This window comes from Anguilla anguilla, chromosome 9 (genome assembly GCF_013347855.1).
Source record: "Anguilla anguilla isolate fAngAng1 chromosome 9, fAngAng1.pri, whole genome shotgun sequence".
NCBI lineage: Eukaryota > Metazoa > Chordata > Actinopteri > Anguilliformes > Anguillidae > Anguilla > Anguilla anguilla.
In genome coordinates this window covers 17,951,836-18,023,924 of record NC_049209.1, presented here as the reverse complement: position 1 = coordinate 18,023,924, position 72,089 = coordinate 17,951,836, and the positions used below count along the sequence as shown (strand labels likewise).

Sequence of the window (72,089 nt, the reverse complement as noted above, 5' to 3'; positions counted from 1 at the left end):
TGCACATGGACTGGGAGTGTCATGTAATTAAGAGGGTGTGGGTGGTGGTTCTTCAAAGAATTAGCGAAGTGACAAGAACGCAAATTGAACTAGATTCTGCTTTTGAAGGACTTATAGTGTTGTTACTTGAAGGACATTATAGTGACCTTATGGTTGTCCAATGTTTGTTGTTATGTTTTTTAATCTGTGTATACCTTTGTCTGTGTCACTTGCAATGAGCATTGAGATGAAGGAAAATTTCCATTTTATTTTTTATTTTAATGGACAATAAAGTTTTCTATTCCATCTTCTATTTGAATTCTTGGTGTCTTTTCCAAATTGACCTAATCACATGTGATTGGCTATAGCCTGGCAGTCACACAAAAGTTAATGTATTGTAAATGGAAGGACACCTCTGCCCCTACCACTCAAGACTGAATTAATACACTTGCAAAATAGCTAACCTCAGTCATATACAGCAACATAGGTTATGTAGATAAATGCAATAACATTAGTTCACCTTATTTAGCCTCCATGACTTGAACCCTGTCAGCTTTGACATGCTTGGTATGAATGTCCCATGTGAATTATATAATTTCAAAGGGTCTATGTGATCATGAATTACCCCACTTTTCACTACTGTAATAAGTGCTTAACTAATCTGACCACAACTTTATTTATTTTCATGAGTTAATTTACTTTTGTATGTGCAATTACATGTAAGCAACCCTAAGATCTGTATCCAATGTATGTACAGGCACATACAGGTAAAAACTGATATTTGTCTTATTTTTGTATATTATTGTTTTCATATATCAGCAATTATTAGCACAATTTTTTTCTTCATGTTTTGTGTGTGTGTACATGCATGTAGGTGAGTGTAAGTATGTGGGAGTACTGGCATGGGAGCATGTTTTGTGTGTGGGTTTGTGTGGGTGGGTGTTGTATAATCTTCAGTCTATCTGTACTTGTTCAAATGTAAAACAATAAAAAAAGGTTTTGAAGGAATCTTTCTAGAAAAAGTAGGCAACAGAAAATCTGACCAATATAAAGCATGAACTAAGTGAACAAATTTATAACTTTTTTTAAAGAGGTAGGATTCGCTGCACCAGTAAAACAAGTTGTGTTACCCTGCTGTCTCCATCGAGGACATCAATTTGTCTGTTCATAGCTTCAACAAAGTAAGATTCACAGCTAAAAATGTATGTTCTATGCCCAGAATGCACTGTAATAGTTCAATTTCAGGGCACCTGTTCACTGAAATGAACAGGTGATGTTGCAGTCTCCCACACCAGCTTGAAGGATATGACAGAACCCAGATTAGTGTTTTGGAAGGATGCTTTTCCCCTTTGTCCTCTCATTTGTATGAAATCCCACTCTATGCTATGCTCTTGCATGGAGGAGGGACCAATAGTTTCTATAGTCACAGTCCCACCACTCAAATTAAATGAATGGCGTAGTTTAAACTCAGTTTAATGATCTAGCTATAGGCCTCAGCCTGAGTTTTGAGTTTACAGACCGGGCCTCAGACCACTCGAAATACCTGTTGTGGGATAATTGATGTTCACAGGGAAGAATGTTTTCTCGTTTCTCACTGTGGCCTCTAAATGTATTTGTACCTGTGGAAAAATGGGACATTCCATCAAAATGACAAACAGTGCTGATTATTCTGAGGAGCATTGTGTTCTCTTAACCAGTGGGGGGAGTTGAAAAGCTGTGTAAGTATTTCTCAGCAGCTAAAGCAAATCCCCAGATAGGAAGGATGGGAGATGCCAAGTATCAGTGCACGTGTGTGTGTTTTTAGGGTTTCATTAATTTCTGTGGCAATCTCACCTTTCTCTATTTAAATGGTTTGAGAACTCTGGACATAAATTCTCCTTTCTGCATTCATGCTTTGACATGCACATGTGATCTGAGAATTTGTAGATAGATAAATGGAACACAGCAGGCTCACTTGCACACAGGGATATTGCTCTGCCTTCCTCAGCTATTCCACAGTTGTATTTGAGCTGGGATGACTGGGTAATAGGTGAATCAAAGGTGATTAGAGAAAAAACATATGATTCAGGTTAACAGAGGAAGGAAGCAAGGGGATGGAAAGAAGAGAAGGAAGGAGGGGCAGGGTGTATATTGCTTCCCTTAGTAACAGACTGTCTGTCTGAGACAGAATCAAGGCACATGGGTATATTAGTGACATTATATTATTTCCATGTTTAATTTGCAGCTAGCAGATGCTGGTGGATACACTGTGTTCTTTTATTGTTGTTTTGCATGTATGGTATATGTAACACTATGTATTTTTAATATAGGTTATGCAACTGTTAATGTTTTTTTTTTTCATGCATTTGAATGCAGCCTTTTGGAACATTGCATTAGCTGCACTGCATGGGGTTATTGTGTGCTGCCCAGTAGCAGAACATTAAATAACAGTAGTGTCCTCATTTCAATTATTCCTGTCAGGGCATTGTGATGTGAGGACCACCAGATTGAAACCGCGGGTGTGTGATTTCGACCGTGTAAAATGTCATGTTTGGCTGGTCGTCATGGTTAGTTATGGTTCAGTGTTTCCATGAGCGGTCATATCTACCCAGCAATGAACCACTCCCACCTACACTGTTGGGAAAATGAAATATGAGTGTGAAATATGAGTCATGGTTGAGACGGGACAAAGCCATCAGGCAGAATTAAGGAAAGCTGTGTAAACACTCGGCAGATTGTGGCAGGGGCAGGGAGCCAGGTGGGAGTCCCACACACCCACCATGCCCAACACTGGCACTGACACAGACGTGTGGGCAGTATGTTCTTTAATGCAAAGAAGATAATATGTGATTTAACTCATAAGATGCCATGGGCTGCTGCTGTTGCAGGTCGTGTGAGAAGGGCTGGAGGGTTAGGTGACATCAACCAAAATAAATAAATTTAACAAAAAATCATTTACTAACTAAAGAGAAACGACTATATAAATTTGGTTGTTATTGCTGTTGTACACTTTTCTGGGTGTAATTTCTTCATACACCAGGCTGAGGTAGTCCGTTGTGCCACAACACATATCTTATCTGAATAATGAAAGGGTGACAATAAAAAGTATTTAAAAACAACTTGGAGTGCAGCTGGAGAAATGACACAGACACCGAGGGTGAAGTAAATTCTCCCTGAGATATTGTATCTTCCCAGGATGCTTCCTGCTGACAGGTGGGTAATGTTATTCATGAAAACACCACAGTCTAGTTGAGAAAAAAGGGCTGGAGCCATCAAGACAACACCACGAGACAGCATGACAATCACTCTGTCAATCAAAAGCCAGGCTTCAACTGTTAAAGGCAATCTTCTGTGAAGACCATAAAACGCATCAGATCAAGCATTACCTGACAGAACAGCAATGATTGATTGTTCACACTGACATGGAAGATGTGACCCTGCACGATCGCAACCAATATAATTCCACATACTCTGTTGGCTACGCCAAAATCCTCCCAGCTCTCCCCTGATGATGTCATTATTCCTATCAGGCTAGTCATCACCACCGAGTGATGGACCTCATTCCCAGTGAGGTGAGGCAGTCTAAACCCGCACTAACTGACATGGGGTTTTGCTCTTGTAAAGGATTAGGGTAATTAATGACACATTTCTTCAGCAAAGTCAATGAAGTACAGAGTCATTAGTTTTACAACACTGGAGATTATGATTTAAGAAATATCCCTTGATGCTCTGATAATATTTACACTCTTTCACACTTCATGTCTGAGACTGAAACAATGTGGAACTTCTCAAATGCCCATGCTTCTTTTGACTGAATAATGTAGTAAGATTCCTGTAAAAAGCCAGCCCTTTCAGCACATTCTGATGTAGAATTCCTCTCACCTGTCATTTGCTTACTGTATATACATTGTAGACATGGTTTCTGACTGTACAGTAACTATTCAGTATGCTGGCTGTACAGTTTCAATGGTCTTTGTACAATGCTGTACAAGGTCCTAACATTTTTTGCTTTAACCACCCCGCCCAATGCTACACACAAAGAGGAGTTTGTGATCAAGAACAAGGAGGGGGAGGAGAGGTAGCGATTGCAGACCCAAGTCGGGAGTTGGGGGGGATTGCATTTAAAAGTGGACCGGCCCATCTGCTCAAATTGCCAGCCAGACCAACCGTGCTCATAACTGACATTCATACAGTATTGATCGTTGTGTCAATGGCAATTCAAAGACAATGTAGCTGTGAATACTGGAGGATAGTTGCTGCAATGTTAATTAGAACTTCTGCTCTCAATTCTTTACTGACCACTTGTTTCTGTCTTCATGCCGTGCAGAGAAGCTGCTGTTAAATTGAATGCCTGCCTGCCGCCGGTCTCACTGACAATCTTTCCCCTGTGTCTCTTAGCAGAGCCTCTATCCCCTGCTGCCATGGCGATTCCCTCCAGGTTACCCACAATGCTTTGCTCAAGGAGCTCATGTGACAATTGGATATAAAAGACATCACACTGCACATGAGAAAACCTCTGCTGGATCTGAAAGCAGAAAAGGATATACTCTTGTAGATCATGAGTGAAGCAACGACAATTATATTTTAGGCATTTAGCTGATTCTCTTATCTAGAGTGACGTACACAACTTACATTCTGTTTTATATACAATACATTTATACAGCTGGATATTACAACTACAATGTAATGTTTGCATAAAACAGTCAAAGATCGAAGCATGTGAAATCCCTTCTAAATTTTTATTTTGGAATGAACAAAATTTCTTAAAAAAAACAAGACCAGGTCAAAACCTAGTATATGGTTGGACCTAACACACGTGATCCGGCCGACCAATGGTGTAACTTCATCACTCAGTCACTCAGTCACAGACATTTGCATTTGTAGGGCTGGCCCCACTGTTGCGGTCGAGCCAAAAAAAAAAAGTGCACAGGTAGTCTAAAAAGGAAGGCATTCCTCACTGACTGAAAGGATGAGTGGAAAGGGTATTGAACTGCAACCTGTTATTGTATTTACTGGTTTTTACTGAAGTATGGTACTGATTATAAAAATAATTTAAATACAATGTACAATCACAGCTTGTCTTATTAATTATCAAAGAATCATGAATCAAAGGTTTCAATGTATAGTTATTCAGGAACTCCTCAATGTACAGTATCTGCTTTTTGGTTGTGAGTAAGAATTGTTTTAAAAGAGTAGACCCCTAAATATAAATGAATATTGAAAAAATATATCTCATTAACGTTGGTTCTTCAGATACAATGTGTGTCAATACACATAATTTTTCCTGGTTTATTTGCATCTTGCACACAGCGTTATTTTTAAGGGAAACCTGACCATCCAGAAAGCAGTGAGTGAATTTTAATCAAATGACAGGCTTGTTTGTGTGCTAATATTATAATCCTAATATTTCTTTTTTTTTTTCAGGATCTATGTTGGAGGATTGCACATTCAGTTCCTTTTCTTCTTTTGCCAGAATGATAATCTACAAATTATAGCCACGCAGTTGGTTGTAAGGGCATAAACAGGAGCAAAGGTTTCTGGTTGTTAATGTTGTGATACTGAAGCCAGCAGGAGGAAAATAGAAAAAGCAATTATGGATAATCAGAAGAGTATGGTAGAGGAGTGTGGGAATAATGGAGTGAAAGACAAAAAAAGAAGAAGGATGAAGGGCTGGAAGAAATCTTGTTGTTTTCTGTTCATTTTCATTGAAATAAAAGCAATTCTTGGATATTTACTTTGCTACCTCAGGCAACGTAAACATGGCCTTTAATTTTTGTCATCTCATAAGATTGCATTGTTTTGCATTCTGGATTTTTTCATCTTCTCTGCTGGCTGTTCACAAATAAACCTTCCCACCGTGGGCTTCCCATCTATGCATTTAATCAATACATTACTCAGGCATAACATGAGCCATAAGGCACTGCTCACTCTGAGGCAAAGCTTGCTGCCTTCACAGGGTGTCATGATCAACTCTCTTGACATGACATCAGTTAAAAGTAAATGACTGGATGCCACAGCTCTTGGGAAAACAACATGCAGTCCCTTGGACAGAACCCATCCTATGCCCTTTAACTGTACAAGAAATGAAATGTGGTGCCATTTTCCAGCCCTCTAGCCAGAATGGTTTTTAGCAAGCTCAGCCAGCTCTGGCAGCCAGTATTATCTTCTTAACCCACGTCTTCCTGGTCAACAATTAATCTACCTTACATCATGATTTCTGACTGACTAAGAGGGTGAAGGATATTGCAATGGAGAGAGGATTAAGTAACACTCATGCACTGATGCAGACAGTCCCCGCCCCCTCCCCACACACGCACACACTCCAGATACCACTCAGATTGTGCCCACACATTACAGTATGGACATTTTTTTATTAGGTGGCAGTGCTGTAGAACTACTGCGGAGGCAAAGGCACTATTTAGCAATCAAGGTAAACTGTGTTGTATAGTCCACAGTCAAACCCCGTTGTGTCATCATCAAGCTAAAAAGAAATCAGTACAGTCTGTTTTCAGATCACCAACTTAAACAGCCACTGGAACAATTTGACCAAACCAGGAAATATATCATGAATGCATAGCCACCAAAGTGCTAACAATGCCTCTGGAAGAATTGTATGCCCACACAGGATCTCTGCTGCCTGTCAGACACTCTTAAAATTAGTGAGAGTGCTTTTATCAGTGGCTTACAGAGCTTGATGGTGAGTGTCTTTGGCTTTTGTTACCTTCCAGTCCATTCTTGAACTGACATAGATTCATTGAATAAAATCAGTTTGAGTTTTAACACCATCCTTTATGGGGGCTATTCTGTGAAACATATTGTTAGAGATGATATGTAAAATGTGCTTTATAAATGCAGATTGATTGATTGATTGACCTCTACCAAGCATTTTCGGCTCACAATGGAGCAATGACATTTAACTTACACGTTACAAATTTTGAACAGTGTGTGAGCACCTCACAAGAAATATGCAACATGCAAGTGGTCAACATACCTTAAATCCACCCTCTAATCATCCCCTCATACATTGTGATTGGCTGAGAAAGCAGGTGCATGCTGGCAGCGCACCTGGCTGTGCATGGTGGAACTGCAGTGGAAAGCTGTACTTTGCATTTGGACCCCCCTTGTAGCTATATTTGCATCTGTTTCAATACAAACAGCATGTACTACCTTTCTACGCCTATTATTGTTGTGTAAAATGGATCCCATTTGTATTGTGACGGTCAATTGTGCCAGAATAAATGTATTACCATGTGGGAATGCAGATTGAAAACAAGCTTCTCTCTATGTTGTTCAATATAGCCAATGTCAACATTTATGTGAAATGCCACATGAGGTCCCTGATGAAGTAGCAAATAAAGAAATAAATAAAGACTGTGAAATTATAGTCCTTTACCATATCTCAGAATTATGAGGTTTGCAGTTATAAAGAACCTCCACTCTCACAGCACCCCCGTCCCTGGGGACCTACTCTATATTCTCCCTGTGTGATTTATTGTGGCATACCAGGATCCAATCTGGATGTCTGCGGGCATGGGGCAGTGATCTGCTTCCCATCTGCCATGCGTATGAAGTATGGATGAGGGGGCCGAGCTTCATGTCTTAAATCAGGGGCTTGTTGGGCTCAGATATAATGGAGTGTCCTATAACTGTAGGGAATTCATTACCTCTCACCAGTGCCAGAGGCGGACATGTGTGTGTTGCGTCTGTATGTGTGTGTGTGTGTGTGTGTGTGTGTGTGTGTGTTTGGGGGGGGGGGTGGGGGGGTGTTTGTTATGCGATATTGTCACTGTGTGAAGCAACAGTATTCAATGAACTGCTAATCTTAGAAGGTCCCTGATATGCAATTAAGTTCAAACCAATTTCACCGTCAGTGCTTAATGGAATTTCAGAAATCTGCTCATTTACTTTGGGGAGGGAACTTGACTATTTTGACCATGAATTTGGCCACAGATGGATATGACTAATGTTCTGCTTTTGTGCAAAAGTTCCAGCTGAGTGCACCTCTTGATTGTAATTTTTGATGTTCTGAACTGTAAATAAATACTAACCTACTGAGTATACTGGGGAATAGCTAGAAGCATGCAATTCTTTATGAAGCAGAAAAATGAAAGAAGAAGAGTTATGTGATAAATTAAGCCTTGTCCTTTTCTACAGTTGTTTAAAAAAGTGAGAAAATGACTAACACCTGTTTGGGTTGCCAAGTAATTTCATATTTTTGTTGACTCATATCTGAGAATACCACCAATGTGAAGGTAAAGTAAACCAAGGATAATTTGAATCTGTGAGGAGATTTAATAGACTATGTATAAATGTAATCATTGAATGCAAAGGATTTGCAACCAAGTACTAAAATATGAGGACATTTTTATTTTAGATGATGTTAATTTGTCCAATTACTTTTGGTCCCCTAAAATTGGAAAACAATGCATAAAAATAGCTATTATTCCTGTTCAGTTCTCCTGATACAGATGTAAATAATTTCAAATTAAAGTTGAAATTCTGCACTTTAACATCATATTCACTGTTTCATTCATTTGAAATTCAATGCATTACATTACATTACAGGCATTTAGCAGACTCTCTTATCCAGAGCGACGTCCAACAAGTGCATCACTTCAAAGTGCAGAGGTGCAGAAAAACACACTAGAGTGAAGTAAAGATCGTAGTGCCAGAAGTGACCACATAGATCAGGACTCCAACCCTGTAGGGTAACCTGTTCAGCAAATAAACAAAACAATCCTGCCAAATACAAAACTAACGAGATCGCATTAGCCTAACTAGGTACATTAAGCTAAACTAGAGGATAGGGAGGGGTGGGTAGAGGTGCAGCCTGAAGAGATGAGTCTTTAGTCTGCGCTTGAAGGTAGTCAGATTCTCTGCTGTTCTGACCGCCACGGGAAGGTCATTCCACCAGCGAGGGGCCAGGACAGACAGCAGACGCGAACAGGAAGTACAGACACAAAGAGGGGGAGGTGCCAAGCGTCCAGAGGTGGCAGAACGGAGAGGTCTGGCTGGTGTGTAGGGTCTGATGATCCTCTGGATGTATCCAGGTGCTGACCCCTTAGCCGCCTGGTATGCAAGCACCAAAGTCTTAAATTTGTTGCGAGCCATAACAGGCAGCCAGTGGAGGTCAGTGAGCAGGGGGGTGACATGGGAATGTCTGGGGAGGTTGTAGACCAGACGAGCTGCAGCATTCTGGATGAGCTGCAGGGGTCTGATGGTTGATGCTGGCAGACCAGCCAGCAGCGAGTTGCAATGCGCTTTGAGTACAGTGCCAAAATAGCAAAGATCGTGGCACTGTTCAAATACTAAAAGACTGCAGTGTTTAAAGTGCAGGACTACTGATTGCATGTGCAATTTCTTGAATTTGACCTCATTTTCAGAAAGTACAATTAGACTGCTCTGGAACTGATACTTAATTCTGTTCACATACTTTAATTGGTAGTGATGCCTATTAAATCAATTCTAAAGGCTTTTTCATTCTTGGATTCATAATGATCTCAACTGAAGGCCAATCCAGAACTTTGTAGTCTTTGCATGCTGTATCCTCTGTCAGACCCCACGTGAGTAGGAGTTATGCTTGCCCTGCCACTGAAACATAGTGGCATCTATGCCCTCATACTAAATTACATAATTATGCTGGGCTGTGACCCTGCAATGGTCTGGTGGTTTGATTCCAGGTTAGCTTGCTCTTGATATATGTGACTGTCTCCAGACTTGGGAATTGAGACATCGTCCAACCAGCTCACCTCGTGCAACTGTGTCCAGATCTGCTGTCTCTGAGAAAGGTCAGCTTCTGGTGCCTGTGAGCTTGCAGCACAATTACAGTCTTGCACTTACGCTGTAAAAAGTTCAGAATATTCAATATTTCAAGGCATCTTGCTTAATTAATTATTTTTGTTTTGGGCTTAACTTTAGATTTTGTAAGCCGTTATGTCAACAAAATTTTTTAAGTAAAAACTTAAAAGTTTTAAGTTAAAACTTAAAACTTAAAAGTTTTAAGTTTTTCCAAAAATGAAATATTCGTTTTCTGAACTAGTTGGCATAATATGAACTTAAAAAATGCTAAATCTAAGTTAAGATAAAATAAAATAAAAAAAAACAGTGTTATGCATTTTAACCTGACATCAGTGAATGTGCATAAATGACTATTGTTCTCCCACACCATAGAAAGAAAATAAATAAATGAAATACGGTATGCAAAAATTTCTCTAGAACTTGTGGTTTACTGCACTTCCTCATATCGGTCCTGCCCACATGCAGTGTGGTAATTTGATTAAGCAAGATGAGATATTTTCTCTGAGTGGTTGAGATGAATCTGATCACACACCCGCACTTCAAAGATTCTCAGGTTTGTGTACAGGCCAGTCGCAGTTCTGATGTGGGGGACAAAGACAGCTGGAGGGGTAACTAAAAATGGCTGACTTATTTTGGAATGAACCACAATGAGGAGAGTAGTAGTCTGGGGAAGGTTACCCCCACAATTAGCCATGCTGTGAGTCTGCTTCTCACAGGGAGTTGTATATGCCCTGGGATCACTGAAAGAAAAGAACACAATATCAAATAAAATTTACTAGAATATTTCAGCAGCACTTCTGCAAACAGTGCAAGTAGTGTTATACCAGATGTCAGACCAGCTTGGGGGTGGGAGGGGGGGGGGGGCAGGATGAGTGTGGAAATGTTTTTTCTGTTTAATCTCCATCTGCTGGCATCTGGATATGCACGAGCACATGTGATGCACTAAGGCGACAGATGTACAGATACAGCCAGTTTGGCTATCCTGGATTCAGTCCATTGGCACCCTTTAGCCCATGTAATAAATATAGATTGAAACTCTGGCAAGCCTATAGCCTCACTTTTTATTGTAGATCAAATATGTTGCCTCTGTCAAAAACTATTCACGGTCACACTCACCATATCCACTCATTTCATTTGTGCAACCAAAACTAGGTTTTGTCAAGAAGTTCCATGTCAAGTTTGTTTAAAAATCTTTATTTTGTGATGTCAGACTCTGTGTGCTCCTTATGTATCCGTAATCACATGTAGTCAGATGCTTTTTTCAGGTTAACTTTTAATTGATTTTTCAAAAATACATAAATAAGTGAAATGTGCTTAGATGCACATGTAATTTCGGTATAAAGTTGTCCCACATTGCATATTTTTCTGATAAACATGCAGGTGATGTAATGAACTGGCTGCAATTTCATCCAAGTGGGGACCAAGTAACTCACACTTTATCTGCGATATGCTGTGGAGTAAAACGCACAGCATTCTAAGGACAGACACCTTTTCTGTGCGCTTCAGGCTTGTCATTGACAACTTGTAAAACCAGCTCGCGGATGTATCGTGGTCAAATGCATCCTGCTTAACAGTCTACTTACTCGCCCTCTGTTTTCTTGTAAACTTGTTTGTACACCTGTGTGTTCAGAATACTCACGGCGCTGAGCTCAGTGTCCTATCAGTGAATTGTAGACGCTTATTAAAGAACTGAGACAGTAATCTCCATGATGTGAGGTCGGCCGGTTCAGTCTCCTCTGGTGAACTATTGTGTTCTTCCAGCAATCTGCATAACCAAAGAAAGGGGGCGCGTCGGCTCCTCATCTCGCGCGCTGACCTACAGCCCCGAGGGCCTGACTGATTCTGAAACCGGCCATTAGGGCAAACTTCTGACCCGAAAATTCAATTTTTAGGATTCAGGCTTTTACCATTCAACGTCATAGACACGTACATTGGGTCCACACACGCGCAGACATACACCCAAACAAGGCGCGCACGAAGACTACACAGATCTTAAAATGTTCGTCTCTGTATACAGACATATTCATCCAAATGACAAATTTCCCTGTCAGAAAATTATTTTTCGGTATTCCTATATATTTGACCGCATACAATTTAATTTCAGTACGATTACAATGTGAACAGAATTTACAAAAAAGGAATACAGAATTTCAGACTGCCCCATTGTGCGTATAGATCGCATGCTTTTAATAGGTCTTATTAAAAGGAATTCAACTCCAATCCCTGTAGACACATAGGGAAAGAGAAAACGCATTACGATATAGGCGCAGCATCAGTCGTTTCCGCTAGGCTGCGTTCCCTTGATGGAGGAGAGAGCGAGTGGAATCAGGCTTGAGGGAGAGAACAGAGTGAGGGCGAGTGAGGGGCTGGAGCTGAGCGAGGGAATGAGGCGTGAGAGAGCGCGGTTGGCAAGCAGTGACAGACTGGCAACGGCACTACAGGACAAGCATGTACAGCCGGAGGAAGGGTGTGCAGTGCGAAACAAACGTGTGCAAAAATCAATAGATAGGTTTAGTTTAGTTTGGCCTCTGAGGGAAATGTAAATGAGGACCCAAAACAAATAAGAATAGACAATGGGATATAAAGGAAGGAGTGAAAACTGCCTTGAATGACAAATAATAGAGTTACCGAGGCGCACATAACAGCCAAAGACGAAGGAATGCGCAAGTTCTAGCACAGACCGATTAGGCCCGCCAAAGCGATATATTAGCGTGTAATCTCCTTTTAGGGAACGTACCACTGAACGGTGTGAAGGATAGCCCAGCTATCAGCAGCGCAAGAAAAACAAAACTATTTTAAAAGAAGACATCTTAAATTATAACAACACAGGATTGTTGGCATTTGAACGCCCTATTTACGTTGGTACCTGGTGAAAATAGCACAAACTTGCGATGGCTTTGGTAATGGAACCAGTAAGTAAATGGACCCCAAGCCAAGTGGTGAACTGGATGAAAGGTAAGGATGGCAGAAATTAAGGGGGCAATCGAGTTAAAATATTTGCGTCGTGAATAGCATCTGCTAATACAATTTGTTATATTGGGGAACAGGTTTGGTGTGTTTTTTGCATGTAGCTTATTTCGATTACCGCGTATCATCATTCGGTCTATTCCGAATAGGAATGATTTCTAATAGATAACATATACAAGCAGCTTGATGCGAACGAGGTTTAGCCTACCAATACTGGATTCACAAGCGTAAATAGTGGTTTAACTAACCTTGGCAAATCTAGTAATCAATTAATTTGTCAACAAATAGCGTAGCCTATAGAGGGGGAATCCACGTAACACGTGAACGCATTCAGTTGAATATTTAATTGAACGATTATTGTCCTCGCTGCTATTGCTCAGTTCAGCTGCACATAATTGTATTCCCCTCGCTTGCAGATTCTTTATACGTATACACGACTATATGTTTTTACTGCGTCTGTGGTCGTTTAAAGAAGCGATCTGTTGATAACGTGACAGGCAACATTGTAATTTGATTCAGTTCATCGCGTAAAACGTGCGTTGGTTGAGTATCCTCACGTGCGCTGTTATGATGCAAACAGTGGAACAATAGCGCTTACCAGACAAGCTCTGACCAATGCACATATTTTATGGGCAGGATAACTGCGAGGGCAATGGCCGTAAATTTGGGCTTGTACTCATCAAGAACAAATGTAATTCCTCTCTTAACTTTTGTGGGTTTCTGAGTTATTTTAGCTTTATAATATACATTTTGGTGTTGGGTTTAGCTATAGTGTGAATCAACACTCCCGAGTGGGTGTTTTGTTCTACTGTATGTGTATGTGGTCGCAGCTCCTGGTTAATCTCCTTGTGTATAGGCACACTTTTTACATTTAGGAATGCTAGCTTCTTGATTAAACATTATACCCGACAGCAGAATTTATAATACATGTGCATGTGTGCCAAGGGGAGGAAATGGAAAAATTGACAATTAATGGGAAAGGCTGAAGTTCACTTACTGTACATGCAGGATGACTCCGGCACACCTGTGTGTCGTTAAATCAGGAGTTATAGTCACCTGTGTGTGGAGATCCATCTTTGGTGAGGGATATCCCAGGTACACCTGAATTGACAAACACAGTTCTAGGGACAGATGGAAAGACAAGACACATTTCTGCTTACCAGTAGGCCGACACACTTTTTTGAGTACTGATGCACATGCATGCACATGCACACACACACACACAGAGTTTGGACAGAAACACATAGATGACAGTATGTACTATACAGTAAAGTTGATGCAGGAAACAAGTTCTGCTTTAAACAGGAGCGGGGGAGTAAAGTGTACGCTTACTGTATATCTTTGCATCTGTGTCTCCATTTTGAATGAATGGCCTCTGTTCTCTGCCAAGTTGGGAGAGCTCTCTCTCTACTTGCCTTGCCATTGAAGTCCTGGGTGGCATGCCTGGCAAAGATCTACAATTGGCACTGAGATTCAGAAGTGTGAAGGGTGAAAATCTCTCACAATTGCGTGCTTGTGTAGAGATACATGATCATCAGAATGCACAAATACACTGATTATCAGGAAATGTGTTGTTTTGCTGGAGGTGATAAACCTGTAGGGCAGGAAGGTGGCAGGCCTACAGGAATAGGCAGGCAGTGTTCCCCCTGCCCTTTTACTTTGTTTATGCGTATCTGTCTGAGTAAAAGCTTTCATGTGTGCAAAATGTAGTTGCACTAGCTTGATAGTGCCTTCTCTGCCTGTGCTGCACAAATATTTAGTGTGTAGGTCTGTTCCAAACACATGAGCTTGAGAAGGCTGGATTGGCACTACACACTTGGCCTGGTTTCCTTGCAGGTGATCAGACCAATTTTCTGCCCGCTTCGTAGCATTTGTGGGCCCAGATTTCCTAGCCCTAGAAGTTGTAGATCCCTCTGTAATAGGGGTACAGGGAACCCTGAGGGCAGTAGCAATAATCAATATTTGCCTGGTCATATTGGCCAATACCAATACCTACTGTTTGTAAAAATACTGCTAACATTATTTTATGTAACTGCAACCAAGTTCCCACATTCATGAGTAAATGAGTTCAGACATAATGGAGCAATGCAACAAATTGAATTAGTTCCACAGAATACTTCAGCTCACTTACTTTATCATGACGCAGAGCGCTACCAAGTCTCTATGTAGCTTTGCTTGTGAATTTGCTGAATAATAAATAAAAAATAATAAATAATAATATGGCTATGATTAGACTACTGTATGAGCATGGCATTTTCACTTAATTATAGCATCAGTTCGTGCATCAAATACATTTTCTGTCTGGTGCATGTATGTTGCATCATACTGTTGATCCATCATATCAGCAATAATCTTAGTTTATCGACCAAGTTCATGAGAAGCTATTATTGACTATTGATACTGATACCACCCCAATATTACCATACACCCATTCTTTATACTTGGCTCTATTTGACTCATTTATACTTTAGTATGGTCATAAAGAATTTAGAACAATTCAAATAAAATATGCAAGCCTATTTGTCTCCAGGTTGTTATCACAGTGGCATTAAAATGTCTGTATTCAATCTTGTGGGAACTTGTTGCTGTTAAAATATGTTTCTGGAACACTTCTCGCACAAGCTTCTGAGCCATGCCAAGTTAGTGTGATCCACAGTGCTTTTGAGTGACCAGTTTCATAGAACAACAAACTGCAATGAGATCTGGAGCCCTCTAGTGCAGCATACAGATGTTTATGTACACTGCAAGTGCAAAAGTGTATTTTGAGCTCACTGACAGTGCAAGAGGGAACAAACCAGGAAGTGAAATTGTTCTTCAGCATGTGTTCAGGTACAGCTTTAAACCATGATGAAGTAGCAGAGTTGTTCTCCATAAAACACCCACATGTAAGACTGCAAGCACTCATGAACACTGCAATGCTGGGATTATGTCCATCTAATGTGGTTGTGCCAAAAAAGCATTAGACAATTCTGATTATCATTATAATGATGGTTTCTACAGTAATCTCAGATTATTTTGAAAATAATCCTATGATCCTCATATGCGCTGGTGTACACTACATGACCAGGTCTTCCACTGGTTACATAGGCTTGAAACAGATGCCATTGTGACCCCGCTATGTGACTTTTGATAATAGAAAACATTTTAATTTAAAACATCTGTGGTTAATTTGTGCTTCAGTCTGTGAAATGCTGAGCGTTAGATGTTGTGCACCAAAAAAAAAAAAAAATTTAAATGACAGCCTCCTCAGAGTGATACGTTGCGCTCCTGGTGATACTACAAACCATGTGTCAGTTTCTGTCAGTGAAGTGTAAGAGAATCAATGAAACCCATGCAACCACATTCATCCACCACCTCACACACCTGTGTGAGTGCCCATTGTGGTCATTGCAGTAATGACAGTGAAAGAGGAGCAGAATAGTCTATCTATCGCTCTTTCTCTCTCTCTCTCTCTCTCTGGGGTTTTTCAGTAATGTGGGTGCGCACGTACACAATCTGCCTTGTTTCTTTGTGCACAGCATCAGTCATATGTTATTCTGTGTTTTATGCATTGCTGCAAGTGCGTGTGTTTGATCCTGCTCTCCTCTGCTCAGTAAAACTGGAGGATAAACAAACCTGCCAGTCTCTCACAAAGAGGGTTTAATCCTGAAGGTCTAATATGTTAATTTAGTTATGCCTGTAGTGTTTTTCAGGAAATGCACTTGGTTGAGTTGCGCATGTGGATTTACCCACTTCAAACATATATTCAAAACATTACATCTCCTGTGTGAAAGCGAGTCTTCTTACGCTCCAATAGCACCTCTAAAGTATTACACACATGTTCAGTATTCCATATACTGTTTAATTTAAAAAAAAATTGTGATCAAAAAGTGTCCATGTTCAATACACACTACATTTCCAAAAGTATGTAAATACCCCTTCTAATTAGTGGTTTTGGCTATTTCAGCCACACCCACTGCTAACAGGTGTATAAAATCAAGCACACCGCGATGCAATCTCCATTGACAAACATTTGCATTAGAATGGGTCGTACTGAAGAGCTGAGTGACTTTCAACGTTGCACTACGATGCCACCTTTCCAAGTCAGTTAGTCAAATTTCTGCCCTGCTAGAGGTGCCCCAGTCAATTTGAATTGGTGTTATTGTGAAGTGGAAATGTATAGGAGCAACAGCAGCTCAGCTGCGAAGCAGTAGGCCACAGAAGCTCACAGAATAGGACCGCAGAGTGCTGAAGCGTGTTGTGCGTAAAAATCATCTGTCCTCGGTCGCAGCACTCAATACAGAGTTCCAAACTACCTCTGGAAACAACGTCAGCACAAGAACTGTTTTTCAAGAGCTTCATGAAATGGGTTTCCATGACTGAGCAATCATATACAAGCCTAAGATATCCATGATGTTCTACAGAATTGCACACTTCCTACTTTGTAGCAACAGTTTGGGGAAGGCCCTTTCCTGTTTCAGCATGACAATGCCCCTATGCACAAAGCTAGGTCCATAAAATAATGGTTTGCCAAGTTTGGTGGGGAAGAACTTGACTGGCCTGCACAGAGCCCTGACCTCTACCCATCAAACACCTTTGAGATGAATTGGAATGCCAAATGCGAGCCAGGCCTTATGCCCGACATCAGTGCCCAATGTCACTAATGCTCTTGTGGCTGAACGGAAGCAAATCCCTGCAGCCATGTTCCAGAATCTACTGGAAAGCCTTCCCAGAAGAGTGGAGGCTGTTGCAGCAGCAAAGGGGGATCCAACTCCATATTAATGTCCATGGTTTTGGACTAAGATGCTCAACAAGTACATATGGGTGTAATGTTCAGGTGTCCACATACTTTTGGTAATGTATGTATACTGAATGGAAGGGACTAAGGGGCATAAAGATGGATCAAAGAGAGAAAAAGAGTGAAACGATAGAGACATACATAAAGGAGAGATAGATGTGAGAAGAGGGGGATGAGTTTCCCCAAGGGATAGTACAGCTCCTGATCTGCTTCTGTGCTGCTACTTACATTGTTCTGAATGAGTGTTAAACGCTACCTCCTCTTCAAGGGCTCAGAGCTAATGGAAGTGGAAATTTATTCCCCAAACCATCTTGTCATGCCCTGAATCTGGTTGATTTAAGAGGTCTTATTAAAATTCATGGAGTTTTTCCCTCCACAGAAAAGGCTGTGAAGGGGCCAGCACCCAGGGGAAGGAGGCGGGGTAGGGTGGGGGTGGAGGTGTTTTCTGGGAGTGCCAAAGGTGTAGCAGGATACAGGAATGCACTGCAGTGCCCAGTAACTATATTTTGTACATTGTTCCACTGTTGTATGTGTTAGAAATGCTTTTCAAAGTTTACAGTAGAGTTTACAATATTCTCACTTTATCCAATGACAACATTGACTGTGCTGCTTTGTTTTTTTCCTTAGATGCAATTTCTAGATTTCTGACTATGAATGTGAATGTGTTTCTTCCATACCTTCAATGTCTGTTGAATACATTTCTTCCATACCTTAAAGTTTCTTCAAGCCTCCTTTCTCAATAGCCTACCTACAAGTTTCTTCAAGCCCCCCTCTCTTTCTCTCTGTCTCTCTCTCGTTCTCAACCTGCTGAGCCTAATCTTTCTGCTCCAATGGAGTTCGTGAAAAGCGCAAAGGTTTAGGTTTCCACTAATAACAGTTGCGCTTCGAGTGACATCATGAGAAAATCCTCTTTTCCATCACTTCTCTCTTAAGATGTGAAAGCGGCCAATGCCACATAAATAAAGCCTGCCATCGCGCAGCTCAGACAGCCCTTGCAAACCGATACTATGTTAAGATTTTATTGAAAAAAAAAAAAAAGGCTGTCGTGTCGTGTTACAGGGAGGAACAGAGTGTAGGCGGCTGCCGCTGGCTGCACAGTCTCGATACCAGCCCCCATAGTTGCGTCACATACAAGAGGCGAGGAGGGCCGAGTCCTCCCGCGTGTTCTGAAGTTTACGATCGGTGAACAGTGAGCCGCAGACGTGGTAAAGCCAGTCTCTTCCCAGAATGTCCGAGTGACGAGTCACAAGGCGATCAGCCACCTCGCACTCTGACACGCGCCACAGTGCCACCTCTCCCACCCATCTGTCTGTGACGTAACGTAGCACCGCATGTACGGGAGTTCAGTGCTACGCCTTTTATTTTAAGCACTGCGTTTGTTAGTCCAGCGCCGTGTCTATTTCCACGTGGAGGCGTATGCAGCGCTATGTGAAAACAAGTTATTCTGAGGCTGTTTGGATCAGCAGATCAACGCAACACCTTTGCACAACGTTGGTTGTACTGTCGCATTGACTAGCCACATTGTCTTAGGAATATAGTTTCCTTTCTGTTTTATATATTGCTCCTTTGGACTGTATTGTATTTAACAATGTGCTGCACTTAACTCTATATGTTATGTACATACAAGCTTGTTCATACATGGACACACATTTATGTTCTTGTGTGTTTTGTGTCGATGTTATGTTTTGTATGTGAGCTGTCATCTATAACATTATGAACCAAAAATGGTAATTGTAGTGTTTCTTTTTCTTCAGTTCCGTTTGTACGAATTCAGTGCTATGTATACATTATTGTTTAATGATTTAGCTAAATGGTGTGGCTTCCTCTTTACTGCCTGTATAGAGTCATGTTTCTTGTTGAGAGATGTGTTGCATTTCATGTTAGTCTATCCCCTGCACAGTAAAATGTCCAGAGTTAAACTCTTATCAGAGTACGTATGGTCCTACTCTGGGCCAGAGCAGGACCTTATGTGCTCTAACAGTTGATTTAACACTGGACATTTTACTGTGCGCTTGTAAATTTATCAGGTTTCCAGCCTTCCCATAGTCCTGAATTCATTAGGCAGTCCAGTGGGAGATGCGCTACACAGTGCTCTACGCAAGCGAGTTTCAGTATGTTACAATTGTCATTCAGAGGAGCAAGACATAATAATACTGTCAATGGCGCTTTCATTCCAAGTGTACTTTTTAATTTAAATTTTGGCCATTTAGCAGATGCTCTTATCCAGAGAGACTTACATTCTATACGTACAATTGATTTATACAGCTGGATATTTTCTGAAGCAATTGGGGTTAAGTAACATGCGCAAGGGTACCAAGCCAGGGCCTATACATTATGCTACGTTTCCACCTGCTCCCATTCTCAGAATACAGGCAGTGTTTTGGTTTGGTGTTTCCTAATGCCACAGGCTTCAACCCAGAGGGGATTCAGGCGACCAAGAGAGAGGCATATGACCTCGGAGACTGTGATCAGTGGTCGAGGCACATTGCTGCATGGCCCTTGTGCTTCAGGCCACGCCATTTGTCACATGTCACGTGTAGCATGTGCATGAATTTAATCCCTGGCCTCGGCCCCAGATGAAATTGCGCTCTGGATTGCTCAATCACACGCCATGCTGGATCTCAGTGACGGTAGCCGCGCTGGCTATTCGGCGAATCACTGTGATCCAATGGGATCACTTCAGAGCCCGCACTGATCCTGGAGCCAGAACTCTCGGGAGGTAATTGGGTTTTGTTACTGATCAAACGCTGCTCAGACTAATAAAATAGATGCTCTCCATCGCCCTGGGTCAAATGTAAGAATTAAGTCCAGGAGCTGAGACTCATTACACAGGCAATACCCACCCAAGCTGCACATTGCTTTTCCATTTATCAAGCAGAAGTCTATTATATAATGCTGCAAGATGTGGCTAACCTAATGACATGGAGGGCGGATGCTGATTTTCTGCTGAGCTTTCAGCTTGTATGACTTGTACTGCAAAAACGTGACAGTGGAGGGAAAGAAAAAAACACAGTATCCAGTGTTCTGCGCTGTCAGCCACACACATACAAGCCTTCACATGCGCATGCACGGGTGCACATACACACATGAAATCAGGCCTATAATCGTGCATTTGTGCTTCGGAGTGCTCGCTGCCCAGGTCTTTTGGCCGACTGGTTCCCTTTCGGGGGTGAACATATTGGGCGAGCCTGTTGCTAGGGTGCTTCAAAGATGCTCGCCTGTGTACACGCACCCTGAGAACAGGTGCCGGGGTGTGGCATTGGTGCAAATGTCCAGAGGTATTCCACATATGAAATGCTCCTCCATAAATTGGCTCCATGTGTCACATGCACCAGCTGTCACTGCAGCCCTGCAGATACCTCTTGCCCTGTGGCCAGTGCTGCAGTTTGTACTCATTCCTTAGGAGCTGAGTATACACACTCAACAATCCCAGCAAGCCCTTATGTATCCCATAATGCAGATCTGCTGGAGCGGGTGTATAAACATTCAACACAGCGTCATGTAACTGCTTGACTGAGGTCTCCTGCAGACGTGGGTAGGGGACTTCTGTAGTGTCACACTGGTTTCAGTGTGAGAAGTTATAATGAGACTACACAAAACAGTTGTGTGTGTAGATTGTGTTATTTTGTGATAATGGTGATTGAGTCACCATTTATTAATCAAAATGAAAAACAGGTGTCATTTTTTCTCTCCACATAATCACTTCGGCAAACACCAAATGGAACTTGCCAAATAATGTATTTTAATTAAAAAAAACGCATTTATTTCTGAGTCATAGTAGTTAATGACAGTTACTGATCTAATCCAGGCCATAGAATTTAGCTTTGTCTTTTTTCTTCTTTCCCTCCAGTCCCTTGCATTCTGGCCCTCCTGTCACTCATATTTTCCCTCCGGTCCTCACACTCTTCTTTCTTCCTCTGTTTGGTGTGAGAGTGTGGCTTGGCCCTGCCTCTGAGTGGGTTCTCTGTCCGGCAGATTCCTGTAAAAAAATGTTTCAATATGCTGTCAGTGGGAGGGAGTGCTGTGAGTCAGCCGGGAGATGCGTCGTGCTGCCTAGCAGCAGGTCTTCAGAACAGCGCGCTCAGATACAGACACAGCCCAATGCAGTCTCAGAAAAAAAAGCACCACATAGCCTCTGACCAGACTCAGTACAGCAAAGATGCGCTGGACAAACACGAGAACATGAGAAAAAACCCACCGGAAGGTCAGTAGAGGCCCACTGGGAACACAGTTCACTACAGACATTAAAGTACTGTTACCTGTTCTGAAAAATAAGGGACAGAAAATTGGTTTGATTATTTTAAATATCATTTAATGTACAGCCTTTCTGATAGTTGTAAACTCTACTTCAGTGAGTCAGATCCTTCAGTTCAGTATTGGGCTCCAACTCTTTCAAGGCCTAAATTCAGTTCTGATCTTCTGATGGGGTGTACTCATCAACTTTCTATCTGCCTCAGTGTGGATTCCTAAAAGGGGTCCCTGTGGCTCAGTGGGACAAACTGGGCATTGAACGATGCAGAGAGATTTTCTCCCACATGTAGCTTTACTTCCAAAGGCCTGGCAACTTGCTGTAATTAACATGCGGTTTGGCAACTTACCTTGAGGGAGTCTGGAGGCGAAACAAAACTACAGAAGACTAGAAACCCTGTGACCTTCCCAGAATGCCTCTCTTCCTCCCTTGGTTTTTCCTGTTACTCATTGTCTCGTCCCTCATGCTCCTTGATCTCCTGGGGCACATGGGTGGCTTCACTGTCCAAGACCAGGGAAGTGGGAACTGGGAGCAAGAAAACTTGCTGCAGGTAGTTGATATGTCTTACAGATATGCTTCATGGTTGAGGCACTGTGTGTTGGCGGAGAGAGGAACAAGCCAGCAGAGAAATGCCAGGGCACAGGAGAGGAGGAGTGGAGTGATGGAATAAAAATGTGGAGGAAGAGTGTTGGCGTGTGACTCAGGTTGATCTCTTTGATGATTAAAAGAGATGTCTCTACGATGTATTAATCAAGTCACTCTGGTGGTAGTGTGGTGTTATATAACAGTCCTAGCTTTGTCTCCAGTGTGGACGTCATGAACTCAAAGGACTGTGCCCAGAGCAGTGCTGAGTGCTGACTTCCTCCTGCAGGTACTGTGACTTTTCCCCTCCAGGTGAATTGACACTGGTATATAACAGTTTACTGGGTCAGAAGTCAGGTGTTCAGACAGCAGCATGGAACATTTAAAATGGTGGCATAATCGGGTATTTGGAGGCAGAGGGGGTTGCTGGGTCAGGACATACATTTACACTGTATCATTTTCTGGGGTCAGGTGCACACGTATTGGTGTTGGATATGGTCTTGAGCCAGATGCACACCTGCTGGTGTTGGATATAGTCTTGGGTCATGTGTACACCTACTGGTATTGGATATGGTCTTTGGTCAGATGCACAGTTGTTGTTATTGAACAGTTTCTTGGGCTGACTCTGTAAAGAGGGGTAAGGCTGAGAGGATCAGAATTGGTGGTGGGGTCAGAGGGAGACTGTGGTCTGTGATCCGGGAGGGTGTCCAGATTAAACAGGAAGCATCCAAGGGTGGAGGATTAACTGAGCCGGAGGGCTCATTGCCCCATGGAGGGCTTTCACAACCGTTTGGCCTCAAAGAGTCACCATGTGGAAGCACAGCTCTGAAGCTGAAGACCCACACACACGCACACATGCTCACACACACTCACGGACACACACGCTCACACACACACACACACACACACACACACAGCCGCATCCATGCTCACACAAGCTCACACACACGGTCACGCTCACCCACACACACACACACAAACACACAGACGCATACACAGGCATATACAACAATGTGTACACACATGCACTCTTACACACAGCTTTGTGTTGCAGGTACTGATAGTACTGATTTTAGAGATAAATATTGTTGATTTGGTAGGGGAGAGTTGATGGAGAGAGAAAGTCCCACTCCCCCACTTCACCCACCCAGTTAGGAGAGTGTAATCCCTCCTTTATGCATCTATGTAGGGGGTCTTGATTGGGGGTCCAGGGGTACAATGACTATTCTAGGAAGCTGCCGTGTGGGATTTCATGCCTCTTTCACAGGTATGTGCTGGTTGTTCAGCTCGTCCCATCTACATAAAGCGGGAATGGGGTTAAGGGGCTGGTGTGGGGGTAGTGCCGGCTAACATTTTGTTCAGGAGCATATCCGTAATTCCAATGAATTTTTAGGGTGTTCTCATGGTAATATCCCAGAGGTGCTAAGTCTGGAGCTTTATACTGGATTTATAACAGCAGGACTATGTGGTGGTATGAGATTGTAAATTGATGTATTTCATTGCTTTATGACAGTACTCTGCAGGGAAGATTCTGCATGTTGCTTATTCATACAGCTACAAGACTGATCTTTTACCTACCAATTATGCTTGATTTGCGTTATGGTCAGTGAGTTATTTTATAGGCCCATTAATAACGTTTATCTTATCCTCCCACTCACTCCCTCCTTTTCCTCTGCAGTCTCTGTTTCTGTATGACAGGGTATAAGAGCGAACTACCCTGGCTGTGTTCTTAGACTAAGTCAGAGTAGCCCTGTTTGTGGCTGAATTTGTCACCGTAGCGAGTTTAACCCACAGTGCCTGCAGTCACACCCGATTAAAGCCAGCCAGACCTGCTGCTAGTGATTGCATCATCTATAACACCATCACACATAGAAGTCTGGCAAATACACACACACAAACATACATGTGCAGAGACATACAGGCAAAGGCACATGCTGACACACTAACACTCTAACACTCACCTGCTCACACGTGCAGAGGCATATACATGTTCACACACTGACCCACACACACACACACACACTTACACACACAGGAATTAACCCAAATGAAAGTGAGAGGGTCAGCATCCTGAAACTGCATGAGTGCTGAGTGCCCTGAGGACTTCCATGACGGCGATGCCAGCTGTGGGCCTTTCAGAACCTCTCAGCAGACCTTGTGTCCTGTGGAGCCGGATCCACGACGCAGCGGCCTTTCAGATGAACGGGTACCCCGGCAGGGGCCCCCCTTCCCTGGAACAGGTTTCAGAGACAGGCTCCTTTCTCACGGCTCTCTCCAGGGCTGTTATTGACATTTTCTGGAGGGGTATGTGTGGCATAATAAGGCTTCCAGCCTGCCTGTCAGCCTGCCATATTTCTCTGGCTTTTCTGTTTGACATGGACATCTCTGGTTATAAACAGAAATGGAGAGAGGGAGGACTCTTCCTACTCTTATGCTGCTCTGTTTGATCATCCTGTTTCCTTTTCATTTTTCCTCAATGGCTATGCAAACATACAGTCTGGTGGCGGTTTTCCTCCTGAAAGGCTAAGGATTGCTAGTTTCTGGTTTGTAGTCAGCTAATCATGAAGCCGAACTTAGGGTTTTAAGTGTTTAAAATGTACATGTCCCTCAGTGTGGTGATAGGGAGGCTATAAACATCCATCTAAACATACAAATACTCTTCTCTGACTGTGTGTGTGTGTGTGTGTGTGTGTGTGTGTGTGTGTGTGTGTGTGTGAGCACACAGGCTAAGAGAGAGTGTGTCTGTTCTACATGTGTCCTGCATCTGACAGTGATGAATTATACCGATAGAAGTGCTGTACATCTCTCCCTGGGGAAACGGAGTACTATTGCCACCATGACTCACCCTCTGCAGCCTAATTAACAACCAATTAATACTCTTATCATCACAGAGTACTCTGTTTGTTTACAGTCCCCCGGGGGAGGATTTCTGGGCTCTGTAATCCTCTCTGCGTATGCTTCATTGTGTTCTGTTGTGCTGACTTGTCCCCTCAGGACATTCATTTTGTATTTGTACGCGTTTGTGCGTGAGTGTATGCGAGAGAGTGTGTGTTGGCGCAGTCATGAGTGAGTGTTTGTTTATCTTTTCTTTGTTTTTGAACATATACATAGTGCTTCTTCAACAGGTCCCTTCAGCACCACTTTTGGTAATAGTGGACATCTTGCGTCCTGTCTAAAAGGGGAATGGTGTGGTCTGTACTTCTCATGGGTCAGAAAGATGACACTGGTGAAATTAGTTCCCATATCAGTGAATGATGTACATTTCAAATACAGCTATGCCTTGGGTCGAATGGAAAGCCACGGGCATCTTTCTATATTGCTCTGCAACATTTGGCTTCATTCATATTGTTCTTCCGAAATGCTCCTGTTTTACAGGATTACCTGACTGCAGTTAAGAGGAGTGAGAGGAGAGGTGGACACTATATGGGAGGGAAAAGAAGACTGTAGAGGGGGACAAAGGAGACTTGTAGAGCTGCCTTTTATCAAAGACTGGTTTTTTTTAAGCTTTGGTCTCTTGGGAGCTGAGATGGAGTGACAGAACATTGTGCTAAAGCTGCACTCAAACATGATGAATACTTAAAAAAATATATATATATTTTGACAATACTTTTCAACCATGCCTGAAGCACCAAAGATTAGATGAAAGATAAAAGACAAATTTGACAGCAAAATATGCAGCTGCATACAGAGACAGCAGTGGCCCTTAAACCCAACTAATAACAATCCATTTTACTTTTCTTATTGCTATTACTTGTTACTACTTTACATTACTAGCATTATCTTTGTATTGTTTTTGATATTGCTGTTTTCTTTTAACAGTTCTATTTTTTGAAAACTGCAGTCTATGAGCTTTGGAAAAATGTTTTGTAATACATGTCATTCTAATACAGCATTTTAAATTTAAATGTAATATTGTCAATGAAGTCAGGGAACAGACTTAAATGTAAAAGACATCCTCCAAATGCAAGCAGAGCCAGTGTTCCAGTGAACTGGTGTATCTCCTGTTCTATTAAAATGATGGCCACAAGGTCCTGTTGCAACATAGGTGTTCTGTGTTCTCCCTGACCATACCTCTTCCTCGCCTTCCAAATAGGGAAGGGCTGCGCATTTCCATGGCTACAGTAGGCACTGCAAATAGCTCCACAATTCTCTGAGAATGCCAAGCCAGGTCAGCGGGTGTGTGTTTCTGTGACAACTGCCACTGTCTGGCTTTGAGGGTGTGTGTGTGTGTGTGTGTGTGTTCTTGTAGACATGCGGCCCCCAAGCCTGTGGGGTGAGACACTGGCAGAGACAGTGACTGATGGTATTTGCACAGCTGTGTGCCAAAGCTGTCACTGCACCACTGCCTGCTTAGAGACGGCTCTCTCTCTCTCTCTCTCTCTCTCTCTCTCTTTCTCTCTCTCTCTCTCTCTCTCATTCTCTTTCTCCCTCTCTTTCTGTCTCAGTGAGTGTCTGTTGCGCTCTCACTCTCTGTCTGTGTATCCCTCTTCCTCTCTTTCTCTCTCATTTCTGCTTTATTTCCTTCCTGTTGCCCTGTCCACTATTTTTTATTAGTGTATATGCCCAATCAATGCTGCTATGTTTATCTCAAAAATCTTTCTAGAAATCTGGCAAAGGTTCATGCATGTTCAGGCATGCATGTGGGCATGCATTCACATGGCCACACACGCATATACACGCACATACACACACACAGTCCATGCATGCATGTGTATGCATATATGCACATCTGGCCACATTCATCACTTTAGCACACACTTCTAGTTCATAGAGAACAGGGGAGCTGTCCTTGGTGCTGCTGGATTTAAAATGAGGACAAGGAGCCTTTTACATTCTCTGGCTCCTGAGCTACAATAAACTTTCTATTATATCCTATATATGACTGTTTGCAGTAATAGATTACGCCTAAGGGTAATAGGTTGCACTTAAGGATAATTGATGAAAATGTGTCATATCTAATTATATTTCTGGAGAAAAAAATTATTTTTCTCTTTTTAGAGAAAAGATGTGCGTATGTATTTCGACTGCATTTTGGTTCTTGGTTAGCATAGAAAATTTGTACTCATGCTTTAGTGATTTTGCATGTTTACTTACAAATCTGGAAACTTTTTTAGCTAGTTCTGGCAATAATGAATCAAGCCAATGTACTTCTGTTTCTCCTATATTGTAAACTGTTCCGATAAGCACATCTGCTTTTTTTTGCACAGCAATGACAATTGAAGGAGTTTGCGCTTCTTGAATGTGGCTGATGAAACTGTATGTAATGACAGCTCACTAATCTGTAATTAGCTAATCATTTACCGCAAAGATTTAGGTTGATTAGTGTTAGAATTATGCCCGCTGCATGTGTTCAGTTTTCTCATCAATTCAAAAATAGAAAAATGCACAGTTGCTTACATTAGGTGATACATAAAACACATTTCCAAAAACAGCTAGTATGTTGTTATGAGGTTTCCCTGTTGTCAACAATGGTTTTATACATTGTGCTGCCACATGCACATGGAGGAGTTATTCGGCCAATTCATAATTCTAATTTAGGCACTGTGAGAGTATCACAATGTTGTAATCGGTACAGAAGAAAGGCCTGTCCAAGAGTCTGCGACCCCTTGAGGGAGAATGAAGGTCAAACATTTACTCTATTTCCCAGATATAGTGCCTTGAAAAAGTATTTGCCCTCTTCCTGATTTCCACTATATTGCATATTTGTCACACAGAATGTTTCTTTGAACAAAATGTAATATTAGACAAAGGGAAAGTGAGTATAGACAAATAACTTTTTTAAAATTATTACTTCATTTATTTAATGAAAAAAGTTATCAAACTCCCATATTTCCCATGTAAAAAAGTAGTTGCTCCCTTGGCTACCAAATCAACCAGTTAACCAAATTTAACTGATAATTAGATTCAGCTGATTTAACACAGCCATGGTTTCCTTTGATTGTGGCAAAGTGCGCTTGTAGAAACTTTGTGGTTCACTACTTCACTATATATAGTAAGGTTCAAAATGAATGAGGTTTAGATTCAACGGGGCTGGCTGCAATCCAGCCTAGCTGTGTTTAGTCAGCTGAATCTAATTATCAATTAAATTTGGTTAATTGGTTGATTGAGTAACTAAGGGGGCAATTACTTTTTCACATGCATGATATGGGTGTTTAAATTAAATAAATGAAATAATAATTTAAAATATGTGTTTTGTGTTTACTCAGGTTCCCTTTGTCTAATAGTACATTTTGTCTAAAGATCTGAAACTATTCAGTGCGACAGATGTGCAATAATACAGGTAATCAGGAAGGGGTCAAGTACTTATTCACGGCACTGTAGATAATAAACGGAAGGGGGCCAGACGCAGATTGCAAACAACATCTTGAATGTCAAGCTTCTGTTTGCCCAGAAAATTGAAGTTATCTGAATTCTGAACAGAACTAAGAAAAGCTGACAGGGATTATTCATCAAAGATGTTGGTAAGACACTATCAGTACAACAGGGTGCAATAATTATTTCTTTTGTGATTGAAGCTATAGTCTTAATTAAGACTGGAAAGTCATGATGCTTTCCCACTTTGACATCTGGGATTTTTTTTTTGGATACAATATTCCTTCCAAAGAAGATACAATGTTTTGCTTATGAATTTTTTTCTCAGGAAAACTAAACTGTAATCTGGTTCACTGGGTGAACAGGGAACATAATTCTGCATAGAATGATTTAGTAAGCATTCTTAGGGTGGTTGCTTCTGTACCATAGGGTTAAGCATGTTTTCTACACATTTATTAACAATGTGGAAGTGTTTTTTAAATCATGGTGTATTGGGGTTACTATTTATGTGGCCGATAGGTGGGGTCTACAAAATACATTTACCATGATGGGAGACTGGGTTGTCTCTCAGATGGTTATGATGTTCTGTGATTACGTTCCATTTGTGTGGTGGTTGGTGAATGTATCATATTTCTTAATCTTTTATTAAAATTAATTTCCTTTTTTTATGACTCAGTAAAGGAATATCCAAGTCTCAGAGTTTCAAGTCTTTCTCTTTCTCTTTCTCTCTATCACTTTATCTGCCCCAGGGCTGGATGACTGTCTTCAACAGTACATCCAGAACTTTGAGCGGGAGAAAGTCGGAGGAGACCAGCTGCTGAGGATCACCCACCAGGAGCTGGAAGACTTGGGCGTGTCCCGTATTGGACACCAAGAGCTCATCCTGGAGGCAGTGGACCTGCTTTGTGCTCTGGTGGGTCCAGTTACTGTCAGGTCTGCCTGGAGAGTGGAGCTGCCATCTCCCAGACAGAGTCTGTGGGGAGCATGATGGGGTCTGTAGGTGTCTCATAAGTCAGGCTGGCTAAAGAGAGCTGCTCTGGGTCTGGATCTGTGGATAGTGGGCCTTTAGCCGCGTTTCCACCGCAGGAACTTTACCCCGGAACTAGGAACCTTTTGAGGAACTCAGTGCGTTTCGACCGCAGGAACTAGTGTCTAAATTTAGTTCCGGGGGCTTTATTTTACCCCCAAAAAAGTTCCTGCTCGGGGGGTAGTACTTTCCGAAAGTACCAGAACCTTTGGGGTGGGGCGCAAGCGCTGAAAATTTCTGATTGGTCGACTACTTGCAGTGTTTTATTTCAACCGCCATGTTTAAAAATATGCAGCCGCAAACCGATTTTATTTTCATAATAACTTCAAATCAAACTTGTATGTTATGCGGCGCAGTAGCCTAGTTTTGGTTATAGCCTGCCAACGTCTTAGAATTATAACGTGTGCTCTTCTGTTCTTTTCTTGCTTTAGTATTCGTTTTATAAAATGCTAAGCATTCGTGCTGGGACAGGATATTACCTACCAAAACATTCAAACGGATTAATTTGGTTGCTGAATATTTTCTTCCGGATTTTCTTTGTTAGCCCATTGTAATTGACTCAAAACGTTTGATACAGTTATGTGAGGTATGTGGTAGTTCTGCGTAATTCACATTGGTGATACAGTAAAAGCAAACTGGAAATCACCTTCCGCACTTTTTGTCATGGTAAAATAACAGGTTAATTCTAGTAATCGTCCCTTTAGCTTTTTCAGACTGCCGTAATTTTACTCTGCCATTCTTCAATTCCACAAAAAGACCAGGAAGACTATGGACTAATTTATGGTGCATGGTTCGCATCTGGAGGGCACACTTCGCTGCTCGGCTAGCAGTAACTTCGAAGGAAAGCAAACGGTGGCTGTACCACTGCTAATTAAAATTTTCATGCAAGTCCGAGTTTTCGTTCTATTCTTGTCATCTTGCGATTAGCCTATATGGAATTGACGATGAGAAAGTAATCAAACAGCAAATTGTTTACAACGTGCATGTTTTCTGCTGTTGTTGCCAGTTATATTGGAAATGTGAATGCATTCTGTCGCCTCGGATGTCAAGACATGAAAGTGAATGTTCGCATAAAAACATAACGAATGTGTTTGAGAGGATATATAAAACAGTTACAATCTGACTATTGGCCTGTTATATCCTATTTGTTGCATAACAACGGTCCAAGTTCAACTACCAACGACAGTTTTGCTTGACAACGGTAAAATATGCCCAAACGGCTGCAGAAGAATATTTCAATTCCAGGTGATTAAATCGATAAAAATCAATAAATACAAAAGTAACCATATGTAGTCATTGTTGGTAACCCGTTGTATATAAGTGGAATAAACCCCTCCTGGCTGTCCAGGTTATTAGAAAATAATGTAGGGTACTTCGGTGGTAGTATGGGGTTACAGAAGAAATCATAGGACAGATGGACCGACGACAACGTCGCTTTTTCATACGTCAGTGGGCTAATTTGCCTAATCTTCGCGGGACTTTAGACCGCGGTGGAAACGCAGACAACCATGGGCTGAAGGAACATTTTAGTTCCTTGAAAAGTAGTTCCTGGGACTAAAGTTCCGGGTACTTTTGGTGGAAATGCAGCTTTTGTCTCTAGGAAGAGGCATTAGCTGACTGGACATTATGCGGCCCATCTTCCCAAACATTTTCTGTGTAAATGACTCTTCTTTTTTTAAACTTTGTAATTCTTTGTAACATTGGGTGTGTCCTTTCTGAACTCTGGTATGAACAAAGACTGTTCTACATGTAACTGAATTGGAAAAATGAGACCTTTATGGGAAATAGCAGTATAAAAACAAAAACAATGTAGGCTGAATGGATTTATGAATTCATATTATCAGATCCATATATTGTAAGTTGGGTGATTCATATTTAAGTAAATACAATTTTCTGTTTATTAAAATTATTTTTATATCACTGGTTACAAACTATGTTTAATGCCAGGCCGGCTCTATATCTCTGAAAATAAGCAATCCTTTGATAACAGATTGGGAATACGACTGGCACTGAGTGACAGACTCCACCAGATGACACTCTGCAAAACCTGGACACTTTATTTACCTGAGCTGTTTAATTTATCGCGCAACCTGTTCCCTGACGATGAGAGATGGGAGGATAATGCCAACTTAATTTGGAAGCTTTGTGCAATTTTAATCCCTCGTTCCTTTTTGGGTCCTGATAGTCTGTTCTGTGTGTTCTGTAGAATTATGGCTTGGAGACGGAGAACTTGAAGACGCTGTCGCACAGACTCAATGCCTCGGCTAAGAACCTGCAGAACTTCATCACAGGTCGCCGGCGGAGCGGACATTACGAAGGCCGGACCTCGCGCAAACTGCCTAATGACTTCCTCACGTCGGTAGTGGACCTCATCGGTGCAGCCAAAAGCCTTCTGGCATGGCTGGATAGGTTAGGCTTGCAAAGTGCTACTCTCTAAATGCTAACTCTATACTCTCTCAACTCCACACCTCAAATCCCCTTGCTCGTGCCCCTACATTCTTCTGACATCGTCTTTGCATTTCCCCTTAACAACGGAGAAAAAAATATGTGTCGCGCACGACTAACAATGCATCTCCCTCCTAGATTGCACTCATGATCAATTACCAACAACTCAACTCACCGTGGGCGATGCCCTTTAAATGCTATCAGGGCACTGATAACCTTGTTCATGACTAATAGTCCAGTTACAGAGTCAATCTAGACTGTGTGGGAAATTAATGTTGTTTTTTGTTGTAGTTTGTTTGTAGAGTTTATCAGAAACAATTATGGGTGGCTCAACTCAAAGAGAATCTGGCACAGCAGTGTCAGATAACAGAACCCCAGGTGCTGCTAGCCTTCCTCTGTAATGAAACCAGGAGCTCTCTGATGAGCACTCATCCATATTGGGTTTGTGACTCACTCTTTTAATCCAGTAAGCTGGCAGTATGGACTTTGAAATGCTTTGAAATCTGCTGCTGACAGGAGTGCTGGCATTTGTGTGATAACAAGGACATCTGTTGTGTCATTAAATAGTGCAGCTTTCTCGTGCACAAGATGCGAGAATGTATGTGAAATTTCTAATAAAATTCCTACTGATACATCGCTGTACCAAACAATTAGGGCCTCGTTTCACCTAAGTGATTTGCGAGGATTTTCACTTGCAGATCACAATATCCTGTCAAAAACAGTTCATGAAAATGCATCACTTTAAATTACAACTAAAAGTGTCACAACAACAGACCTCTCACGTACCGAAAGCTTTCCTCAAAAGTATGTCATTTCCTTTCACTTTATGGAGACAGAGGCACGCTCCAAAAATATGTTCTGTGATTGTACCCTTTTGATTACTTAGGAAGTAATGAGTTGCTCAAAAGATGCAGATTGCCACAGCATGACATATTACATTTATGAAGCCATTATGTCATGTTTACGATGGCATTATATATGCTATATAAAGCCTTTATGAGAGACACTTTATAGTGTGACCAAAATGTTTTTTTAAGTATACTTAAGTACATCAAGTTTATTTTTAAGTGTATTTTAAGTATATTTTAAAGTACTTTATAAAACTAAATTGTCCCATTTTAAGTATACTTGAAATTATATCGGAAGTATACCATTTATGAATTACTTCTGAACTTTATATCCCAAAGTCGTATACCTTAAGTATTTTTGAATTGTGATCTAAGTTGAATTCTATAAAGCAAAGTGTAAAGTGCACTTAAGTACCCTAACTGGATTTAGTTTAGAGGATGTGTATGTACTGTAAAGCATACTTTTGAAAACTTGTTTTTCCCCTTTTGCGATTACTGAGCTCACCAGTGCTCTCTTTCTTCTTAATGATGTTTCAAACAATTGATTTTGGTAAGCCTTTTTGACAGGTTTTTCTTATTTCTCAGCCACATAATTGCTTCCTTGACTTCTGTTGGCTCTGCTCCGCTTGTTGACTAAGGCCAATAGCAGACTGCAAAGGCGATCAAAAGTTGAGACTCAAGACTAGATACTGATATTTCTCATATGCCTGTGGCAAGGAAGCAACTGAACACACCTGACTAATCAAAAACATTCGTGAAGCCTTTTGTCCCAAACATTATGGTGTCCTGAAATGGAAGGACTATGTATAAAAAGTGCTGTAATTTCTACAGTGTGAAACCGAAATGTATAATATACCCTTTAATGAAAGCTGAGGATCTGCACTTTAACCACATGTGAATTGTTTGATTACAACTATAAAATTGTGGAGCACAGATCCAAATCAAAGAAAAATATGTCTCCAAATGATATGGAGCTCACTGTAATAACACAACAAATATTAAAAAGATTCAAATAACATAATAAAAATGATAAAAGGTGGTAACAAGTAAAATTGCCTGATGTGCAATAAAATTCACCCCACAGATACAAGCCCTAAAAAAGTGTTTTAAAAGATTTGAAAGAGGCTTCATTTGAATATTTCAACTAGCAAAACACCTAATATTGCTATAAATTGTGGGCTATGTTAGGCCTCCTCGGGAGACCTAATAGATCAAATAAAATAAATATTTAAAAAGACATTTTTATATTACATATAATTTCAGTTCAATCTGAGCGCCAAGTTTCCCCCCACCTCTGTATACGCCTTCCTATCTTGGCTCCTGACACTCGTGATGAGTCCACATAGAGCAATGTAACACCCAAATGCAAAATGTTATGTGAAAGAAAAATGATGCAGGAATGATTTACTGATTGCCTACAGGAACGTGCTTCGCGACGTATGTTTGTGGCTTGCAATTGCTATTTCTATGTGAACCCCTCCAAAAAAGTCAATCCTTGCAACATTCATGAAATGAGCCCCAGGTCAGCTTGTGCAGATCAGATGTTTGGGCATTTGTGAGATTTTTCTGATTCTACTTTTTAAATCGAGAAGCAAGTTCCTTTTTAACAAGCTACTTTTAACTTCACAGTCAGTGTGTCAGTGCTGTACCACAGACAGAGGCAGTGTGTCAGGGCTGTACCACAGACAGAGGCAGCGTGTCAGTTCTGTACCTCAGACAGAGGCAGTGTGTCAGTGCTGTACCACAGACAGAGGCAGTGTGTCAGTGCTGTACCTCAGACAGAGGCAGTGTGTCAGTGCAGTACCTCAGACAGAGGTAGTGTGTCAGTGCTGTACCACAGACAGAGGCAGTGTGTTAGTGCTGTACTGCAGACAGAACCAGTGTGTCAGTGCTGTACCACAGACAGAGACAGTGTGTCAGTGCTTTATCGCAGACAGGCAGTGTGTCAGTGCTGTACCTCAGACAGAGGCAGTGTGTCAGTGCTTTATCGCAGACAGGCAGTGTATCAGTGCTGTACCTCAGACAGAGGCAGTGTGTCCGTGCTGTACTGCAGACAGAGGCAGTGTGTCAGTGCTGTACTGCAGACAGAGGCAGTGTATCAGTGCTGTACCTCAGACAGAAGCAGTGTGTCAGTGCTGTACTGCAGACAGAACCAGTGTGTCAGTGCTGTACCACAGACAGAGACAGTGTGTCAGTGCTGTACCACAGACAGAGGCAGTGCGTCCGTGCTGTACCACAGACAGAGGCAGTGCGTCCGTGCTTTATCGCAGACAGGCAGTCTGTCAGTGCTGTACCTCAGACAGAGACAGTGTGTCAGTGCTTTATCGCAGACAGGCAGTGTGTCAGTGGTTTGAGTTAAGAAGAGGCCGTGTATCATTGTAAGGTGCTCTGGGTAAACTGGATATTATGTAAAGAACTTTCCCATCCTGAATTTCTCTTGCTCTTTGTTTGTCCTGCATATGGTCTCGTGTTGCACAATATTGTCACTACATTGGGAGCTTAGGGAACTATGTCAAGACCCTTCCTTCTACAGACCTGTGGGGCTGTGATCTATGTAATTCCAATCATTGGGTTTATCTGTGTTCAATGAAGACAGGTTCTGGCACGCACATGTTGAGCTGTCCACGTAGTGGCAATCACACAGAAAAAGGCTCTGTAATCAGTCATGTCTTTTCACATCGGAGCTTTCTCTGTCATCCTGCTATAAACACAGACATACCGTACACACAAATATGCATGCATATACACACATAAATGTGTGTGCAAACAAAATCTGTAATGATGGACAATTGAGGCTTGTCATTTTTTTCTCTGTTTATATTAGGGATATGAAGATAAATCATACACAAACTGACTGGCTATCACTGATCTTATAACGGATAAAGGGGTGGGTAATTTTGTAGAATATGAATCATATCTGCATTATGCTTGACTTAAATCTGATGATTCATTCTGGTCGATAGTTATATTAATTTGTTGGCTGTTTACTAGATTTCCAGTTTTGTCTAAAACAGAGAACACGCTCAAGCTATTTGCACCAGCCTAAAATCAAAAATCAGGAGTTTGACAAAAAATGTGAAGGACTTTGATTTCTGCTTGTGTTGAGGCTTCGTCCTTTGCGGTGTATTACTTCGTGAGGAGGACAGCTTTATTGACATGAGCAGCGGCACAGTGGTGCAGTGGGTAGCACTGTTGCCCCACAGCATGCAGGTCTCAGGTTTGAAGCCAAGCCAGGGCCTCTCTGTGTGGAGTTTGTGTGTTCTCTCTGGTTTCCCCTCGATGCCCTAGTTTCCTCCCGCAGTTCAAAGACGAGCAGGTTCGCCTAATTGGAGACTTTAAATTGCCTGTCGGTCTGAGTGTGTGAAGAAGGTCTGCATGGAAGTAATATTTTGATTCCCCCGTGAGGAATGTTCGATTTCAACACTTGGAGAGATTTAAAAGTTCAACTGCTAGGAAACAGTTAGTTCAACTCTGGGCTAGAGTCTGTTCTATTCTGGTCACGCATGTACACTCAGGTTGAGTTGATTTTAACTCCCGGGATATTTATTCCAAAGAGCAAAACTTGCTGTGTAATGTGGGCCAGCAATTTACAGTGAGATTCATTAACTGGGAGAATGAGAGAAAGAATGACAGATATGAGAGCGTAATGGTTAATGCAGCTGTAAATAAGCAGAGTGGTACTGAGGCACAGTTGAATGGCTACAAGGGAGAAACTGGAGAGAGATGAACTGTGGAATGACAACAGACTGCAGATTGCTGTAGAATGCTCGTGCTATATTATCTTTAAAAGCACATACTTGCTGTCTTCTCATGTGAAACCTGAATTTGTGTGGGATATGTAACCGTGATGTGGGTGTATTTCAAACCTTTGCCACTGATGATCTAGATACAACACATATTACTAATGAATTTTTAAACTTCTTTTTCTTGCTTTCTTGAATTTCTTGCTAACACATCACTGCTAAATGGCTTAGTGAAAGTGTTATGACTTCCATTTCTGGACATAGAGGTGTCGTAAAAGGTGTCTACAGAGGTGTGAATGTTCTAGTATACATAATGCATAACTCATCCAGTGGTAGTAATGTGCACTCTGGGTAGCGATAAGTGCCATAGCCTTTTAATACCTGCTATTCCTTGTTCATTTTATTCTTTGTTTTGTATGAGCTAAGTGTTTATTTATTGAATTTTGCCCCAAACACATTCTGTTCTGGTTTCTGGGTCAGCATGATTATTCAAAATGATTATTTGAAGTTACGAAATTGCAACTTTAAAATGTGCATCTCAAATCTATTATTTCCATCACCAGACTTTCACAGGATCTTGACTTCAGCTGTCATTAATGTTGTAATAGATGACCCCAAGGACATTACTTTTCCAATACATTACCTACATTTTACTGTACAAATTCATGTTTTGTAACTTGTGTAAATCCATGTGAGACATGTGATTTAGACACAGCATCAGAGTTAAGAATTTGCTAACAATTGATTCCAGGTGCTACTTTTTTTTCAGATCTCCCTTTGCAGCAGTGACGGACTACTCTGGGACCAGGAACAACGTAATCCAGCTGTGTCTGGAGCTCACAACCATCGTACAGCAGGTACACCATCAGCCTCGCACACCTGTACAGGTAAAACATAGTCTAACCAGTCATGCATCAGGTACCACCTCTCCTTGTCACACCTGTACAGGTAAAACACTCTCTTGACCATTATACCGCAGGTACATTTTTGCTATATTACTTCAATACAAGAAAAAATATATTCAGGTATATCCAGACTCATTTTCTCTCCCCTGCCTGCTATTCTCCCCTTATTATAAATCCCTCCATTTCCTCAGCTGCTTGTTATCAAATGCAGCTCATACACAGACAGATGCATAGCAGTGGTGTACTGAGAAACTGGTCACGCACACATGAATCACAGTTTATATTCCCAGTGGTGAAAATCGAGGAGTTAGGAGGGTGCTAGGATCAATACTCCCTTGGCCATGGCTGAGCCTGAGCGTGCCGTGCTGTTAATGCCGCTTGTGTCCCTGTGCGCTTCTGAGAAAATGACGACACAGAAAAATAAAGAAGTTTTAACCCCTTTTTCTCATATCATTGCCAGGCCAAGGCATTCAGCAGTGAAACACAACAGCTGAGCATGTGCAGTGTTCCAGTACACTTGAGCCAGTGACTAGTCACTGTCACATAGTACACACAGAAGAGCAACTAGCACCAGTGAGAGGGGAGGCATACGTCTCGCTGATGGCTGCTGTTAATCTGAAAGCATCTGGTGAGAAGTTAAGAGGCATTTTTGCGCTGGCTAATTTAAGCCAATCACACCCCAGTGGATTGGGCCCTACTGTGTGCTGCTGGGGCTGACTTTCCAGTCATAGTCCACTAATGACTCTTCCCAGAGCTTCAGGCTCAACCAAGTGAAGCCAAGGCAATTGGACTGAGGCTGGGAAACTCATGAGCTTCCCTGTGGTTTCAGTATGTTTTTGTGCATAGATCCATGTGGTGAATGCAGTGTCAGATTTCTGTTTGGGAACTGGAGTCTGAGAGAACATTTAAGGGTGGGCGGGACACAGAACCTGTTTCAGGGGCTAACAGTCTTTGGAGGGCGGGGATGGGAATTGTTGGAAAGCGCCCTCCTCCACTCCTCCTTTGTTCTGTGTATTTTAATCATGTGAAGAAACAGCATGGCATTGTGGGTGATGGTGAATGTTATTAGAGCAGTAAATCCCAGTGCTGGTTTTTCGCTGCTAAGTGTGGGAGGAAGCAGAAATAAAGTTATGCTGGAACAGTCATTTGATTGGTGACACTGAGGCCAGGGGATCTAAAGTGATCTGTGTACTCTGTTCCCACTCCCAGCTGTCAGAGTGGTTGGACATACAGTGCTGTGTATGTCTATCTTTGAAGTCTAATTCTGTATTTTTATTTCAGTCTCTGCAGTTTTTCTTTGTCTGCAGTGTTTCTGAGTTAGGGTTCTGAGTTCTGGGCTTCTATGGTGTGCTTGCAGGTGTGTGTCTTTCTGTGTGCGGTCAGGCAGATTTGGAGTGTTTTTGTTACTGGAATTAAAAGGATGTGTCTGCATTTACAAAATATCATACTGGACCAGGGGTTGACTCAACAAAGATCCAGGATTAGGAGGGCTGTGCTGTTTGCTCAATCTGCCCTGTTACCTCCAGAGTTGTGACTATTCAGATGCTTAAACGTAGCACAGTATCCTTAAGCACTGATTCTCTGATCAATATCTAACTAAAAATGACACAGTAAGAATCAGGGAAGTGTGAACTTAACCTGTATCAGCGGTTGAGGACAATGGCCTGGTGGTGGCCAGGCGGAAGGTAGAAGAGTGCACATTCATAATTTATTGTTGTGGCGGTGCTTTATTTTGCTTCTTACAGTGCAACACTGGACGGCATCACTAAACCCGCAGTAAGGTTTGTATTCAGGGCAATGCTCCAGGCAAGACTGGGGTTTGGATTGGAAAAGTGGTTCTGTCAGGGGTTGACTTGAGCTCAGAAACAAGGTCACACCCGGAGGAATCTGATGGGCTGTAACCATGGCGACAGCCTTGCTGGTGTGATGACTGTTGAAGTGTGGATTCTATTTGCACAAAAGGAGGTGTGAAACATAATTTTTCACTAATAGCACATATAGCTTTCACGAATGTATATAGTGCATATAAATATAATCATTAAAAGTATTATGTGTTGAAGAAGGTAGTTACAAAGCTACTGCTGGAAGTGATTTTCAATGTTTATAGAACACTAGTCTGTCTCTGGACCACTCAGAGCCTGGAACCTTTCCATTCACTATTTAAAGTAAAGCACTGCTGGTATCCTCTAATCTCTTTGCCCACTAACCTTCATTAGTTCACTTATAAGTTCACTTATACCCCGATTTATCCCCACTAAGGAGCTAATACAGGCCTGGCTTGCTTAGTTCAGCTAGTTTTCCAGGATTGTTTTTTCCGTGCTGACCTATGTCCAGATCACAAGCTTTACTGATGCTGAAATACATGGCAGCAAGATTTGATTGAAATAGGCAAGTTGCATTGCTAAATCGCTTCCATCAGCAGAAGGGAGAAAGGAGCAAGACCCTATCGCTGATCGCAGCAAATGACCAGAGGTAGAGGGAGTGTTTTTTCCTTAAAAAAAAAAAGAAAAAAAACCAGCTTTGGACTGCAGACGATGTTCAGTCATGTGTTTTAATCTGGGCAAATGCCAACCACCACTGTTGCCTTTTGCTGGCTCTCAGCTCAGCTACTTCAGGTCTATGGTGGGTAATTATGATAATTACGCTTCACATGCCTGTAATACGGGATCTGCATTGAGTCGGTGGGTTAAATAAAGTGCTTTCAAGGTAAAGATGACTAAGCATAATCTTACTTTTGCAGGACTGCACAGTGTACGAAACAGAGAACAAGATCTTGAATGTGGTAAGTTAACTGTGAATTTGCTTTCCTGATCTCACCATAACCCACATAATAATTAAAACTGATTGAGTAGATCTGATCTGCCTAAATCAAAAGGTGTGCACTTGACACAAAACTCATTAGCGTACAGGACACCAGCTTCCCTGTTTTTCTATGGTGGTCTTGGCAGTTAGATGTTTATTGTGTCGTTTATCTTTTCACCTGGGCTCCGTTGTCAAGGTTTTTTATAGAGTTGTTAATTGAACTGGATTGATCTGGATTTTCAGGGAATTAGAAATTTGCAAATGGAATTGGCCCTTTTTGGTGAGAAGCAGAGTAGGTTGCATTTTCGCTGCAATGCAAGTATTCTCAATTTTTTTGTTATTTGTTATGTCAATGCCATGAATGTCACCATTGTTTGGTCGTATATCACTGTTGCGATGTTTGTCCGCGTGGGGGAAGATAACATGTTCATCAATCTCATGTTGTGAAAATCAATATACATTTTTAGTTGAAGGTTAGTTTACTGTCATGGTCTCAGGGATTTAAAAATAATAAGAAACGAAGTACAAGCCAGGACATTTCACTGAACTTCACATTCACACATCTTCTCAGCTCTGCTTATTTTTCCAGATTCTGTGGGCGATGTCACAGCTGAGAAACATTTACAAAAATAAATTCTGAATTCATATAGAGAGTGAGAGAGAGGCAGGGACTAGGATATGATTGCTGAGTGAGAGCGATCCCAGAATAGGGATTTTTGTCTGGGAAGGGGCTGGAACAGGACTATTTCTTCAGGATGAAGGTTTTCGTTCAGTGGAATGGGTGTGTTTGCTCTGTGCTAGAGTTAAATCCACTGCACTGGCACCATCTCATCTGCTCCTCAGCTGGGAGGCAGCTTAGTTGGAATCTTCTGCAGATGTTTTGCTCACTTTCCCTGTTAACATTTCCTGTTGTTACTGCCTCTCAAAAGAATTAATTCAAAATCATCAGCGAGAAGTGAAACAATTGTAATTCATACTATACGAGAGGCTTTGAAAAGCTTTGCTTCTGGTTGTCAGCGACCTTTGAACTTTCATATTGAACCTTTCCTCCCTGCCTGTTCTTGGCTGTTGGACATTGCAGCTTTATTTTCTGTCGTGAGAGTGAAATGAACAGGAAAATCGTAGGCAAGTATTTTTTTCACCTTGAGTTTGTGTGAGGAGGAGCAAACCCGGTGAAGAGGACTCAGGGACGATGACGACTTGCAGTGGTGTGTGACTCTGTCCGTCAGAGAAATGCGCAGGGTAAATTCGGACTGACATTGAGAGGAGAAATTGAATGAACAGAGCCGAACGTCAGACAGCGGCCGTTTCGCCTTGTTTGCCTGAGTTATATTGTGCCGCATAATCAGGCGTAAACTAGAACAGGAACCGCGTAAGAGGAGCGAACGCTCAACATCCTCTGCCGCCGAAGAACAAAGAAAGCAAAGCGGCCGTACAGCTGTACTGTGCGTGACCACCTCCGTAACATGTCAGTCTGATTTTCACGGCTGCTCTCAGCATGTTGTACGTGGGTGGTACAGCGTGTGTAATTCACCTCATAGCTGAAAGGCACTGTTAATAAATAATTTGCCTCGTATTTTTTCTCCTGTTTGTATGTGCGTGAGGGTTGAACTTTCTGCTGTGTGACAGCGATGTTTGTGTGTGTTTCTCTTTATGCAGTGTAAGACACTGTCTGGAGTGTGCGACCACATCATCTCCCTGTCCTCTGACCCACTAGTGTCCCAGTCTGCCCACCTGGAAGTGGTCCAGCTGACCAACATCAACCCCACCGAGGGACTGGTAAGATCTACAATATGCCGCACCTGCATTTTAACTTGCAATGCATTCTGGACAAATACACCTCTCAGTTTTCAATCTAAATTTGATTTTGTTGTGCCAAAGTATGTATATTTCAGTACTACGCAAAATCAGAAGCACAATATAATAACTACAGTAGTTAATTTCAATGACGAGAAATACAGTGTGTTCTGAAAAAAAAACTTGAGCGATAAATATAAAATCATAATATCTAATTAAATAACATAAAATAAAGAACAATATTAGAATAAAAACTTGAACAATTTGAAATCATATAGTAAGTAAGTAATATCAAATGAAGTAACATAACGGAAATAAAAGGTTTGAGACCTGAAATGAGTACAGTGAGTTTTTCCTGTAACTCATTGTCCTTCCTACACTGGGGGCTGCCTGTACTGATCTGCTGTTTTATCTATATCTGAAGTGACAGGCATTTGTGTTCTGGTTCTGGTTTGTGTTTTTTGTGTGCAATTTGTGATTAAGTTCAGTTCTGTCTCAGCGTCTTTTGGACAGCAGTAGGGACAGTCTGATTTTTCCTGTGTTTGCCAGTCTCCATTTCCAGTTTGTGTTCACAAATCTAATCTAATCCATATCTTACATCTTTGCTCAATACCTCTCACTGCTCAGAAGTAATCTGCCAAGTGAAACTGTTTTTTTTTTGGTGGGGAGGGGGGGGGGGGGGTGCAGGCTGAACATAGCAATTAATACAGTGTTTTTTGTCCTCCCACTGGTTCATGCATTTTGTTCATGTTGTGATGTTATCTGTTCCCTTCAATGTTTTTGGAAGGTGTTCTTCTGAGGATCCATAGTGTTAGCATTGTTTAGTGTAGCATAAGCTGCATTCGCGGCTGAGATGTCTGTTTTTTGGCTTAGCAGATGATGGTGTTGCAGGACCTTGTAGTGATTTGTGTATTTTTTTTTTCTTCTTTGGGACATTAAGCATCAATATTGGTTTAATTATGCCCTGTGTGCACTATTGTGAGTTTTTCTTCGAAGTTGCAGGATTGTTTTTACAGACCTCTGAATGCATGGTATCTATAAGAAACTTCTCTTGATTTTCAAATCTCATGCAACGGGTGAATTTAGAACACTTTTTTGAATGTTGGATTTGAATATCATCAACCCAATTTTATTTTGGTACTTTTAGTTGAGTATTCTTGTTGATAGCATAACCAACTTTTCATGCTTTTTCTTTATGTAAGTCATTGCCAAGTTAAAGTTTTCTGTTGAGCTATTTCCAGACTCAGATATGTTTACTGTTTGCAGGGTTGGAATGCTTCATTTCAAAGTGTGAATTTAAGTCTGGCACATTGTGTCATGATAGTTATTTTCTGCCTTCTTTTTCTTTTTGTATACTGCGAGGGCCCAGGTCCTACAATATTTCTCATACACAGCTTGGTTTTCTGCAAGGATTTCTATTATATTTATTTTGTATTAAGTGTTTTTTTTAAATTAAGAGTTAGCCCAGGATATAATTCCACCATCATGGCAACGTCCTATTATTCCAGCTCTCCTCCCAAACACACACACGCAAGCACACACGCACACATGCACATATGCATGCACACACACACACACATGCAATCACACACGCACACGTGCAAATGCACACATGCATGCATACACACACACACATGCGCACGTGCCTGCACACGCACGAATGCAGGACTGCATGCACGCACCCATACACCTGCTGTTGCTCACTTTGCCTGTGTATGTAAGTGTTTATTTGAGTCTGTTTTGTTGCAAGCCATACCTTTATCTCAAAATGTATCTTTCATTTACAGGGCATGTACATCAAGTCAACTTATGATGGGTTGCACGTCATCACTGGGACCACAGAAGGAGTGAGAATCTTTCAGCTTTACACATAAAATTATGAAAATTTGCACATTCTACTGAATAAATATTATAATGTGTGGTTTTTTTTTTTCTTTGCTTCTACTTGTATGTACATGCTACTGGAGTTCTTGGTTTTTCATGCTCTCTTTTTCTCTCACCCTTTTCTTTCTTTTGCATGTTCAGTCCCCAGCAGACCGCTGTAAGAAGATTCATGCGGGGGATGAGGTCATCCAGGTCAACCTCCAAACAGTGGTATGCATCAGTCATTAATCACACTCAGTGCCTTGGCATATGGCATTTGGATTCTATTTTATCACCTTCTGAGGCATCACCACTGTATGAAATGAGGTGTGAAAGATGTGTCATCATGTTTCCCTATTGAACTTGAGTTCTCAACATGCAAATGTACCAGTCAGAATACCAACATTTACTGAAGGTCATTTATCACAAAACGGGGCAGCCAAAACAAAATAAAAATTAAGGGATAATGGCCAAATCATGCTTTATGTATTGTAATTTTCATGTGGGTGAGCCAGTTCAGTGCTGATAGGTCAGGTTGTAATCATGGATAAGTAATGCTAAATTGTGGGAACTGTAAACTTGTCTTATTAGCCCATCTTGCAATTTGTCCTTGTTGAACGGTGTGATAAAATACATTGTATATTAGCAAAGCTTCTAGTAATGACCTATTTACGTGATCTGACAAAGCTCTTCAGGCCAGATTTAGTCAGACATTGGCGACTAGTTACAAGTGCAGATACGACACATTCTGACCCAGAGTGTCATATGTATCTAACAAGCACACATGTAGAAGTGCGGTGTGTCATCTAGTGAGTCATCTAAGGTGCGCTTCTCTCCTTAATGCATATGCATTTAAGGGGGGTAGCGCAAATAATGGCTGGAGATAGTATAAGTGTGGCTGATTATGTATTTCAATGAATTTACGAAAGTTCAGGTAATTAACGAGGGTTGCGTGAAATTCCTCCGCCAGTATAGAGCAGGCATTAATCAAGGCACAAGCAGGACACAGGTATAGACCTCAAAGATGCACTGAGAGAATCTTTGCGACAAGAATCACACTATCGTGTGACCTAAAAAAAATTGTCAGGCCGTATTTTACGCTTTTTTTTCAAGTTTTATCTGGCCCTTAGTTTTTCACCATGAAAGGCGAGCATTTGTCAGACAATCAGATGATGTTCTACTTTGCCTGTTTTTGTGCCTGTTTTTGTGATGTTGGTGGATCTCAAATATGACTCATTGCCTACACAAGAAGTGTGCTATAATACTTCCTGCTAAGAATTGGTTGCTAGAATTTTTTTCCTGGATCCATCTCTTTGTGAAAAGGCTAGAATTTGAATGCCTCATACGGCTTTCATTTTAGCCCATGTAATCACATGACAAATGGATGATCATTTGAATACTGATGGAAACTCATCTATGGAAACAACCATATGGCTTTACAGGCATGTGCCTGTGGAGGAGGAATGAAATTTGTGGCAATCAGTACATTGCAGCCGTAAGCATTCTTGTCAAAGGAAGTAATGCATATGGAATTATGCACTGTTCTGATTAATGATTAGCTATAGAAAGCTCCCAGCAAGACCCAGAAAGTCATGTGTAGGAGACAGTTCAGCATCAGCTCTCTGTTCATTTGGGTTTAGTAGAGTGGCAGGTATGTTTGGTCATGATCAGTGGGTGAACTATGGGAGTGACTGACTCCTATCAGAGAGTATAGTGTGCAACAGTTGGCTGGTTAATGTGCTGATGTGAGTGGCCATTTTGTTTTGAGTGGCTAGTGTTAACATAATTTCGACCAAGTTATTAATAAACTGATTTTGATCATGGTGACTTTCAACATACAAATAAGACTGAGCAGTCTAAACACTCCCTGCAAGACACTAAAATATAAGCTCAGCGAGTCTTGTCTTGGTGCAAATAACCATATATTGAGCTTTTCATACATGAACTTCTATCCTGCTGGTGTGTGTGTGTGTGTGTGTGTGTGTGTGCCTGTGTAGCTTTAAATGTGTCTTTCCTTATAACATGCACATTTTACAACTATTGAATTGAGCAGACTTTGAAAACACCGGACCACTCTGTACAAGATTGCTATTTCTGACCAGTATAGCCTTCTGTAAAGAAAAACAATTTATGCAGCCCCTGTTATTTCTGCTTCTATTGTCATATTAAATGTCAGGATGAATAATTAATATGCAGTCAACAAGATTGGGCTCTCCTGTTCTCCTGCCCCCTATGCCTTTTTGCTGCAGATGAAGTATATGGGCATTTTCATACCTGCTTTAACTGCTGTACGTTTTGTATGTGGCTGTGTTTGTGTGTATGTGTGTTTTTTTCTGTGTACGCTTGTATGTGTGTGTTGACTGTGCTTGTCGGTTACTGTAGGTGGGATGGCAGTTGAAAAACTTGGTGAACTCTCTGCGTGGAGACCCCAGTGGTGTGACGTTAACTGTAAAAAAACGACCCCAGAGCACGCTAACCTCTGCCCCAGCTTTACTAAAGAACATGAGGTGGAAGCCCCTTGCCCTGCAGGTAGGAAACCATTCTCCTCACAACCACACGGGGGCGCTGTTGGCGCTGGACACTCCATTCCTGCTTTCATCACTCAACTTGTCATCGGAGACTGCATTGCAGGCTGAACTGATGCAGTCAGACTAAACAGACTAACTCATAAATCAGTTGAACTAGTCTTCTCATAGTTTTGCCTGTCTGCCTTTGCTCACTCCATTTCCATTAACAGATGCCGAAGCAAATGTCAGGCAGCCAACTTTCATCCATTAATTTTGTACCGTCTTGAATATTAGCTGATGTGGTGAACCGGTAGAGGAGGAATGAAGCTCTGAGCACATTATGGAACTCGGTGAAAGTGGGTGAGTGTTGTGGCGTTGATTTCTGGGGTGAATTAGGATAGTATAAAAGATATGATTACTTTAAAAGTGATTTGGCTTCAGAAAACACCAACATGGGCCTAGAAAGGGTTAGAAATAGTCACCTCTCACACACTGCATTTTTTTCCTGCTCTCTACACCAACTTACATGTATAATTCAGAGCCGTTTTCTTTTGCTTTGTTGTTAAAACGAACCTCTCTGTATTCAGAGTTCCTGGTTAACCTATCACGCCTCTGTTTTTACTGCACGGTTTGGGGGATCAACTGGGAAGAGCACAGCGAGCTGTTGCCCTGGCAACATCCTTAAGGGGGGGAATGCTGACAGAGAGGAGGTTGCACAAATACAGTTCAGAGTGTATATGGGTGCACTACTGACAAAGGAGGGGAGCAATATATCAGTGCTACAGCACTAATCAGATGGCATTGGTTATGAATTAATAAACACAATATGAATACAACACTATGAGTACACTGCTATACGATTTTCAATCATACTGCAGAAATTACTCTTTGTGCACACTGTAGGTGTGCTGTAATGCTATGTATTTTGCAAGCACAGTCAGGACAACCCAGTTTCTCTGTTACTGAGTAAATGGATACACACCCCTGAGGGATTAGTGAGGCAGCAGGAGCAGTGGTACACACCCCTGAGTGATTAGTGAGACAGCAGGAGCAGTGGTACACACCCCTGAGTGATTAGTGAGACAGCAGGAGCAGTGGTACACACCCCTGAGTGATTAGTGAGACAGCAGGAGCAGTGGTACACACCCGAGTGATTAGTGAGACAGCAGGAGCAGTGGTACATACCCCTGAGTGATTAGTGAGGCAGCAGGAGTAGTGATACACACCCCTGAGTGATTAGTGAGACAGCAGGAGCAGTGGTACACACCCCTGAGTGATTAGTGAGACAGCTGGAGCATTGCTGGTGTGGGAAGAGCAGTGGCACAGGGACTGTCCCAGTCTGTGAGCTGGGGGCTGTGTGGAGAGAAAAAGAACAGTGAGTGATGGATTAGGATTGGTTTGTACAGTCCCTCCTAGAGCCACACTCACAGGTCCTCCCAAAGCACTCTACCTCTACTGACACAACCCCTCACCCCTGTACCCTCCCACACCTCCATCCACCCACACACACACAAACACACATACGCGCTTACAGACACACACACACACACACACATAGTGCTTCCCACAGGTTATCGGTTGTGGATGGCTGCCTCTGTCTCAGCTGTGATATGGGTGTAATGGGATCATGTGCTCTCTTGTTTCACAATGGGGAAAGCTGTCAAAAAATGCTTTTCTGCATTATGTCCTTTTCTTTGAGTTTGAAGGCTTATTAGAGCATATTCAAGGCTGCTTTTTTTAACTATAATGAATGCAATAATTGCACTCGAGCGAAGATGGATCCTTTTTTAATGAGCAACTGCTTGGTTTTTCTTAGAGATACCCTTTTCTTAGATATACCCCCCCCCCCCCCAATTTAAGGGTTCTGTAATGTTTGAGACAAATGGTTTACAGTGTGTATTCAATTGCTTCTTTATTGCAGGTATAAGAGACCTTTCAGTGGCTAGTCTTGATTCTAGGTTCTTGATTGCCCTTGAAGTATGTTATTGGTGTTTCTGCACTTAAAGCAAAATGTGCAAATCAAAAACTGCAGAGTCAAATCAAGAAAAAATATCTTGTCCCAAACATTATGGAGCTCACTGTAATTGGCCATAGCATTGCCTTGGTGGAAGGGACATGAGTAGGTGAGCTGTCCTTCTCTCTTTGCATATGAACAGCCTTCTCTGCTTAGGTTGCCATTCACAGTCCTGCACAAGCTACATGTGTATGTCCTCCTCCGTCTCAATGTCTGCATAGGCTTAGCTAGTGGACTGCAGAATAGAACAGAAGCCTGGCATTGTGTTTGGGAACAGAATGCGTGTTTGACTGCGCTCTCTTTCACTGACAAAGGAGGTTGCATAGATGAGCATTGGATATTTCAAATTGAGAATAAATAGGAGTAAAATGAAAAACAATACTTTACAGTTGCCAATGAATGAATGATGTAGAATGACTTGTAAGTGCGGTTGAATATATCTGTGGTGTATGTCAATGTCTAAATCATCCATCCATGTATGCTTTCAGTCATATCATTTCCATACTTCCCAAGCCAAGGAGAAAACAGAGGTATCAATCTTTTGATAATTAGACCAGCAATCTCCACCTCCTTGTGCAATGGGTGTTTTCTCTAGTTTGGTCTTTGCTTGGGCAGAAGTTGTTAGTTTCTAATTATCAGTGTTTGATTGTCACCAGCGTAAGGTTTCACCTGGACAGAAGCCTGACCTTGTGTTTCTGCCGTTCTGCTTTTTAATTGGCTGTTTCTGTCTGTACTCACAGCCAGTCGTCCCACAGAGCCCCACCAGCAGTGTGGCCACACCCTCCAGCACCTTCAGCACTCCGTCCAGGCAGGACAACTCTGCCCTACAGGACCTTTTCATCCCGCCCCCTCCCACAGAACCCTACACCCCCAGGTTCGGAGCCCTGTCCTTCACCTGAAGCGTCCTCCGTACTGTTTCGCTCCTGTCAGGATGACAGTCTAACTCAACACCTGTTAACTATTGGTCTTCTTACCTATTTTATTTCTTAAGCTGTCTGTGCATGTGTTTTTTCACCTGTTAGAAAGAGGGTGTCTGTGTGTTTAGCTGTACAACTGAGTATATATCTATTCTTATTCTGGGCCCAGGATGCCTCTTTGTCTACCTATGTAATGTGGTGCTGAATGAGTGGTATGTGTCCAATGCGTATACCTGTGCGGTTGAGTATCTGGCTGGTTATTTGCATCGTACAAGTACTGTGCATATACTTGTCAACATGGTGGGTGTATGTTTCCTTTTGCGAGTTTATCCATGCAATGCATTGCCTTTGTGTCTGGATGTTCATGATAGAAGATGAGAGACTTTTTTTGTGCAGGGATGAGAAAGGAAACCTGCCTGGTGAGGATATGATTCATCACCTCAGTGGTGTTCCAGTGGCAAAGGGCTCTGAGTCTCCAAACTCGTTCCTGGACCAGGAGTACCGAAAGCAGTTTACCCTGATAGATGAGGACACCGTGCTCTATTGCTATGAGTACGACAAGAACCAGAGTTCACCTCAGGGACATAGGGACAACAATTCCACATATGGTACGCCAAATTTGTGTGTGTGTGTTTGTGTGTGCATATTCATGTGCGCGTGTGTGTGTCTGTGTTTGAGCAGATGCACTTCTGCATGTGTGTGTCTTTATGTGCAGACATGCATTGTGTGTGTGTGTGTATCTGAGTTTTATGGATTATGATAAACAAATAATCACAAAACTATATACCTTTATTCATGTATAAAACTATGAAATGTTTTAAATGTACACGGCTGGACACACACGTGTGTGCTGTGTGAAGGCGTTCTCCGCCATATTTTTAGTGAGTGTGTGTGGGTGTGCTCTTCACTCAGGCAGACTGAGGCCTATCTCCATGCCTGTAGAGTACAAATGGGTGGGAGACTATGAGGATCCTGCCAAGCCGAGAAGAGAAAGCAGGAGAGGTGAGTGCGTTGGGGGGAGGGAAAAAGAGAAGGAGGGAAAGGAGGGAAGAAAGGAATTAAGGCAGGGTGAGGGAGAGGAAAATGATCATCTGCACTTTCTTCTCCTCTAATTATCTCCTGCGGTGGTGTAATTTGGTTCAGTCATGACATCACGTGTTGCTCACTGTTAGCTGGGCTAAGAGGGAAGAAACAGTATGGCATATGTACCAAATCCTATGTAAACCTCTCCCTTTCCCTTGTAAACCTGTCCTTTTCCCTTTAATGTTCAATTTGCCGCTTAAAACTCCTCTGTCATCCTGCACATATTTTCTCTCTATATATTACTCCTCTTTTTTTTTTCTTTTCAGTGTGCGTGTCTCTCCCTGTCCTTCATTATTAGTGGCAGAGCCACGCTCTGGCACAGACCTATAAATCAAAGCAGCCTTTGCCTCAGTCTACCTTCTGACATCCTGAATGGAGCCAAACAGCAATTAGCTTGTGCTCTATAATCAGTTGCATTGCTGTCAAGTGACAGTTTCTACCCCGGAAAATATGCTAGTCACGCTGTTGGGTATGACGTTGTAGGATGATGTTTTTATGGAATTTATCCTAATTGTATTGTTAGGAACATCAAAAGTTTTCTTTTTTAAAAATCTAAATATTATGTATTTTTTGTTACACTTTAACCTTAACATTAGATATGAACAGAACTTAAATAATGTACTAAATACTGTTTTATAACTATTACATACTGTAAATTTGAATTTTGAGGATGATTTACTTGCTGTTATACAGTATAATGCCATCTTACATATACATCTTTTGCTGAGTAAATACATGTTTTATTTATTTTTGTCAATTATTTGTTACAAAATCTTCATGCTTCATGGTTCTTTACCTTTTCTTTTCTCCCATTATTTCCAAAAACAAACGTGTTTAATAATGGTAAAAATCTGACCAACCCTACAACAATGACAAAGCTTTACACTAATAGAGTGCTACTGAATATATACAGTATGTTAGCAAACAGGGTGGAAAAAACTAAAATACAAAATCCCCAAATTAATTAAATTTTGTGGTTGAAGTGTTTGCAGTTCCTATCAATTTGGGCCTTGGCTTAATAGTGCTGGGGGGAAGACTGTATATCGAATTTCATTTGGCTTTGTTTAGAAGAGTCAATCTGCATCAAGTTTCTCATATCGATTGTACTGTCACTCTAAAGGGGTGTGACCATTGTAGTAATTGTGTATCCCTGCGCACAGTGAAGTCATCCCAGCCTCCAGTGTCCCAGAGTCTCTGTAGATGGCATAGCTGCCTATAGGTCTTTCAGCTCTTTGGTCATCACTGACAGCCTTGACAGCTGTCCTCTCCTCAAGTCATCAGGGCACTTCACCTTCATCTCCCTTCTCTCGAACCATGCACTTGCTCTTCATCTCTCTCCCTCTCTGACATATCGACTCTGTTGTTCCATGTCCAACAGTGTCACTCGTAGTGCTCTGATCATTGTGTCTTAGCATTTCGTATCTGGACTGGGATCAGCGGTTTATCTGGCGGGCAGCTCATCTGTTTCTGGTTCCAGTTTTACCAAGGGAAACAAATAATTTGATAATAGTGCAGTAATGGCTCTCATTCTCTCGGGATGGCTGTTTTTAAAACTCCCCAAAGAGATGGAGATATCAGCCCTGCATGACATTTAAAATGTATGGCTCCACTCCGCAGTGGGCACTCTCGCTAAGCGCTGCCTAGTCATATACTCCCAGATTCTACCCAATTCTACCCAACAGAACTGCTCCGGGATTGGTTTACTTTTCCCTGAATGATTTGTGTAAAGAAGTATCAGGTGTATGAAAGAACGTATTCTGCACCTGTCCATAGAGGGCTCAGATGGAGTAAATTTGCTGTAGAATTCTCCGACTGATATGCTCCTGAAAATGGCTATGCATCATATCGTATGAATTGTTGACCTGGATGTCTGTTAGCGGGGATGAGTACCAGCCTTCCCAGAAGGAAGAAGCAATAACAAGATTAAAGAAATGAAATGCACAATATTTTACTTGTAGGTTGAGGAGAGATGTCCAGACTCCAGAGCACATTAAATATGCGCATTCAAATTCAAATACTTTTAAAAATGAATTTACTGTTGCGTACCCCTCTCTCCCTAATTCCTCTCTCACTACACTGCTCTATGCTTCTCTTGTGCTTTTTCTCTCCCACTTAATTTCTTTCTCACTTTCTCTGTTCCTATAAATACTGAAATATTCTGAGGTCATTATCCAAAAGTTTGAATGCGCTCTGTTGTAATGGAGCAATTCTCCAAGCATCTCACATCTCAGTGTGAACAAGGAAGTGAGAACAGCAGGAAGTGTTTCAGTGGTTTTATTTATTTACCCTGACAGATGCTCTGATATTCTCTGTGGTGTTAGGAGTCCTTGAGGACAATTTGCTTAATTAGGACAGAGTCTGAAGGGAGCCTTTTCTTTTTATTTCTTAAATGAACATAAGTGGGTTTAAACCCTGTATCTTGCAGATTGTTTGACAACCAAAAGATGTGTAACACAAGTGAAATTGTGACCAGGGCTGTCTTGTTTGTTGGCCATATTAGATAATGGTCACTGGGTCAGTCTTGTTCTACTTAGTCCTGCATGAAAATACAAATAGAGAGATGTCTCCTGTGGAGAGTGTGTGCCCTGTCTCCTGAGATGGGAGTGTTTCCTGTGAGGAGGGTGTACAAACATAAGTGTTTATGAATATGAAGTACCGGGTGATTAGTACATCTAGGCTTGCCTTTTGCCTATAGTCTACATGTCCTGTGATGTCCTGTCATGAGTGTTTCCTGTTATGTGGGTACAGTATGTCCCTTTAATGGACACATTTTCCATGAGGGTATTATGTCCTGTCATGAGCGTTTCCTACGGACATGAGAAAAGGCAGGGGAGGCACAGGGAATTACTGTCTTCATAAAGTCGCTTGATTTCACTCAGTGCAATTATCACACGTGTACAGAGCGAAATAATGCAGAAATGCTAATGGAGAGGCACAGAACTCATGTCCATTTCTTTCCAATCCACATTTCTCAGTGCTCATTATTGCTGTATGACAAAAAACATTTATTCTTATACACAAATTAATTGTGAAAGTTAATACAAAATCACACACAACTGAATCATTTTATATTCTGCATTTCTCTCAAGGTAGGCAGCATGCTGCACAGATCACTGGCATTTCCTGTGATGAAAGTGTGTCCCATGATAAGTGCTTATATGCTCTGTATTGGCAGCTTTTCCTGTCTCTGAGGTAACCGTGCTTCCTGCGTCCCCCTCAGAGAACTCCCTTCTGCGTTATGTGAGTGTGGACAAGGCTCCCACTGAAGAGCACTTTACGGGGCGAAGCAGTAAGCGGTCCCGGAGGAAGGGGGATCGGGGTGCCAGCCCCAGCCACTACTCCCAGCTGCCCTCCTTGCAGATGGAGATGCTGAGACAGGAGTCCATGTCCACCCCCAGCTCTGAATCCAGCTCTCTCTACCACGTGAGTGTCCACCACAGCTCGCACAGCACCTCTCTTGCGCAGCCTATTTCAGGGGCTACTCCACGGTGGAACCACCGATCGCTAACCTCTCACCGTTACCAGTCAGAGATAGCACACATTAACCTAGCCACAACCACTCATCTTATATCATATTATATGAATGGTTCCATTATGTCATCATTTAACACAGATACGATGAAACCATTCATCCCTAAGTACGAAAACAGTCACTTATCACTAATGATAATGAAGGCTTGTGTTTATATAGTGCCTTTCTCACATTCGAAATTCTTCACAGTGATGAGCGGGTTTATTTGATCAGAGGGAGGCTCGTCCCCTGCTGGCCCATCCAACACGACTTACAGCAGTAACTTTGTTTTCTGAGGAGTTCTCCCATCTAAATGCTAACTAAGTTCTCTTCTGTTCAGCTTCAGCCATTCAGCAGGAGCAGGGTCATAGTCATAGAGCTGCTGGCTAAAATAGCTGATTATCACTGATTACCAAAACAGTAGCACCATGAATGATTCCAATATATTATCAGTATACAGATACAGTTGAAGCATTCATCACAAATTCCTGCACAGTGTTACTAGTCATTCATAGCAGACACAAAAGTGCTCACTCTGTAACCTCTCATTACTTATCATAAATCCTCTGTCGTCATTTATCACTGCAGATAAGCACACTGTAGCTCCCAGGTGTCAGTGCAACAGATCCATTTGCTAGATGACAAATAGATGTGAGGAATGTAAGGGTGTGTCAATCTAGCTAACCTGTGCCTTTTGTGTCGCTGAACAGATCAGTCTCAGCCCAGATGGCTGATTTGTGGGATGGTGACATTCTGTGTTTTTAGGGGCGTGAGCAGACATATATTATGTGGATGCGTGTGCATGTACAATATGTATGCATGTGCATGTGATTCAGAGAAAATGTACGAACTCGGGGTGTGTGAGTGTATGAAGTAGAACTGCTTCCCACGGGTCTGCTTACGGGCTGCTGCAACCTTGGGTTTGATCAACCGCTCTGATTGCAAACAGCAAGTTCCGCACCGGAACTGGGGCACGCTATCCCACCATCTGGAAGAACGCGACGCGGAAGCCGGCGCTTCTCTCTGTCTTCCTCTTTCCGTCCCTGTCCTCCCGCAGAGCTGAGTCTCTGTGTGTCATCCCTTCCCTGCCGTACAGACAGATCAGCGCTGTACATCACTGCTCAGCAGGCTCTGCCTGTCCTGCCGAGCGGGGCTCTATATATAGCGGGGTTTTTCCTGGCTCAAAAAAAAAAGGGCTTAGGTGTTGACTTTGCGTGACGGGAACTGCGATGGGTCCGGCTTTACTGCCACTGTCAAGTTAATGCGTTGTCTCCCTGTATTTAGCTATATTAAGTTCTGTAAAGTCTTTTAAGAGACTACCACAATACATTATGCTATTAAAAAAAGAAACATGTGGCAAAAAATGACAAATTGGAACAATTAAAATATTTATTGAATGGTTACACATTGTAAGTGCCAGAACCTGGGGGAAATATAGCTTATACTGAAGAATTAACACAGGGGTCATTCTACCAGAATAGTGATATTTGGAATTGCTCTATGACTTGAAATGCATTTCAGTTTTGTCACTGAAAACTTAGGGTACAATTTACCTTTTAATTTAATGAATCTACAGAAATACCACTTTAATGTATTTAAATTATTTTTATGCATTCACTCAAAGAATGCTTGCACCATCCTTTTTGTCAGTTGTGTTACTTGTACCTTGTAGCTGCATAAAAGTTTTTCAGAATTTTCTTTTTCTCAGTTCAATCTGTACATGTAGGCAAAACAGTGTAGATTAATGATAATACAGTTAAATCCACTCAGTTGCATAATGGATTATCACATATTTCAGGTATTTTTAATTGAATTGCCAAACCAAAGCAATTTCCTATTCATTCCATTGTAAAGAGATTGCATATTTGCATAAACCATTATCACATATTACAATATTTTGCTGGAATTATGTCCATAATAATATATAATCGCATAATAATCTATAAATATGCATTTAATGTCGGCAGATGCCTCATAAATAAACTGAATTGCGCTATAAAGCTACAAAACTGCCAAAATTTACGAAGGTAGGCGGTTTCTGTTGAAAGTCGCGTCTTTAGCGGTTGCCAGATTGGCATATGCTGTTGTCGGCACTCTGTCTATTGTATCATTATTTTATGCACTTAAGCGGATTCTACTATAGTTCATTTAGTGTGTCTAAGGTTCCACGTAAACTTGAAATGCAGTATCATTTATGAGAGAATTGTACCAATAAATACACAGACCATTTCTATTTTTTTTCGGGGTTTTGTATTTTTTTTTCCCCCACGATTGCTCCTATAGGTGGCTTAGGGGGCTTGAAAAAACAGGCGACTCACCTAAGACATTTCAATGTGGGAAAATCGCGGTATAGGCAGCCAGAGAGAGACTCAACTGTGCATCCCCAAGCCAGTGTAGCGACCTAGCTGATGTTGACCATTACAGGGTTATCCGTCTTGCTGATTTCCACAGTGTGCAGTCAGCCTTTCATGCCAGGGGCTTTTAAATCTAAAATACTAAAGATATCTGACAGGAAGTTGTATACTATGCCATAAAGGTTGCAAGATCACACCTTTGCTGGCTGAACAAGAAAACAATGTCTCTCACATAAATTCATATTTATAAATAATGTACACACATACACACACACACACACACACACACATATATACACAAACTCGAAGCTCACACTAACATATACAATCACAAAACCAATGTTACATGAATATTCTTAAAGTAGCATTTTCTAAAAGTTATATACATGTTTTCATTTGCTGCTGCAGCAGTGTTTTCAAATGTTTTGGGTGAATGGCTGTGTTATGCATTTAAGTCTTTCAAAATTAGTGCACTCGCAGTTGTTGTATTGAGTGTGCAAGGTTAGAACTTTCAGTTGAAAAAAAGAATAATGGCTCACACTCACAAAAGCTTTTGAAATATGGCTCTTTATTCATGCATTTCAAAGCACTTATTCTGAAACTCATCAGAGTGTGAACAGAATTATATCCATAGGCTCTCTCAAGTGTGTAGTTACTTTTCCTTTTAAACTTTATGTGGTTATACAGGGGGCTTTCAGTAATGGAGTTTTAAATCATTTACAACAATGGACTCTATTTAATTACAAACAGTGAATCAAGCCCATGGTACCAATACATCTTCTGTGCCTTATGAAACTATTCCATTTGAAGAAAAAAACATATCACATTTATGGTGTTGTTCTGCAAATTCAGCTTTACAATCAATTAACTGTCTTTTGGGGATCTGTAATATGTGCCTGATGTTATGCACAATTAATTGCTTATTAGAAGTGATTATCATTAGATGTGGTGTATTACCTGGCATGGCTCAATGAAGAAACGGCCATTCCCAGACCCCAACTGGAAATACAGAGCGAAGGATGAAAACACATCTCTCTCAGTGGTGTCACCAGCATGGCCATAGTGACTTCTCGCACGCTCAGACTGGTAGAACAGTGGCTTCCATCAACTCAAACTGCTACCACACTAATCACCAATAAAACTCAGCTGAGAGAGACAAGTTCCCATAATGCCTTGACTCCTTGGGAAGATATGTACTGTCCAGCCACAGGGTTTCAGACTGTTTGCGAAAAGATCCTTTGGTCACGCATGTTTTCTGTTACAGACATTTCATCGGTCTTCACTGCTGTCACGGTCCAAGAAGAACAAAGGTGAGAACCATATTGTTTTGTGTCAGTAAGTGTTTCAGTGTTGGTCAGTTTTTCAGTGTTAGTTTTTCAGTGTCAATCAGTGTTTCATCTCATTAGTTAGCATTTCCTTGGGTGGTTGAAAGGGCCTTTACCTCAAAACAAACTCTGACTGTGGTTCTCTGTCTATAGACATTTCCTAAACTTAGGCAAGCTAGTTTAAGCACTTTGGGTATGCTTGAAGTCGTCTGACTGCATGTTTAGGGATTAACTTTTATAAAAACCATTGTATTCATTTAATTTTTAGACATTTAACAGTACACAGATTACAGTAATTTTACTTACAGTGTAGTTGTACAGCTGGATATTTACTGAAGCAATTCAGGTAAAGCACTTTGCTGAATGGTCCCACCTGGGAATCAAACCTACAATCTTGAAGTTGCAAGCCCATTTCCTTTACTTATATTTGGCACAGCCACCCATAATTAATAAAAACATTGGTGCATGCTCACAGGGCCGGCTGTCAAATTATTTTGGCTGTGGTTCTTTACCCTCTATGCTCATTACAGATTGGGGTGCTAGTCTTTCTTTTTTATGATCTCAGTTCATGTCCTCCCTGTCTAGGGCCCTTGGCCTCCATCAGTAAGCGCAGGATCTCCTGTAAGGACCTGGGTCATGGTGACTGCGAGGGCTGGCTGTGGAAGAAGAGGGATGCTAGGAGCTACTTCTCTCAGAAGTGGAAGAAGTATTGGTTCGTCCTGAAGGATACCTGCCTGTATTGGTATATGAATGAAGAGGTGAATGCTTTCAGATATTCTTAGCCAGTTCCAGACCTGAGTTTGCTTTTTTACGGTCTATTACCTCAGACCACAGGGCACATCACCGCAACTGAAGTCACTGCTGGAGTGTTTGAAATCTCCCAATGTCCCACATGTTCAGCCCTCCTTGTTGTGCTGATTAAAGCATTCTGCAGAGAAATGAAATGATGAATTGTTCGCGTTTGAATCCAAAAGTGTGTACATATGTAGCTTTGGATAATTAATGGCCAAATATGTTATCTGTGGGCCTTGTTTGTTTGCATATGAGTACAGAGAAAGTGCTGTTATAGCAATTGGGAGGAATTTGCTAAGGGGAGTAATTACTGTCTTCATTCCCAAAATGTAAACTGCATCTAGTCGTGAAATATTAATATTTCTCATAAAAAGATGCATTTTATTTTACTGTGGTATGCTATTCAGTTTTTTAATCGAAAGACAACCGCACCCAACACAAATTCCACAATACACATGTAGACAGTCAGTAAGGATGCTATTTGAGCGAATTCATAGCAAATATTAAAATCAATAATCACCATGTTTAATGTGTTTGAATGTGAAGTCACTCTAACCAAAAACCATGTGTAATTCTAAAAAGAATTGTATAGAAATATGGAAACTTACTGTTGTGATGAACAAATATTACTATAATAGTGTAAGCATAATTCCCACTTAAAATTAGCTGACAATGTTAATTAATCATAGCTAGCGTGGATGCAAGAGAATAAACTATGCTTTAGGTACACCTTAAACCTTTTTTAGTAATTTTACCATGCCTACCGTTTCACCTTTTAACGTTTACCTAACAATGCTTATCCCAGAAAAATTAATACTTTTCAAATGGTTGTAGAGGTGTTGAAAGTGCATTCACATGCAGACAGGGTTTTCTGAAACACTATTTATTTTGTGTCTGAAGATGTACTCAAACTGTGTGCTCATTAAGGATATTTTAATTGCAAAATAATTGAACAATTTTTAGAATAATAAACATGCACAGAGGTGCTTGATTAGCTGTGCTTAATTGTGGTGAGTCCATGAAGTGACAACTCGATGAAGCAGAGTGATTATGGAGTCAGTTTCCTGCGGAGTTGATATCTTCACCAATAATAATAGTACTGCAGTGAGAATTGTACTGAGTGATAGATGCAGACCTCACCAGTTTTGGGGGTGCAGTCGCTTTGGCATGGGGTTGGTGGGCTATTATTGGAGGGTAAATTCCTCTTGGGAATTTCATTCCATTTGCTGCTAGACTGAGATGCTAGAGGGGCTAGAAGCTTTGTTGTTCTATGTTGGTATGTGGCTTCTCTCTGTATTTGTGACCAGGAAAGAGAGAAAAATGTGTGAATGAGAGAGATGAGTGTGAAGTGAAAGTATCTGTATGCTCCTCTTCCACAGGATGAGAAGGCTGAGGGCTTTGTCAGTCTCCCAGAGTTCAACATTGATCGTGCCAGCGAGTGTCGCAAGAAGTAGTGAGTACACACAGAAGCACAAATAGTCTCAGTAGCACTCGGGGAATACTGGACAGCTTAGACAGGGCCATCTCAGCAGCAAGGAAGACTGTCTCACCTGCCACTGTCACCAATCACTTAATTACTGCAGCATTCAGCCTTTTGCATGAGTCTCATGTGCTAGACTGCTGTGTTTACTGCCATACATGTGTGTGTGTGTGAGTGCATGCCTGCATCTATGTGGATGTGTGTGTGCATGCATGTATGTGTGTATATTTGCGTTCCTAAGACCATTTTTTCTTCTTTCTGTGTATTTCAGTGCTTTCAAGGCCTGCCATCCCAAGATCAAGAGTTTTTATTTTGCTGCAGACAGCACGGATGATATGGACAGGTGAGGCTAAGCCAGGGAGGGACACAGGAATGGGCAACACAGACACAGCAGAGCTTAGAGGGCAGAGCCACAATAGATTGGAGTCTGGAATAAAATATAGCATCGCAGGTTTTTCATTTGAACCTCATTGACCTTCTTGCCTTTCCCCTAATGACTGAATTCAGCACTATTGAAAGCCCTTATTGTCATGCAGCGCTGTTCCATTTCCCTCCAGAAATGTGTTCATTACTCAAGTGTGCTATTACCATGTTAATGAGGCCTTTGTGCTTTGCCATATAAAGTGTTCAAGCTGATACTCCTTGCCAGGACATGCAGTACTATTTACAGTGGACACGTGAGGTCTCAATAGCAACATGTTATTCCTTAAGATTCATAGTGTCTGTTACCGTGCTTACACTAAAGGAATTAGTCACATTAAAGATGGCTGTAATTTGGTAGATTTTAAATTAGATCGAAACTATGCAGCGGCAGGCAGGGCACAGTACTGATCTAGTGAAAGTCAAGTTAAGACATTCTGATGTGTAAATATCTTAATATCTTAATCCAAGAGGGGTAATGTGGGCTTCTAAACACTTTAATGTTTACTTGAAATTTAAAACTTTTTCACAAAGGCATTGACCGTTGACCGCTGGTTTCAGAGAATAAACATAGCATAGCATAGACTGCGTTGTTGCTGTTCTTGTTTGTGTTAGTGTTAATCAGATTAACCTACAGGGTCCAAGTTAAACTATGCGGTTGTTCCCTGCACTTGGAACGGTACTTCTCTCTAGGGTTTTCGACACACTTGTTCCTGGTTATGGTTATACACTTTGTTGTACGTCGCTCTGGATAAGAGTGTCTGCCAAATGCCTGTAATGTAATGTAACATATTTTTAATGAATTCTCACTTCCCCAACAATTCTGTCATAAAAATTCATTCATGTGAAATAAGTTCATAAAATTCTAGTATGCAAATAATACTTTCAGCTATTTTAAGTTAATCGGCTGACTTTAATGGTGGACAGTGAGGAGTGAAAGGTGAGACTCATACTTCAGATATCTGGGTTGCTCTTATTGTCAGACAGTGTGATACATGGATTGCATTCATAGATTAGGGTATCAGCAAGACTTTTAATTGCCCCAAGCATGTTTCTTTTTATGTTTTTGGAGGGGAGAACAAGCAGCATTTTATACAATATAAACAATATAAAAATTGTATACAATTCACTGTTTCTCTGTCTAAGGCCATAATCTAAACACTGACAGGATATCTGACAGGATATTGCCTCATAATTTCACAAATTAAATTTGAAATCACATACAAATTCACCCTCAAATCTAACTGCAGAATTTGCGGTGATTACATCGTAGGCATGATCAAACAGTTATTGCATGTTAACTGCTTTGTGAAACCTGGCCTTAAAGCCTTAGTGTACCATTTTCATTGTGGTGTTACTTTGAAGCGAACCCAAAATGTCTTTCCAAATGCAATCAGGTATATTTTTAAGCATCTAGTTAAAATCTTCATCATTTTAGTAGAGCCTCACTGTTCACAAAGTTATGCGTATTGAATGGGACATTGTGGATGCTTCCCTTCCTTCCTCCCTTTCACTTCCTGTTTCCCCGCAGGTGGCTGAGTCGGCTCGGCATGGCAGCGGGGGGCTACATGGAGAGAGAGGTCGTCAGGCAGGACCAAGGTGAGCGGACAGAAACGGCTCAGTCCCCAGCAGGTGAAAGTTGGCTTTGCACTTCCTGAACTGCTGTGGCTCTCTCTCTCTCTCTCTCTCTCATCCTGCAGATTACTGGAGTGAAAGTGAGCAGGAGGACAATGACACACCTTCTACACCCAAACAGGACAGCCCCCCACCTCCCTATGGCACCTACCCCCACACCACCTTAGTGAGTCTCCATCTTTTTTTCCATTTCTTTTTAGGGCCTGAAGCTCAATACGTAATGGGAGTAATGTTAATGTTCTTCAGTAATGAAGCATGATAAATTTACTTGAGACGCCAAACTTGGTTTTGCTTGAGCCACTATTATGAGCTACCAAAACGAATCTAGTAGTGCAGCAATGAGTTTGTCACGGAGGTCTGTTTCTCTGTGTGGGTTGTAGGGGGGTGAGGAAGGTGGCTATTATGAGCTCTTCATTCACTCTCACATAATAAGGGAATAGAGAATCCCAATCCATTTGTACTTTGTATTTTCTTCATATCTGGAGGCTGACTCGTTGGGATCTGTCATCACACAGCACAGGGCCGTTACTCAACTTTCACCATAATGGCTGCTGCATATCAACCCCTCTTCTGGGCTGTTGTTAGAGGGTACTTACGCTTGTACATCCTCCTTACTGATCTCTCCCTTGTTAAATAAGGCTTACGTGTGAGAAAACCAGGAAATGGTTGAGAAGAGAAAAATAAAAAACCAAAAGGGATAATCCTACTTGACAGCTCTTCTCCAGTCAAAGTGAGATGAGTGCTTTAATTTGCTCTGTCTCATCCTCTACAGCGCTCCCAGACTAACCCCCTCTTTCTCTATTACGTTCACGCTCTCCCTCTCTCCTCTTGTCTACTATGCTGAGAGCATTGCAAAGAGAGAGATAGGGAGGGACTCAGTCATTTCTGGGTCCTTTAGGGTAATTTCCTTTCCGGAAGAATGCCAAAGAAAGGGCCTTTTAAAACTTGTTGGAAAAAAGTTATCTGCCCTTGACTCCCACCCCTGTTCAATCGAGAGCAAGATAATCCACTTTAGCTCCAATGGCCCGAGTAGGCCCGGGCATGAAAAGGTGGCATTTATGAAGCATGCAGCTGGGTGAAATGTGAGCTGCGTCTGTGAGTCTTCGCTCTTAGATGATCTCAGTATCAGCTCAGGTTTACTCCAGCTACTGCCTGAGAATTCCCTGAGGCCAGGAAACGCAGCAATCGCTGTACACACTTTCAGCGGCCAGCATGTTATTCTGCGCTCAGCACCAGTCAGCAATACCTCTTATAGTCTGGGCAGTTTTACTCCTCAGCTTGGCCCAGGATCCATTGGTAGGAAGGGAGGCGCTAGAGCAACGAGAGCCTACTTAACAAAAAGCAGTTTGAAAAAGTTCTCTTTGGAAATAAGGGTGTCTTCAAAGTCTCCATGTGTTAGAATATTTTCATTCACCCTTTTCAGTTATTTGAAGTCGACACAAAGCCCATTATGTCAGTCCTACTCCTCCTGAGTGCTTGAATTGGGATTGGTTTTCTTCTGAAAATGCCCGGTAAAATATGGCAGCTTCCTCTGCCTCCCTCAGCAGGGTAGGTCCTATGGAAGTGTGCAATGCCTCAGAGCACAAGCGCACACAGTTGTGCCTAAATGTGATGGGGGAAAGGGAAGAATTCAGACGCACCTATGGTATCCCCACCATTAAAATAAGTTGCAGCTGGTCTGATCACATGGGCAGTGTTACACGACCATCACGCCAGCGTTGGTCAGGTGACCTGGCTGGTGGAGGTTAACTTGCGCTCCCTGCCCTACAGATGAGCGAGGACAGCCCATACCTGGAGCCCAAACATGGCCGCCTGCCCTCCGTGGAAACGTGCCACTCGCCCCGGGAGGAGTTCCACCCCCAGGCCCCACCGGGGAGCTGCGGTGGCTCCCCGGCGCGCAACTCCACCAGCCAGCGGCGCTCCTGGCAGGACCTGATCGAGACGCCCCTGACCAGCTCGGGCCTGCACTACCTGCAAACGCTGCCCCCGGATGACCCTGCTCTGCGGCAGCCGGGCGGGGGCTTGTCCCCCGAGCCCCGGCGCCAGTCCACGCTCCCGGCCCAGCGCAGCCTGCTGCAGGACCACTACGGCCCCCTCCCCGTGGCCGAGGGCCAGAGGGTGTGTGAGCTGTTGGGGGGTGGGGAGAAGCCCCGAAGCTTCACTCTACCCCGTGACGGAGATCTCTATGCCCTGCTCGCACCTTCAGCCAGCACCTCCGCGCGCAAGGACCCACGCAGGTACCTGCCGGGGCAGAACCGGGACAGAGGTGAGAGGCTAACAGAGAGGATTGGCTCTGCTGACCCTCGGATGCACAACCTAGAGCTACCGCTGGCTATGCTTATGCAGCCCAGGTGCTTTGTCTTGCCTGCAGCCACATCTGCAGTGCGTGACATCGCTCTGATTGCTGTCCTCTGCCCAGATTGAGATGGCTGTCTGTGAATGACAGACCTCATCCTGATAATTTATCTATTAATCTTATTTATCTATCATTATAATGAAAACGAATCCTAATTAAATAGTGTACATTGTGCAGAACACACAAATATTTTAACACACATACAGTTCATGTATACAAGCACACACATACACTCGGAGAGGAGTGCAAATGAAGCCAGACAGCTTCTGTTTTTTATGTTCCAAGATTCAGCTTCGGGCATATGAAGCCCTGTTTTTCATGATACATTTGACCAGACTTCATTATTTCAGATTCCAGTTACGAGATCTAAGCAAATGTATCTTTGAAATGCTTTCAGTAAAATTATTTCCACATAGAATCTGATCTGGAGCTTTAATGAAACTGTAAATTGAAAATGTAAAAATGATTGACTTTTGTAGGCAATTTAGAGGAGGAGAGCTAACTGAGGAGAGAAAAAAGACTTGAGTTTCTGAATGGCTATCAATCCGATATGTCTGTTCCTCCTGCTCCGTGGCTGATACTTAATTAAAACCTGTCCCTCGTGGAATATTTCCCCTCATTTACGACACGGTTTGGTTGATTGTACGTTCTGCAACTTGAGTGAATTCAATGGTTTGTGGCTTAGTGGTTATTATATGCAAAACAGTTAGAAGAGGGGAGGTTAAGAATAGCAAAATCCTTTCTAAACCTTCCTCTCTGGCTCCCCCCTCAGGTGTTGAGCAGGAGAACAGACAACATGCAGACTCCCTTCAAGACCTGTACAGAGCCCTGGAGCGGGCGAACCTGTCCCCTATGGGCGAGCGCAGACTGTCTACCAAACTGGAGTACAAGCGGTCCTTTGTCCGACGCTGTAACAATCAACAGCTCAACGACAAGCTTCACCGCCTGCAAATCCTTCAGAGTACGCTCAAGGTATGTCTGTTCGTTTATCTATTTGTTTAATTGGTGGGTCTCTGCTGATCTCAGAACATGGCCCCTACCCTTGTGTCTCCTCCACATGGGCCTCAAACCAAAACTCCTCCAGCTGTAGGTTTCTCATGTTCATGTCCCCGTGGGTTGAAAAGTTTACAAAGATGGCGTTTATAAATTGTGTCATCCCCTTGTGTGTGTGTATGTGTGTGCGAAAGATGTACAGATGTACAGATTTTTTGGGGGGTTTTTTGTTTTTCTTTCTTTGTTTGTTCGACCCTGTTTGGACATTTGAAGGGTATGGTTTCAGCTGAAGACTCCCACCATGTGGCCAAACCCGATTATCACAATTAAGTTACTAAAACCCACAATTCATTGTTGTTCATGCAGGTGTATGTGTACACTCATGTGTGTGCCTGTGTAAATGCTATGCATGTCTCACAGTTGTGCATGTACTAACACTTTCTCCTGAAGCATTTATTAAGGCATTTTTCACCTGGGTGTACTACTCTCAAATAAAGCCTTATAACTTTGTGGCAACACAGCAGAGAGCTTATGGCATTACTTGAAGGGCACACGTGTGCCAACAAAACTATGTATCAAAACTGAGGAATTAAGAATTATTCCTGGTATACCCAAAATGTACATAAAAATGGAACTGCACTGTTTATTGCACAAAATTCACGAGCTAGCATCAAATGGATTCACCCCCAACCTCTTTCCCACTACTACAAAAGAAATTGTGTAGATAACTAAAAGCAGTGTCCCAAAACCTCTTCAAATTTCACATTTTGGATAATGTTTTGAACACATAATGTACACCACAAAAACAAATCTTCTTCACTCAAAGTCACATATTTTGAACAGATAAGAGTGTAGTTTGCATCTGCAAGTGTGTTGCTCACATTCCGAACGTGTTAATCAGTGGGAAATTATCTGATGTGAAATTGTGATCATCTAAAAAAATGTGTGCTATTTGCACAAAAAGCACAAGCAACTAGGTGAACTACTAGCCAAACTTGGTAGGTCTTACTGAAAAGCTGTTGGATGAGTGGTGTACAGAATGTTAATTCATAAATTTTGATTCATTGTATGTATGTATCATGTATTGTATGTACCATGAAAAGCGCTACATAAAATAAATGTATTATTATTATTTATTAATGTGGAATACAGAGAAATATTAAGAACACTAAACTTGCTTTTTTAATGAACCTAAATGCCCTCCAGTGGGGTTATAACTTTGTCTAGAACCCAGTCATTGAGCTGCTTGTAAATTCATGCTTGTTTATGCATTTAGTCTCTCACCTCTTACATGTTCTCACTTCTTTTTGCAGGATGTACCGCTCCCCGACGCGGAGCCCCCGTCCAGATACTGAAACAAACCTGTGGGGAAATTTCACTGGTGCATGGTCCCAAGGGAGTGATTGTACTACTGGCCTTCCACATTTCTGCCCCAGAAGCGCACCTTGATGGAACAGCACAGAGAGACAGTGATATTATGAAGCAGTCTCTGCCCCTCTGTCCAACGTGTGCGTGTGCGTGTGCGTGTGTGTGTGTGTGTGTGTGTGTGTGTGTGTGTGTGCGTGTGTGAGAATGTCACACACTCCCATGCCTCACGGGTCTCTCAGCCTCCTGACTGAAACATTTCCTTTTTCTTATTTTGTCCTGTATATCCCAACATGATAATGTTGCAGCCAGTGCTGAGATTAACAGCAAATTTTAAACATTGAATACACATTTGCACAGCTACACAGGGGCCACTCTCTTGCCTGGGAGACAGAAGATATAATAACTCCCTATATGGAGGGCCCTTGTGACATTCAAACAGCAAGGTCTCATCCCATCTTTAAATTACATTTTCAAATTTGACAGTGCCTTCATATGAAATGCAAATCAAACCACTGTTTTTTTTTTTGTGTTTTTTTTTGTTTTACCATACAGCAGTTATAGATTTTTCAAATCTGATTAAAATTGTTCATATCTAGGGGAGTGTTAGAACTCAGAATCCCGCTATGAAAATATTGTTTCCATATTCATATTTAGAACCATTCATAAGACGTCCCATGAGAGGAAAATCATAGTGGTGAATTGTCCCCATGTCAGACAGTGCAGTGTTCAGACCACTCCTGTCTTGCAGAAAAGTCTATAGATGTTGTACCTCTCTCAAGCAATCAGAAGCCCCAGAGTGTTTCCCATTCCTGGATTCTTTTTCAAGGCTGGTACTCCAGCAGGAAACATCAGGCTCTGACCTGCCACTGACATTGCTGTTATATTTAACAGTGCTTTGCACACAACATTCCTCAGTAAATCCAGACATCATAACAGTTGTTGTTGTATATTGTCACTATTATTATTGAACAATATTACAAGCTTTCTGGAGTCTCTGTAATGTAGGGATGGGCATGGAGGGCTGTATCAGTTTCTGGATTTCGTGCCAGCTTCTGCTCTTAATTATTTAATCAGCCAGATCATTCATGTGATCTGACGCTTTAGCTGAAATTCTTGATAAACCCATGAGTCACTGCTGATAGCTGTATATCAGATGTTTTACTGTGATCTAATCTATGACTGAACTGCCGTTGGTGTATATAATTAGCTAACTGAGCCAGGTTAATTGGTGAAAGCAAAAACCTGCATGTACTCCAGCCCTCAATGAATGACTTTGCCCACCTCTGCTTATCTAGGTGATCTGTAATTGTTTTTAAAAACAATAATTGGTTTAAGAAACAGTAAGGTATACATAACGAGAGGTAACGAGAGATGAAACTCATTCAAATACATCCCTACAGGTAAAGCATGTCAAAATGGATCATTTCTGTGGTCCGTTCATCTTCCAGGTCCTTCCCAGTCAACATTCTGAGGGGCGAGGAGTCAAACCAAGTCTTTGGACTCAAACAAGAATGACCTTCATGCATTTTCTGACAATATGTATACAGTCATTTTCCTAATATAACGTTTATATGGAAAGGTGCAGTTTTCCATTTTGTTTGCTCTGTGCAGTGTGTCCGTACCTGAGGGAACCCGCGTTGAGTCGTCGGTGTCGCTCTTCTCCATCTGGCTCTCGTGAAAATGTGATGTTCTCTCCTAAATTTGGTGTTCTTCCTTCTTGCACGTACAGAGATGGGTATCAGTTGGCAATAATAAACCTAGTTATATCAAGCTGTTGAAACATAAAGTAAACTAAAAAAGGGTCTATTTTTGTATGTGAGATATTTATCTGAATGCTTCTGAGTCGTTTTGTATTCTAAGGCTTATAAGCCTCAGTCAGGTGTCTCTGACCAGGCTTTTTCTTGTCTTGGCTTTGTGCAAATTATTTGACTTTGTATAAAATATTTGAAAATGTTGTTCCCTCTCTGTAAACAATTATGTGAATTTGAAGTGCTTTCAAGCTCATGTCTCAGTGTCAAAAATAACCTGGTTTTATGAATAAATTGTTCAATGCTTATATTCTATAATATATATATTCTAAAAGATTTGATCAAGCTACCTCACTTATGATTTGAAACAGAAGCACACACTAATGGGTATAAATGCTGAGTTCTGGAAAGCACTATACGCTCAACCACACATACACACACACACACACATCCAATATATCATGAGAGTCTGCTTGTCAGTCTGAGTACTTGAGCGAAGGTAAGATAACCATATTCACACCTATTAACTGCCAATCTTCCAGCATGAACAAGATTCTAATAATTTGGTCCTCGAGGGAAACAGGATATGCTTGCTTTTACTTTCACGTTAAGCAATCAGCAGCTGGTTTAGATATAAGAAATCAGGTGTGGTGTGTTCAATCCACCACTATAATTGATCAAGTACTGAATAACTGTAAACCAGCATGCCCTGTGGCCCTTCAGAACAAGTGTTAACAATCCCTGATTTAGAGTCAGTTATGTCCAAGGTGGTGGTCTTTCTATCATCCAGACACTTATGTAGACGTAAATATCTGTCTATAAATAAATATATTTTACTTTCCCCTCCATACATACTTGGGATCAGTGTACCTGTCTGTATAACATATCTCCTGCATTTCTTTTGATATTATTCATAGTCCACAACATTTATCATATTGTCCAGTTATTTAAGTGCACCTCCATATAATGCTTTTTTTTTGTACATAATGTGGGTATTAGTCAGCCAAGGTTCCCGTTGTTTGAACGAGGGATGACCATCATAAACCTTGGGGGTTTGAATGAGTATTGGGTGGGGGTCATGAGACTGTCCCATGGCAATTTCTAGGCCATGGGAAAATTGTCTTTCCAGCTGTATGTAGAGTCTGTGATATTTATGACTCCACTGGTGAGCAGGCAAAGGAATGTTCAAAGTCCAGAGACAGTTAAAATTGAACCCTACATATACACATTTTTATGTGTTTTTTTTCTAAATCTGATCAAACCTCACAGTAATAATAAAAAAAAACAATAAACTGCAAGCGGTAATTAAAAGGGTCCAAGCTGTATGTGGCAATTACAAATTCTTAAGTTGTAAGGACACGTTGGGTGAATGGTAAAAAAAAAAAAAGATTTAAAAAATCAGTCTCATGGTATTCCCTAGCTTAGAAGTCAACATACACAGAGTTCCTTGATGATCAGCCATTGCTGAGCCTGCCACATGCCCACTGACAACTGATTGGCTGATGGTGGCCGTATTTTTTCAGAGATGGCTTTATTATTGTACATCCAATGGCAGACTGACACAAAGACATAGTATACAAAGATTCAACTTGATTGATCATGCATTTGAGGAGTTAAAGGCTTTTTAAATTTATTTCCCTCTTACAGTGCCACCTATCAGCAAAAGGTCACCAAAATTTGGCAAGCTGCCTCAGAATCAGTCACTACATATGTATGCCGAGTGTCGTGACGATCCTAGAAAGTAGCTACAACTGACAGATTTTTTATTAAAATGGCCACGGCCCCAACTGTTGCATATGGTGGCCATATTGTTTTGAAAGTTCAACATTTTTTTTGGTAATAATAATTAACTAATACGCTCAGTTATTAATTCACATGGCTTCTCCTACCATTGTTATGCAGATGACACACAACTCTTCTTCTCTTCCCCCTCCTCGGTCACACAGGTCAATGATAAGATATCTTCCTGCCTGGCTGACATCTCCACCTGGATGGCCAGCCACCATCTGAAGCTCAACCTCAACAAAACTGAGCTGCTCTTCTTCCCGTGCAAGACCTCCTTACTTCGTGAGCTCTCAATCACGGTTGATGGCACCACAGTGACTGCCTCTCACTCTGCCAAGAGCTTGGGGGTGGTCCTGGATGACCAACTGGACCTCAAGGAGCACATCAAGGCAACATCACGGTCCTGCAGATTCCTTCTGTACAACATCAGAAGGATTCGACCATACCTGACGACACACTCCACCCAGCTGCTCGTCCAGGCTACGGTGACCTCTCGCCTTGATTACTGCAACTCTCTCCTTGCAAGCCTGCCAGCTTGTGCCATACAGCCACTACAGATGATTCAGAATGCCGCTGCCCGACTCATCTACAACCTTCCCAAATTCTCCCACGTCACTCCTCTGCTGCGATCACTCCACTGGCTACCGGTCGCTGCCAGGATCCGGTTTAAAGCACTGACCCTTGCCTACACTGCTGCCAGCAGGACAGCCCCCATCTACTTGCAGGACATGACTCGATTCTATGTGCCTGCTCGATCACTCCGCTCTGCGGCAGCAGGGCGCCTTGTAACCTCTCCCACCCGCCCAAAGGGATCACAGAGCTTCTCCACCCTAGCTCCCCAGTGGTGGACCAAACTCCCCGTCCCTCTCCGAACCTCCCCCTCACTACCCATCTTCCGCCATGGCCTGAAGACTGATCTCTTCAGACTACACCTAGACTAACCACCACCACGCTGTATATTTCACTCTAAATCCCCGCCCCCCCCCTTTCATGACACTTGTTACATGTTGCCCCATCCCAGCACTTTCTGGTAATTTGTATTTGTCCTAATACTGTAGCTTATTCTTCTGCCTAGTTGGCTTTGCAGAGGTTAGGTCTGAATAGTGTTCACTGTGTGAACTAAACTGTGTTCCTGGCTAGAAATAGCTGTACAAAATAAGTATTGTACCTTACTGAACCTGTGTTTAGCAGTTGTCTATGACCATGAAATGCACTTTTTGTACGTCGCTTTGGATAAAAGCGTCTGCCAAATAAATGTAATGTAATGTAATGTACAACCTTTGGTGGTATTAATTTCCCTAAGTTGCTTTAAAGTTACTTGAAATGTATTTCCTTTCTTCTTTTTTTTAAACTGGAACTCTCATTATTCTTTCAACAAATCATATAGAAGTAGGCCTACCACCATTATGTCTTATATGTACATGAAAATGGTGCATAGGATCAAGACATAGACTAAAATAAAAAAACAAAAACAAATGAGAATGCAAACAAAATTTTAAAATAAACATAAAATACAGATCTAGGCTAATTAGTGTACTCAATGCAGAACAACAGGCAATAGTCTGGATGCTACATCCCACCAGAGTATTATTCACAAAAATGATAGATGACAGACATACTCAAGAAAGTGGGGTAGGCAGTTGGGTGTGGTCCTGTATGTATATGATGGAGCAATTTGGAAAAGAAGGGGGAATGTGAAATATAAGAAGATGCAAGAAGATGCTAGTA

The 72,089-nt window shown here is 41.8% G+C and overlaps 1 protein-coding gene across 2 annotated transcripts; it reads left to right on the top strand.

Annotated features, from left to right (window-relative positions):
* Positions 1 to 11,776: 11,776 nt before the first annotated feature.
* On the top strand, positions 11,777 to 68,896 carry LOC118235453 (connector enhancer of kinase suppressor of ras 2-like). 2 transcript variants are annotated; one of them, XM_035432849.1, is made up of 22 exons: positions 11,777 to 12,711; positions 29,393 to 29,556; positions 31,877 to 32,079; positions 37,476 to 37,563; positions 40,352 to 40,393; positions 42,073 to 42,192; positions 43,998 to 44,057; positions 44,236 to 44,304; positions 46,456 to 46,602; positions 49,335 to 49,468; positions 49,908 to 50,119; positions 50,424 to 50,513; positions 53,815 to 54,017; positions 57,724 to 57,769; positions 58,370 to 58,542; positions 59,956 to 60,029; positions 60,328 to 60,399; positions 62,008 to 62,075; positions 62,177 to 62,277; positions 63,882 to 64,377; positions 65,240 to 65,439; positions 66,774 to 68,896. In XM_035432849.1, the coding sequence occupies exons 1-22, from the start codon at positions 12,648 to 12,650 to the stop codon at positions 66,813 to 66,815; spliced, it is 2,868 nt and encodes a 955-aa protein (XP_035288740.1). In that variant the 5' UTR covers positions 11,777 to 12,647; the 3' UTR covers positions 66,816 to 68,896. The 2 variants fall into 2 exon arrangements, with proteins under 2 accessions (XP_035288740.1, XP_035288739.1); XM_035432848.1 differs by having other exon boundaries at positions 37,458 to 37,563.
* The last annotated feature ends 3,193 nt before the right edge of the window (positions 68,897 to 72,089 follow it).

Bases quoted from the DNA above. Each gene is read 5' to 3' on its own strand.
- LOC118235453 (XM_035432848.1), top strand. From the start codon at position 12,648: ATGGCTTTGGTAATGGAACCAGTAAGTAAATGGACCCCAAGCCAAGTG. The intron at 32,080-37,457 runs GTTAGGCTTGCA...AATTGATTCCAG, and splicing joins CTTCTGGCATGGCTGGATAG to GTGCTACTTTTTTTTCAGAT. The intron at 49,469-49,907 runs GTTCGGAGCCCT...TTTTTTGTGCAG, and splicing joins ACAGAACCCTACACCCCCAG to GGATGAGAAAGGAAACCTGC.